The 72,089-nt window shown below is 44.0% G+C and overlaps 1 protein-coding gene across 1 annotated transcript; it reads left to right on the forward strand.

The window, feature by feature from the left end:
- The first annotated feature begins 38,473 nt into the window (after window positions 1-38,473).
- On the forward strand, window positions 38,474-42,214 carry LOC148431387 (nicotinamide N-methyltransferase-like). Its single transcript, XM_088466032.1, has 3 exons — window positions 38,474-38,621; window positions 41,302-41,509; window positions 41,788-42,214. The coding sequence occupies exons 1-3, from the start codon at window positions 38,474-38,476 to the stop codon at window positions 42,212-42,214; spliced, it is 783 nt and encodes a 260-aa protein (XP_088322158.1).
- Window positions 42,215-72,089: the final 29,875 nt, after the last annotated feature.

The raw sequence follows: 72,089 nt of genomic DNA on the forward strand, positions 1-72,089 counted from the left end.
AAAGACAGAAACAAAAATAAGAATATTTTTATTGTTTGTGGAGCGCACTTTGAGGGTTACACCACCCTTTAACAGACAGACGCACGCTTGTCGCTGCTGCTTTAAGGATGCAGGGGCAGCTACAGCCCACACATTTCACAAAGACAGAAAAAAAAAGAAGAATTTTTTTATTGTTTGTGGAGCTCACTTTGAGGGTTACACCACCCTTTAACAGACAGACGCACGTTTGTCGCTGCTGCTTTGAGGATGCAGGTGGAATCTAGACGGGATTTGGAACCGGGGACACACTACCTCCATCAATTGTCTAAATCCCACTGCACTAATGGCGGATACTGGACGCACGTCTAACACCAACATAGCAGTCAAGGCCTCATTTATACGTTTTGCTTCAGGATGACTGCTGTCGTACTTCATCCTCATCGCTAGGGACTGTTGGAGGGTCAATTGTTTAGTAAAAGTAGTGGTGTTCCTACTTCCTCTCTGGGATGATGAACAACTCCCAGCAGTAGCAACAGCACTAGGAGGAAGTGGTTCTTGATCTTTCCCTATTTTATTTTTATCGGAGAAAGTTTGGTCCTTTATTTATGTTATATTGATATATACGTGCGGCTAAGGCGCACACAAACACAGAAAATATTTTTTTATTTTTGCTGGAGAGTAGTGCACTTTGTGGGTTACACCACCCTTTAAGAAATGAGCCAGCCGACTCTTTACTTATGGGACCCAGGTGCACGCTTGGCGCTGCTCCTTTGTTGATGCACGTGCGGCTACTGCGCACACAATTCACAAACACAGAAAATTTTTTTTATTTGGTTTGGAGTGTACTTTGGGGGTTACAGCACCCTTTAATGGTCAAGCTAGCCGGCCCTTTACTTATGACACAGGCGCACGCTTGGCACTACTTTGTTGATGCACGTGCGGCTACTGCGCACACAATTCACAAACACAGAAAATATTTTTTTATTTGGTTTGGACTGGAGTGTACTTTGGGGGTTACAGTACCCTTTAACGGTCAAGCCAGCCGGCCCTTTACTTATGACACAGGCGCACGCTTGGCACTACTTTGTTGATGCACGTGCGGCTACTGCGCACACAATTCACAAACACAGAAAAAATATTATTTTTTTAGCACTTGGGGGGAGCACCCCTGATGGACAGAGCACCCCCTGGACAACACTACAGCACCCCTTTAGGACTGGGACACTGCACAGGACTTTGGAGTGGACACAGCCCCTATGGAGAACTGACTGCACAACACAGTCCAGCCAGCCCCTATGGACTTTGAAGTAGTGGACACAGCCCTTATTAACAACAGCAGCACAGCACAACACAGCCAGCCCCTATGGACTTTGAAGTAGTGGACACAGCTCCTATGGACAACAGCAGCACAGCGCAGCACAGCACAGCACAGCACAACACTGTTCTGCACTACACTACACTACACTACAAAGCCCAGCCAGCCCTAACTCCCACCCTCCCTCTTCACTGTCCACAGCCGAGTGAGAAAATGGCACCGACGCGGGTACCTTATATAGGATCCAAAACCCGCGATACCCGGAAGGCGGGATGATGACGTTTTGCCTCGATTTCAGATCCGAGTCAGGCGGGAAAAGTCGAGCCTGACTCGGATCGGCCTCGGATCGGAGGGGCTCGGATTTCAGAAATCCGAACCCGCTCACCCCTAATTGGTATTAACACAGTGATCCTAATTTAATGGCACACACATGTCGTATTGTTTTACCGCTTTCTGAGCTCCAGGAATTCCCAAACAACTCAGCCATATAGTACTGCATCTTGGGACAAGCACCCACAGACAGGTATTGGTGTAGGAACATAAAGGGCCATATTCAATTAGGTGCGAAAAGTCAGTTTCTGCAGTAAAGTATCGCCGGTTACGTCATTTCACCAGGCAAAAACTGTTCCTCGTATTCAATTCCAAAAGACTTTTCGCCAGTGCGGAAACTTAATGCATTGGAATAGGCAAAAAAGATTCGCCTATGAAACCTGTCGGAGAAAAAGTGCAGAATTGGGGTTTTGGGGTGCAAACTTGCGGGAACCACCCAGCACCCTTGGGACAGTCCCCCAAAGGTAAACTGTGTCAAAAAAAAGTTTTAAAACAATTAACACCCCAAAAAAGTACTTTCATTTTGCGGTAAAAAAAAAGCAAAGTTGGGGGACAAACTTATTAACTAGCGAAATAGACTCCAGGGGGGTCCCCAAGTATGCCCCAGGTGTGTTTAAGATTGCAGGTGCTTTCGGCAGGTGGTTTATTTTAAAACTTCATTTTAGCAACTTGTATCCCAACTTTGCTGGGACTAGTAATTTTCTTAAAAAAAACCCTGCTAAACACTATTCTTCACCACTTCTGCAAAGACGCTAAATAACAGCTACTGAGATCATTTAAGTACCCCAAATACCTTCACCAGGGCTATTCAGGGAAATCTATAGTGATCCCCAATGTCAGTGCATCTTTTGGAGGGTGTCAGGCTGATTTCCCCAAATCTGACAGGACTTTTCACTGGTTTTGAATTTGTCGGGTTCTGTTTTTGCCGATTTGGAATTGAATACGGGGATAAGAGGGGAGAAGCGTGATACTTTTCTGCATGCAATACCTAGGCAGCGGGACCAGGCCCGCCAAGAGCCGCGGCGGGCCCAGTTAACAGGGGACGTGGCCTAATCACGGGAGGCGTGGCCACACCCCCTTCGGGGAAAAAAAAGAAAGATTTTCAGCGAGGCAAAGTGCTGGCGAGGAGGGGTGCTCTGAGACCCCTCTGCCCGGCGCAAAGTCATGGGGGACACAATCAGTGTGAGCGGTCCCCCCCACAGGCATAGGAGACGCTGTGTGCTGGGCTGCTGTGAGGGAGGGGGGGATGGCGTCAGACCCAGGCCCCCGCCGGGCCCCTCAGGAAGCCCGGGCCCGGGTTAAATTTGTACCTGCCCCCCCCCCTCTCGGCGCCCCTGAGCGGGACTTTTCACACTTAATTGAATACAGGCCTAAATGTGAATCGACAGCAATAAAACAATATTTAAGAAATTGCATTTCCCAACTAAAGAATTTTTTACTGTATAATTCCATATACAGGTTGAATCTCCCATATCTAAAATGCTTGGCACCAGAAGTATTTTGGATATTAGATTTTTCCATATTTTTTAATATTAGCATACCATAATAAGATGTCTTGGGAATGGGACCCAAGACTAAACACAGAATGCATTAATGTTTCATATACACCTTGTACACACAGCCTGAAGGTTATTGTATACATTATCTTTAATCATTTTGTACATCAATCAAAGTTTGTGTACATACACAAAATTTTTTTAAATTTCATATACACCTGATACACACAGCCTGAAGGTGATTTTATAATAAACAAAGTTTGAGTGCATTGAACCATCAGAATGCAAAGGTGAAATTATTTCAGTCGCACTCAATAAAAATACGTATTTTGAAATACTTGGATATGGGAGACTAAGCCTGTATTTACTATATACTGAACCTCTCATTAACTATGATGCAATGTCCTGGGCCAAAATGTATTTTCAATAAGATAAGTTTTATTATAATTGGCCCTTTTGAGTGCCTTATTTTCTAAATACTATATATATATAGAATGGTGAGAAATCCCCATATCCCGTCTATGGTGAGAGCCGCTACATAGTAACTGCAAGATTAATTGATGTTAATCTTGTGGTTTACATCAATGATACAATGACGCGATGTCTAAGGGAGACAGAGGCTGGCCGCATTCAGCTAATCAGGGAGCTGCTCCGACGGAGATGCTCCCTGATTGGCTGGCGGCCCCTGCACTGACGGGCACGTGTGTGCCCCCGTCATTTACGCGGAGCAAAGGTATGTGTACACACATACCTTTGCTCAGTCAGGCATGGATCAGGTTTTTTTTGGTTTTTTATTTTAACCCCTGGATTGCCTACTTGGAGAAGAGGACGTGATCTACGCATAGGAGAGGTGAGTATGGATTTTTTTTTCAGGTACACCCCTATGGATTACTTCGGATAATAGCTGAGTATGTGTGAGTGTGAGTGTGAGTGTGCATGTATGTTTTATTAAAATTATACTTTCACGGTGTAAGTTTGTTTTTTTACGTATTTCTTTAGTTGTGGAACTACAAGTGCCAGCAGGCCCGTAATGCCCCACATGCTGGTATTTGTGGTTCTCCAAATACCAGCATGCAGGGGACCCCTACTCGTTTTGTCCCCTGAATTTCCTGAACCAGGACCAGCTCAACAAAGCCCTGTGCTGGTTCTTAATATACAGGGGCCCCCTACGCATTTTGGCCCCTGTATTTTTAGAACCAGAACAGGCTTTATAAAGCCCGGGGCTGGTTATGCTTTTGGGGAGGGGGTGCACGTTTTTTTTTTTTAATACACACAGAAGCCATCATGGATCTCACTGATCTGTGATGGCTTCTCTAAAACTCGCACCTTTTAATGCTACTCGCATTAAAAGGTGTCAGTTTACATAGTCCTAAACTCGCCTGCACTCGCAAATGCAGTAGACTCGAGCTGAAAAGTTCGCAGGCTATTGAATTTGCGAGTTTCAGTACAAACTCACACTTTTTAAAAGTGCGAGAAAGTGCGAGTTTGTACTGTTACTAAAACTGACTACCTATTACATTTGGCCCAATGTCTTCATCCCTTCTGGGATGAAAATCCACTCCCAGCAGCTGGCATGGTGCTCAAGAATTCAGAAGAAAGACACAAAATAACGCCTTAAATCAGGGGTAGCCAACTTCGGTCCTCGAGAGCTACTAACAGTTCATGTTTTCCAGACCACCTAGCTGGTGCACATTTGTATTCATTGCTCAGTAACACATTTGAAAAGATCCACAGGTGGAGTTAATTATTACACTTGTGATTCTGTGAGGAGAACTGGAAAATATATACTGTTTGTACTGTAGCTGTCGAGGACCAGGGTTGGCTACCCCTGCCTTAAATAATAGATCTTATGCTAGTCCACATATCTGTGCTGGTTAAGTGGCACTCTGAGGCCACTAACTATGTTTTTTTAATGTCCCTGTTCAGGTTGGAAAATATGCAATGTGGAAGCTTTGCAAAGGATTATTTTACAGTCAATTGTTTTGGAAAGCAGTCTTCCTGGTCCCCTTCTCGGATGAAAATCCACTCCTAGCAGCAGAAGTTGGCACAGGATTCTCAAGAAAGACACAACATAAATTTAATTTACTAAAGTGAGAGTTTTTAGAAGTGAGTTTTGGAAGTGATGTTGCTTTCCCATAGAAAATAATCAGATTCTAGATATTATCTTCTAAAAAGTGCTAGGTAAATGATGTTAAGAAGAATCTGATTGGTTGCTATGGGCAACATCACTTGAATTTACCCCTTAATATCTTTGTGCTGGTTAAGTGGCAGTTTGGAGGCCACTAACTAACTATGGGGGTCATTCAGACCCACTCGCGAGTGGCAGTCCGCTCGCAAGTGGGTCGATGTTCCCCACTGCGCATGCGCACGACGGAGGGAGCTCCGTCGTGCGCATGCGCGAGACCCGGCGAGCGACGGGCTTTCCATTGCTCGGGGTCTCGCACCAAAGGGGGCATGCTGTCGATGTTGATTGACAGCACGCCCCCTTTGGTGGGCGTGCCAGGGGCGTGCCTGCCAGAAAGAGGCGTTCCCATGGGAACACCTACCGTCTGAAGCCGGCCCCACTGACATCACTAGTGATGTCAGTGGGAGTGATTTTGGCTCTGATAGAGCCAAAATCACTCCTGGCCTTGCGGCTGGGAAACCCGACCGCAGGGTTTCCCTCGCAAGTCCGATGGTCGCGATGGTCGAGACCATCGTGACCATCTTTTTGCACGCTCGTATATGCTGTGGGTGGTGACCCACAGCTATACGAGCATCCAGGAGGACGCTCCATTTTAATGGAGGAAGGCCCTGATTCAGAGTGAGTGCTCTGGTCAGAGCGTCCGGCTCTGAATCAGAGCCTATCTTTTTTGAATGTACCTCTACAGGTTGGAAAATGTTTTTCATGTGGAATGCACTACTAGAAGTCTTCCTGGTCTCCTTCTGGGATGAGAAAATCCACTCCCAGCAGCAGACATGGTACTCAAGGATTCTTCTGAGGCAAGGACTGATGTGAATGGGTAAAATATTTTTTTTGTAAATGCCTCCACCCCTCCCCTCACCTTCTTCCTCATAAATTTACTTTGGAATAATAAAATGTATTAAATTTACTATTTACTATTAATTAACCCTTCCTGTCCCCGCCCGGCCTTCAACTACATACATACTCCAACTCCCTCAGGCCTTTCTTGAATAATAAAAACATTTGTTTCCTGAAGTGCCATGTTGAAAGTTGAACTGCCACGTTTTTGTGCGGCCCACTGCTGCTGCATAGTTTTGTCAGCCAGCTAGCTTGGAGCACATTTTGGGCGTAACCTGGATGAAAACAACATAGTGAGCTGGGAGGTGGTCAAAATTGACTGGAAACGAGTGGAAATAAATGTTATTGAAGTTAATAATACCGTAGGAACAAAATAAGGCCCATTTTATGTGATTTTAGCAGTTTTTATGATTTTTTTAAGAAAGAATCCAGATCCAAAACCAAAAAACAAAACACAAAGGTGAGGTTTTGGCAAATCACATCCAGATCCAAAACCAGGGGAGATCCAGATCCAAAACCAATACACAAGGGTCTGGCATACATCTCTAATCTGCACTTGTGTAACACCCCGCTGAGGGTACTGTTCTCAGTGTTGTGTGTTGGAGTGATTCCTTTTCAGTAATACGGTCTCTGGATCATCTTGGCCTCTTCCAAAATATTACCAAATAGATACAGGCAATAATGGCAATAGGATGATGTATTTATTGTAGGGATGAGCGGGTTCAGATTTCCAAAATCCGAACCCCCCTGAGGCCCCCCTTTTCGAGCCAGGATCCGAGTCAGGTTCAGATTTTCACACCTGGCTTGGATCTGAAATCGAGGCAAAATGTCATCATCCCGTTGTTGGATTCTTGCAGGTTTTGGATTCTATAAAAGGTCCCGTCATCGCCCCATTTTTTATCCAGCTGTGGAGTGTGCAGAGCTGGGAACAAAGTGTGTTATCTCAGTGTGAAACTTTATAAAAATAAAAAATAACAAAGTGTACTGCTTGCTGGCTACTGTGAAGAGGGAGGGAGCTGTTCCTGATGCTGACCATAGAGGCTGACTGGCTAGCTAGCTACTGTTGTCCATATACAATAAATAGGGGCTGGCTGGCTACTGTTGTCCTTGTCCATATAGGGGCTGGCTGTTGTCCTGTCCATAGGGGCTGGCTGTATTGCTGTGTTGTCCAGGGGCTGCCCTGTCTGCTGTAGGGGTACACTCTTACAAATAATTTTTACAGGGGTGCTCTGTATGCTGTAAGGGTATGGTCTTACAAATATTTTTTACAGGAGTGAACTGTCTGCTGTAGGGGTATGCTCTTGCAAACAATTTTTACAGGGGAGCCCTGTCTGCAGTAGGGGTATGCTCTTACAAATATTTTTTCCAGGGGTGCCCTGTCTGCTCTGCTGTAGGGGTATGCTCTTACAAATATTTTTTCCAGGGGTGCCCTGTTTGCTGTAGGGGTACGCTCTTACAAATATTTTTTGCAGGGGTGCCCTGTCTGCTCTGCTGTAGAGGTATGCTCTTATCAAATAATTTTTACAGGGGTGCCCTGTCTGCTGTAGGGGTTCGCTCTTAGAAATAATTTTTACAAGGGTGCCCTGTCTGCTGTAGGGGTATGCTCTTACAAATAATTTTTACAGTGGTGCCCTGTCTGCTGTAGGGGTACACTCTTACAAATATTTTTTACAGGGGCTAGTCACTCCATAGAAATAATGGAGGACAAAAATTTGGAGGATAAAAATAAAATAGGAAAAAATCTAGAACCACTTCCTCCTAGTGCTGAAGCTGCTGCCACTAGTCATGACATAGAGGATGAAATGCCATCAACATTGTCTGCCAAGGCCAATGCCCAATGTCATAGTAGAGGGCAAGTAAACTCCAAAAAGCCAAAGTTCAGTAAAATTACCTTAAAAAATAAATTGAAATCATCTGAGGAGTTAAACTGGCAAAAGCACAGCAAAGTACTGTGCGTTCTTCTAAGAAGATACAGCAAATCCCCAAGGACAGTCCAATTGTGGTGGTGGTTGCGATGCCTGACCTCCAGCACTGGACAGGAAGAGGTGGCTCCTTCCACAATTTGCATGCCCTCTGCAAGTACTGAAAGGAGCACCAAAGTCTAGTTGCTGATATTCAAACTGAAAATGTCACTGTTGAAGTACAACAGGATGAGGATATTGGTGTAGCTGGCGCTGACGAGAAAGTTGACACGGAAGATTCTGATGGTAATATGGTTTGTTTAAATCAGGCACTGGGGGAGACAGATGTTGTCCGTGGGATGAAAAAGCCCATCACGGTCATGCCTGGGCAGAAAACCAATCATTCCACCTTTTTGGTCTGGAAATGTTTCTATCCAAATCCGGAGAGCAACTGTCTTGCCATGGACGCCATATACATCCTCCCTTATACGTCACCTGCAGCGCGTTCATAAAAAGTTACTGTCAAAATTAGAAACTGTGGCTAAGACCATAATCAGTCCAGGGACACCTAAATCCGTTTGTCCTGTTGTATTCAAGTGCCTGCAAACCACACTGTCAACTCCCTCCTCGTCAATTTCCTCCTCAGTCAGGATCTGAAGTAGTCCTGCAAGCCTTGTCACTGGCATGACTGACTCCTCTCCTATCCGAGATTCCTCTGGAGGATCCTGCATTGCTATGCCTACTGCTGCCGCTGCTTCTGTTGCTGCTGGGAGTCGTTCAACATCCCAGAGAGGAAGTAGGACCACCACTACTTCTTCAACTAAGCAATTGACCCTCCAACAGTCCTTAGCGAGGAGGATGAAGTACGACAGCAGTCATCCTGTTGCAAAGCGGATAACTGAGGCCTTGACAGCTATGTTGGAGTTAGACGTGCATCCGGTATCCAACATCAGTGCAGTGGGATTTAGACAATTGATGGAGGTAGTGTGTCCCCGGTACCAAATCCCATCTAGATTCCACTTCACTAGGCAGGTGATACCAAGAATATACAAAGACATCATAAAGTGTCCTCAGTGTCATAAAAAATGCAGTTATACCCAATGTCCACTTAACCACGGGCATGTGGACAAGTGGAACAGGGCAGAATGAGGACTATATGACTGTGACAGCCCACTGGGTAGATGTATCGACTTACGCAGCAACAACAGCATCACCAGTAGAAGCATCTCAGAAATGCCAGCTTGTTCCAAGGCAGTCTACACTGTGTATCACCAGTTTTAAAAAGAGGTACACCGCCAACAACCTCTTTGAAAAACTGAGGGAATCATCGCCCAATGGCTTACCCTACTTAGACTGTCCTGGGGATTTGTGATATCTGACAGTGCCACCAATATTGTGTGGGCATTATATCTGGGCAATTTCCAGCAAGTCCCATGTTTTGCTCACAATAAAATAAATTTGGTGGTTCAAAATTTTCAGAAAAATGACAAGGGCGTGCAGGTGTCCTAAAAAATGTCTGCCCACTTTTGCCATTCAGAGACTGCATTCTGAAGACTGGAGCACCAGCAAACACTCTTGAAAATGCCTTGCCATCACCTGAAGCAAGATATTGGCCATTCAAGCCTATACATTCACCTATGACATTGGCAAAGGAAATGGTATGCACTAGGGGTGTGCACCGGCCACTTTTCGTGTTTTGTGTTTTGGTTTTGGATCTGGATCTTTCTTCGTGTTTTGGATCTGGATTGGTTTTGCCAAAACCACCCTTGCGTGTTTTGGGTTCTGGGTTTTGTGTTTTGGATCTGTATTTTTTTGAAAAAAAGCATAAAAACAGCTAAAATCACAGAATTTGTAGGTTTTTCTGCTCCTATGCTATTATTAACCTCAATAACCTTAATTTCCACTCATTTCCAGTCTATTCTGAATACCTCACACCTCACAATAGTGTTTTTATGTCCAAAAGGTTGCACCGAGGTAGCTGGATGACTATGCTAAGCGACACAAGTGGGCGGCACAAACACGTGACCCATCTAGGCGTGAAACTGCAGTGGCAGACAGGATGGCATTGAAAAACTAGGCCCCAAACTGTACATAATGCAAAGAAAAAAAAGAGGTGCAAGATGGAATTGTCCTTGGGCCCTCCCACCCACCCTTATGTTGTATAAACAGGACATGCACACTTTAACAAACCAATCATTTCAGCGCCAGGGTCTGCCACACAACTGTGGCTGAAATGATTGGTTCGTTTGGGCCCCCACAAAACAAGCTGGCAATTTATCTGTCCCTGCACAAACTGGCTCTACAGAGGCAAGATGTCATCCTCATCCTCCTCATCCACCGATTCCTCACCCTCTTCAGTGTGTACATCCTCATCCTCACAGAGTATTAATTCGTCCCTGCTGGAACCACAGGTCCCTCTGTACGTTCTGGAGGCTGGTCTCCCTGGAAGAGTTGATAATTCATTTTATGAACATCATCTTCTCCACATTTTGTGGAAGCAACCTCCTACGCCTTTCGCTGACAAGGTTCCCGGCTGCACTAAACACTCTTTCGGAGTACACACTGGAGGGGGGGCAACTCAGGTAAAATAGAGCCAGTTTGTACAGGGACCTCCAAATTGCTTCTTTTTCCTGCCAGTACAGGTACGGACTGTCTGACATGCCTACTTGGATGCTGTCACCGATGTAATCCTTTAACAGACAGACGCACGCTTGTCGCTGCTGCTTTGAGGATTCAAGTGCGGCTACAGCCCACACAATTCACAAAGACAGAAAAAAAAAAGAATATTTTTATTGTTTGTGGAGCACACTTTGAGGGTTACACCACCCTTTAACAGACAGACGCACGCTTGTCGCTGCTGCTTTGAGGATGCAAGTGCGGCTACAGCCCACACAATTCACAAAGACAGAAAAAAGAAGAAGAATATTTTAATTGTTTGTGTAGAACACTTTGAGGTGTCACCACCCTTTAACAGACAGACGCACGCTTGTCGCTGCTGCTTTAAGGATGCAGGTGCGGCTACAGCCCACACATTTCACAAAGACCAAAAAAAAAAGAACAATATTTTAATTGTTTGTGTAGAACACTTTGAGGTGTCACCACCCTTTAACAGACAGACGCACGCTTGTCGCTGCTGCTTTAAGGATGCAGGTGCGGCTACAGCCCACACAATTCACATAGACAGAAAAAAAAAGAACAATATTTTAATTGTTTGTGTAGCACACTTTGAGGGTGTCACCACCCTTTAACAGACAGACGCACGCTTGTCGCTGCTGCTTTGAGGATGCAAGTGTGGCTACATCGCACACAAGTCACAAACACATTAAAAAAATAGTTTTTTATTTTTTGGAACACTTTGAGAGTTACACCACCCTTTAACAGACAGACGCACGCTTGTCGCTGCTGCTTTAAGGATGCAGGTGCGGCTACAGCCCACACATTTCACAAAGACCGAAAAAAAAAGAACAATATTTTAATTGTTTGTGTAGAACACTTTGAGGGTGTCACCACCCTTTAACAGACAGACGCACGCTTGTCGCTGCTGCTTTAAGGATGCAGGTGCGGCTACAGCCCACACAATTCACATAGACAGAAAAAAGAAGAATATTTTTATTGTTTGTGTAGCACACTTTGAGGGTGTCACCACCCTTTAACAGACAGACGCACGCTTGTCGCTGCTGCTTTAAGGATGCAGGTGCGGCTACATCGCACACAAGTCACAAACACATTAAAAAAATAGTTTTTTATTTTTTGGAGCACTTTGAGAGTTACACCACCCTTTAACAGACAGACGCACGCTTGTCGCTGCTGCTTTAAGGATGCAGGTGCGGCTACAGCCCACACATTTCACAAAGACCGAAAAAAAAAGAACAATATTTTAATTGTTTGTGTAGAACACTTTGAGGGTGTCACTACCCTTTAACAGACAGACGCACGCTTGTCGCTGCTGCTTTAAGGATGCAGGTGCGGCTACAGCCCACACATTTCACAAAGACCAAAAAAAAAAGAACAATATTTTAATTGTTTGTGTAGCACACTTTGAGGGTGTCACCACCCTTTAACAGACAGACGCACGCTTGTCGCTGCTGCTTTAAGGATGCAGGTGCGGCTACAGCCCACACAATTCACAAAGACAGAAAAAAAAAGAACAATATTTTAATTGTTTGTGTAGCACACTTTGAGGGTGTCACCACCCTTTAACAGACAGACGCACGCTTGTCGCTGCTGCTTTAAGGATGCAGGTGCGGCTACAGCCCACACATTTCACAAAGACCAAAAAAAAAAGAACAATATTTTAATTGTTTGTGTAGCACACTTTGAGGGTGTCACCACCCTTTAACAGACAGACGCACGCTTGTCGCTGCTGCTTTAAGGATGCAGGTGCGGCTACAGCCCACACAATTCACAAAGACAGAAAAAAAAAGAACAATATTTTAATTGTTTGTGTAGCACACTTTGAGGGTGTCACCACCCTTTAACAGACAGACGCACGCTTGTCGCTGCTGCTTTAAGGATGCAGGTGCGGCTACAGCCCACACAATTCACAAAGACAGAAAAAAAAAGAACAATATTTTAATTGTTTGTGTAGCACACTTTGAGGGTGTCACCACCCTTTAACAGACAGACGCACGCTTGTCGCTGCTGCTTTGAGGATGCAGGTGGAATCTAGATGGGATTTGGAACCGAGGACACACTACCTCCATCAATTGTCTAAATCCCACTGCACTAATGTCGGATACCGGACGCACGTCTAACACCAACATAGCAGTCAAGGCCTCAGTTATACGTTTTGCTTCAGGATGACTGCTGTCGTACTTCATCCTCATCGCTAGGGACTGTTGGAGGGTCAATTGTTTAGTAAAAGTAGTGATGTTCCTACTTCCTCTCTGGGATGATGAACAACTCCCAGCAGCAGCAACAGCACTAGGAGGAAGTGGTTCTTGATCTTTCCCTATTTTATTTTTATCGGAGAAAGTTTGGTCCTCCATTTATGTTATATTGATATATATACATGCGGCTAAAGCGCACACAAACACAGAAAATATTATTTTATTTTTGCTGGAGAGTAGTGCACTTTGTGGGTTACACCACCCTTTAAGAAATGAGCCAGCCGGCTCTTTACTTATGGGACACAGGCGCACGCTTGGCGCTGCTCCTTTGTTGATGCACGTGCAGCCACAGTGCACACAATTCACAAACACAGAAAATAATTTTTTTTTGGGTTTGGACTGGAGTGTACTTTCGGGGGTTACAGCACCCTTAACGGTCAAGCCAGCTGGCCCTTTACTTATGACACAGGTGCACGCTTGGCACTACTTTGTTGATGCACGTGCGGCTACTGCGCACACAATTCACAAACACAGAAAATAATTTTTTTTTGGTTTGGACTGGAGTGTACTTTTGGGGGTTACAGCACCCTTTAACAGTCAAGCCAGCCGGCCCTTTACTTATGACACAGGTGCACGCTTGGCACTACTTTGTTGATGCACGTGCGGCTACTGCGCACACAATTCACAAACACAGAAAATAATTTTTTTTTTGGTTTGGACTGGAGTGTACTTTCGGGGGTTACAGCACCCTTAACGGTCAAGCCAGCCGGCCCTTTACTTATGACACAGGCGCACGCTTGGCACTACTTTGTTGATGCACGTGCGGCTACTGCGCACACAATTCACAAACACAGAAAATAATTTTTTTTTTGGTTTGGACTGGAGTGTACTTTCGGGGGTTACAGCACCCTTAACGGTCAAGCCAGCCGGCCCTTTACTTATGACACAGGCGCACGCTTGGCACTACTTTGTTGATGCACGTGCGGCTACTGCGCACACAATTCACAAACACAGAAAATATATTTTTTTTTGGTTTGGACTGGAGTGTACTTTCGGGGGTTACAGCACCCTTAACGGTCAAGCCAGCCGGCCCTTTACTTATGACACAGGCGCACGCTTGGCACTACTTTGTTGATGCACGTGCGGCTACTGCGCACACAATTCACAAACACAGAAAATAATTTTTTTTTTGGTTTGGACTGGAGTGTACTTTCGGGGGTTACAGCACCCTTAACAGTCAAGCCAGCCGGCCCTTTACTTATGACACAGGCGCACGCTTGGCACTACTTTGTTGATGCACGTGCGGCTACTGCGCACACAATTCACAAACACAGAAAATAATTTTTTTTTTGGTTTGGACTGGAGTGTACTTTCGGGGGTTACAGCACCCTTAACGGTCAAGCCAGCCGGCCCTTTACTTATGACACAGGCGCACGCTTGGCACTACTTTGTTTATGCACGTGCGGCTACTGCGCACACAATTCACAAACACAGAAAATAATTTTTTTTTTGGTTTGGACTGGAGTGTACTTTCGGGGGTTACAGCACCCTTAACGGTCAAGCCAGCCGGCCCTTTACTTATGACACAGGCGCACGCTTGGCACTACTTTGTTGATGCACGTGCGGCTACTGCGCACACAATTCACAAACACAGAAAATAATTTTTTTTTTGGTTTGGACTGGAGTGTACTTTCGGGGGTTACAGCACCCTTAACAGTCAAGCCAGCCGGCCCTTTACTTATGACACAGGCGCACGCTTGGCACTACTTTGTTGATGCACGTGCGGCTACTGCGCACACAATTCACAAACACAGAAAATAATTTTTTTTTTGGTTTTGACTGGAGTGTACTTTCGGGGGTTACAGCACCCTTAACGGTCAAGCCAGCCGGCCCTTTACTAATGACACAGGCGCACGCTTGGCACTACTTTGTTGATGCACGTGCGGCTACTGCGCACACAATTCACAAACACAGAAAATAATTTTTTTTTTGGTTTGGACTGGAGTGTACTTTCGGGGGTTACAGCACCCTTAACGGTCAAGCCAGCCGGCCCTTTACTTATGACACAGGCGCACGCTTGGCACTACTTTGTTGATGCACGTGCGGCTACTGCGCACACAATTCACAAACACAGAAAATATTTTTTTTTTTGGTTTGGACTGGAGTGTACTTTCGGGGGTTACAGCACCCTTAACGGTCAAGCCAGCCGGCCCTTTACTTATGACACAGGCGCACGCTTGGCACTACTTTGTTGATGCACGTGCGGCTACTGCGCACACAATTCACAAACACAGAAAATATATTATTTTTTTAGCACTTGGGGGGAGCACCCCTGATGGACAGAGCACCCCCTGGACAACACTGCAGCACTCCTTTAGGACTGGGACACTGCACAGGACTTTGGAGTGGACACAGCCCCTATGGAGAACTGACTGCACAACACAGTCCAGCCAGCCCCTGTGGACTTTGAAGTAGTGGACACAGCCCCTATTAACAACAGCAGCACAGCACAACACAGCCAGCCCCTATGGACTTTGAAGTAGTGGACAACAGCAGCACTACACTACACTACACTACACAGCCCTAACTCCCACCCTCCCTCTTCACTGTCCACAGCCGAGTGAGAAAATGGCGCCGACGTGGGTACCTTATATAGGATCCAAAACCCGCAAGACTCGGAAGGCGGGATGATGACGTTTTGCCTCGATTTCAGATCCGAGTCAGGCGGGAAAAGTCGAGCCTGATTCGGATCGGACTCGGATCGGGGGGGCTCGGGGGGGTTCGGATTTCAGAAATCCGAACCCGCTCACCCCTAGTATGCACCTGACTCAAGTGCAGTGGAGAATGATTTCTATGTTGTGCAAGGTTCTCCAGCCCTTTGAACTTGCCACACGAGAAGTCAGTTCAGATACTGCCAGCTTGAGTCAGGTCATTCCCCTCATCAGGCTTTTGCAGAAGCAGCTAGAAAAAGTGAAGGAGGAGCTAAGACTGAGAGATTCCGCTTGGTATGTGGGACTTGTGGATGAAGCCCTTCATTTGCTTTACCAGGATTCGAGGGTCATTAATCTGTTGAAATCAGACCACTATATTTTGGCCACCGTGCTTGATCCTAGGTTTAAAGCCTATGTGGTGTCTCTCTTTCTGATGGACACAAGCCTGCACAGGTGTAAAGACTTTCTGGTGAAAACACTGTCAGCTGAAGCAGAACGTGACATGTCAACAGCTCCTTCTTCATTTTCTCCCACAACTGGGGCTGCCAGGAAACAACTTAGATATCCTAAGCAACTTGCTGGCGGTGATGCAGGGCAGGCAGGACCAAGATTGGACATCTGGTCCAGATTGAAGGACCTGCCAACAATTTCTGACATGTCTACAGTCACTGCATATGATACTGTCACCATTGACAGAATGGTGGAGGATTACATCGGTGACAGCATCCAAGTAGGCATGTCAGAAAGTCTATACCTGTACTGGCAGGAAAAAGAGGCAATTTGGAGGCCCCTGTACAAACTGGCTCTATTTTACCTGAGTTACCCCCCTCCAGTGCGTACTACGAAAGAGTTTTTAGTGCAGCCGGGAACCTTGTCAGTGAAATGCGTAGGAGGTTGCTTCCACAAAATGTGGAGAAGATGATGCTCATCAAAATGAATTATCAATTCTTCCAGGAACATCAGCCTCCAGAAAATACAGAGGCACCTGTGGTGGTAGATACTAGCGGGGACAAATTAATTCTCTGTGAGGATGAGGACAACACTGAAGAGGGTGAAGAATCAGTGGAAGAGGAGGATGATGACGACATCTTGCCTCTGTAGAGCCATTTTGTGCAGGGACAGATTAATTGGCAGCTTGTTTTGTGGAGCCCCAAACAAACCATTAATTTCAGCCACAGTTTTGTGGCAGACCCTGGTGCTGATATGATTGGTTTGTTAAAGTGTGCATGTCCTGTTTATTCAACATAAGAGTGGGAGGGCCCAAGGACAATTCCATTTTGCACCTCTTTTTTTCTTTGCAGTATATACTCTTTGGGGCCTAGTTTTTCAAACTGCCTTCCTGTCTGCCACTGCAGTGCCACTCCTAGATGGGCCAGGTGTTTGTGCCGCCCACTTGTGTCGCTTAGCATAGTCATTCAGCTACCTTGGTGCAACCTTTTGGCCTAAAAACAATATTGTGAGGTGTGAGTTGCTCACAATAGACTGGAAATGAGTGGAAATGAATGTTATTGAGGTTAATAATAGCATAGGAACAACAAAAGAAAATAAATTCTGTGATTTTAGCTGTTTTTATGCTTTTTTCCAAAAAAAAAAAGATCCAAAATACAAAACGCAGAACCCAAAACTAGAGATGAGCGTGTTCGGTTCCCAGAGAACTGAAGCCACTCGAATTTAGCATATCCGAGTCGGATCCAAGCAGGCTCGGAGGTTCCCGCCTTACTCTGTTCTCGAAACCGAGGCAAAACCAGAGAGACGGAAATCTTGTGGTTCATGAGCTTTCGTCTCTATGATCAATGTAGTATATAAGGGACCACGCGATAGACGCCATTTCCACTCCGGCTGTGTAAAGTGAACAGGGAGGGTGGGTAGTGTAGGGCTGGGAGAGGTGCTGGTGCTATCTGCTGTGTCCTGGGCTGGTGACTGCTGATCCATTCTGGTCTCTGGTCATGGTGCTGTCACTGTCACTGTGCTGTCTGCTGATCCATTCTGGTCTCTGGTCACGGTGCTGTCGCTATCACTGTGCTGTCTGTGCTTATCCATTCTGGTGTCTGGTCATGGTGCTGTCACTGTGCTGTCTGGTGATCCATCTGAGCTGTCTGCTGTGTCCTGGGCTTGTGCTGTGTCCATTTCTGGGCCCATGTTCTGGACTCCTCAAAAAAAAAATCAAAGTGTCTTTTTATATTTTTATGTGTGTGCATGCATGTTAGGCTTAACCACAGAACTTTACAAGAGCCAGCCAGCAACGCAAGTTGCTACCTCGTGCTGCCCGACTCCAGGCTTTTCTTAAAAAAAACCCAATAAAAGTGTCATATTTTTTTCTTGTTTGTGTGGGTGTGTTTTCGACTTAACCGCAGTAGTGCACAAGATCCAGCCAGTTGCAACCTTGTGCTGCCTGTTTTACTGTCTTATATATATTTTTTTTCTTCTGTGTGTGCGTGGGTGTTAGGCTTAACCACATTAGCGCACAAGATCTAGCAACTCCAGTCATGTTCAATCAAGAAAAAAAACAATACAAGTGTCCCTGTCTTATATTTTTTTCTTCTGTGTGTGCGTGGGTGTTAGGCTTAACTACAGTAGCACAGAAGATCCAGTGACTCCAGTCATGTTCAATAAAAAAAAACAATAAATGTGTCATATTTTTTTCTTCTTTGTGTGGGTGGGATTTCGGCTTAACCGCAGTAGTGCACAAGATCCAGCCAGCAACGCAAGTTGCAACATTGTGCTGCCCGACTCCAGTCATGATCAATCGTTACTCTGGGGCCAAGTTTTTCTGGAGCTGACAAAAAATATAAATCATCATTTGTCTTTTTTCTAATATTTTTGTGTGTGCGCACGACTGCACGTGTGTGAATTTTGTAACCGCACCTTGGCTACACTATTGTTGATTGTGATACTGCTTCTACACTGCAGAAAAAATATGGAGGGCTGTCACATGACAGGAGAGCAAGGCCAAGAACCACATGTTGTAGCTGCCACCAGCAGTGCAAGGCCGTCAACTTCCTCAACCTCTAGGAAGGCCCATGCCCCAAGGCTTAAGTCACGCAATCGATATGGTAAAGCAGATTTTACTGAAATTAAGAAAAAAAAATTGAAAGGATATTTGTCTTTAGATAAACAAAAAATTGGCAATATGCCATTCACTACTTTATGAAGAAGACTGCTGATTCTGATAGCCCTTGTAGTAGTAGTGGTGGTGGTCCAATTCAAAATGTGAAAGTTGTTAAAACAGCTCCGTAAAAACCAACTGTGTGCCCTGAGAAATCAAAATCACAAATCCCAGAGGAGAGTGCAAGTGTGCAAAAAGTGTTTAAGCGCTTGTGGTGATCTGAGCGGACAAACAAAACAAACATACAAATAACGCATATATGTTTATGCTCTTTTGTTACTAATGAGAGTGGCAGCTTGCTGGTATCTTATCAGCATTGCTATGGGTGGGAGTCCGTATGCCCGTTCCTCTCCTAACTCTCCCTTACTATACCTCAGAATGTCCGGTGATAGCGGCGGTCTTCTCCCTTGCACGGGGTGCCTTCTCACTCCGGAACACGACTCTGCTTGCAGCGCTGTAAGTGCGGCCGCGGCAGCCGGGTATCTACAGGCTCTAGCGGTGAGGACTGTTCCACGTGACTCCAAACTCTCCTGCTCCAACGCGTTTCGGACCTCGCTGGGTCCTTTGTCAAGGATAGGGATTGGGCTGCTCATTTATTCTATTTATACTGTTCTTTATTAAGTGCTAAGTTAAAACAGGAAGTCTGTACCTTGTGACTTCCTTCTTTTTTTGGTGGCAACCATGTGTTGTCAAATTTTTTTTTTATTTTTTTTTAATTTATAAAAAAGCTTTTAGTTCAATGTCTATATTCAACCCATATGGGTCCAAAGTTCTCAACATATAGATCGATTTTTTTCAGTTTTTTTCAATAAAGTGAAATTTTTAAAAATGACATAGAATTCCTAGTATATATCTTCATACATGACAATATCCTTTTAATAATTTTACACACACATAGTATTTATAGAATGAGCGGCGAACCGGCAAGAAATACAAATGACTAATATATGGATTTTAAAGTGGATTTTATTTAAAAAAAAAAAAAAAAACACATGGTTGCCACCAAAAAAAGAAGGAAGTCACAAGGTACAGACTTCCTGTTTTAACATAGCACTTAATAAAGAACAGTATAAATAGAGGCAATGAGCAGCCCAATCCCTATCCTTGACAAAGGACCCAGCGAGGTCCGAAACGCGTTGGAGCAGGAGAGTTTGGAGTCACGTGGAACAGTCCTCACCGCTAGAGCCTGCAGATACCCGGCTGCCGTGGCCGCACTTACAGCGCTGCAAGCAGAGTCGTGTTCCGGAGTGAGAAGGCACTCTGTGCAAGGGAGAAGACCGCCGCTATCACCGGACATTCTGAGGTATAGTAAGGGACAGTTAGGAGAGGAACGGGCATACGGACTCCCACCCACAGCAACGCTGATAAGATACCAGCAAGCTGCCACTCTCATTAGTAATAAAAGAGCATAAACATATATGTGTTATTTGTATGTTTGTTTTGTTTGCCCGCTCAGATCACCACAAGCGCTTAAACACTTTTTGCACTATTATTATTTAATTTTAAGCAGATAATTAGTCAAGTGCATACACTCCATTTCTTCCAGAGAGTGCAAGTGTGTCCGCGGTTGCCATGTGTGAGCCTGACCTAAATACTAGTGTACTGAAGGATCCTCCGAGTTCCAACATTTGTGTGCCCTTTGTAAAAGGGGGGAAGGGCAGTCAACATCTTGCACACATAGTCATTGAGGATGCTTCTGTGGAATTGCACATGGAGGAGGAGGATATTTTGGTGGATGAAGGCGCTAAGGATGATGAGGATGTTGATGATGACGATGTTGGTGATGTGGATGTTGATGCCGTGGATGTCCTTTGTGTAAGTAAGGCTACAGCTGTTGCCCATGGTTTGAAAAAGCCAAAGACCATTGTTGTCATGCCGGGACAAAAGACAAAAAAATCTATTTTTCACGTGTGGAATTATTTCCATCCCGATCCAGACAACAGTTGTCAAGCCATATTTGCCCATTGCCATGCAAGAGTGAGTAGAGGGAGGGACCTAAATCACCCTTGGAACCTCCTCCTTGTTACATCACTTGGAGCGCATTCATCAAATATCAAAGTGTACGTTGCCAAGTTCCAAAACTCAAAACGTAACAAGTCCAGTGTCACCTACCTGCTCCCTCTCTGTGAGATTCAAGCGCCTTCAATCTCCAACACCTGCATCATCAATATCCTCATTCATCATCGGGAGTAGTCCTGCTGCATCAAATGTTGGTATTCCAAGCATGATTGACTCCTCATCTATTCATGATTCCTCAGAAGGATTCTTGATGACTACACCTGTTGCTGCTGCTGCTGTTGCTGTCAGTGGATCTTCATCCCAGAAGGGAACCAGGAGGAAGACTACTTGTAGCATATCCTCCAAAAAGCAATTAACTGTTAAACAATCATTTGCAAGGGCAAACAAGTATGACAGCAATCACACCATTGCACAGCGGATTACTGACGCCATAACAGCTATGCTGGTATTAGATGTGCATCCAGTATCCGCCATTACTGCAGTGGGTTTTCAACAGTTAATTCAGGTCCTGTGTCCTCGCTACCAGATCCCTTCTAGATTCCACTTTGCTAGAAGAGCAATTCCAAAAATTTACAAGGACATTAAAAAAAACCTTAATAATATCCTCAGAATTGCCGTTGTACCCACAGTCCACTTGACCACTGATATGTGGATAAGTGGGACAGGGCAAACTAAGGATTACATGACTGTGACAGCCCACTGGGTAAGTGTATTGCCTACAAAAGCAACAGCAGCAGCAGCAACATCTACCAAAAGACAGCTGATACAGAGGCAGGCTACTCTTTGTATAACTGGTTTCACTTAGAGGCATACCATTAAGAACCTCTTAGAAAAACTCAGAGAAATCATTGCTAAATGGCTTACCCCACTTGGACTCTCCTTGGGATTTGTGATTTCAGACAATGCCACCAATATTGTGAAAGCATTACATCTGGGCGAATTCCAACACGTCCCATGTTTTGCTCACACAATTAATTTGGTGGTGCAACATTTTTTAAAAAATGACAGGGGCATGCAGGAGATGCTCTCGGTGGCACGCAAAATATCTGGACATTTTAGACATTCAGTGACCGCTTGTCAAAGATTGCATGACCAGCAGGTACAGTTAAATTTGCCCTTCCATCAGCTGAAGCAAGAGGTAGTAACTCGGTGGAATTTTACCCTCTATATGCTTCAGCGGATGGAGGAACAGCAAAAGACCATCCAGGCCTATTCAGCGGACTATGACATAGGGAGAGGAGCGGGAATGCATCTTAGTCATGCGCAGTGGAGAATAAATTTCCATGTTGTGCAAGGTTCTCAAACCCTTTGAACTTGTCACACGTGAAGTTAGTTCAGACACTGCAAGCTTGAGTCAGGTCATTCCCTTCATCGGACTTTTGCAAAAACAGCTGGAAAAACTAAAGGAGGAGCTGAAACAGAGCGATTGCACAAAGTATGTCAGACTGGTGGATCAAGCCCTTGATTCACTTCACCAGGATCCAAGAGTCGTCAATCTATTGAAATCTGGAAAATATATTTTGGCCACCATTCTGGATCCTAGGTTTAAGTCCTACCTTTTCAGTTTTTTTCCAAAAGACCAAAATCTAAAACTATGCAAAGAGCTGTTGGTCAAAAAATTGTCAGATGCAGCTGCATGTGAAATGCCTTCATTTCCTCCTTTAGTTTCAACAGCTGCCATGAAAAAACTAAATTTTACTTACAGAATGCCTGCTGGTCATGCAGATCAGTCACCAAAAATTTACATCTGGTCAGGCCTGAGAGAACTGCCTACTAGTGACATGTCTTCTACCGTGACTATGTGTGATATGGTCTCCATTCACAGAATGGTGGAGGACTATTTCAGAGGTAACATCCTAATAGACATGTCAGACATTCCCTTTCAGTACTGACAGGAAAAAGATGCAATTTGGAGTCCCATACACAAACTGGATTTGCATCACTTAAGTTGCCCACCCTCCAGTGTGTACTACATCATAAGGGTGGGTGTGAGGGCCCAAGGACTATTCCATCTTGCACCTTTTTCCATTCCATTACGTGCTGATTGAGGCATTGCTGCCTGACATTTTAAATTAATGTTATGGTTGGTTTTGGAACCAATGATTTGTTAAAATTAATTTTTGATCAATTTAACAGCCAGGGGCTGCAACCAATGAATTGTTTTTTAATTTATTTATTATCAATTTAACAGCCAGGGCTTCACCCAATGAATTGTTTTTAAATTAATTTATGATCAATTTAACAGCCAGGGGCTGCATCCAATGAAGTGTTTTTAAATTAATGTATGATCAATTTAACAGCCAGGGGCTGCAACCAATGAATTGTTTCTTAATTAATTTATGATCAATTTAACAGCCAAGGGCTGCACCCAATGAATTGTTTTTAAATTAATTTATGATCAATTTAACAGCCAGGGGCTGCAACCAATGAATTGTTTTTTTTATTAATTTATGATCAATTTAACAGCCAAGGGCTGCACCCAATGAATTGTTTTTAAATTAATTTATGATCAATTTAACAGCCAGGGGTGCAACCAATGATTTGTTTTTTTAATTAATTTATGATCAATTTAACAGCCAGGGGTTTCACCCAATGAATTGTTTTTTAATTCATTTATGATGAATTTAACAGCCAGGGGCTGCACCCAATGAATTGTTATTTAATTAATTTATGATCAATTTTACACCTGGCTGTCCCATGCAGGGTTGCTGTGCTCCTGTGTGTCGAGGGGCTGCTGCCCAAAATAATAAATAAACAATTTTTTGTGTGTGTGTGTCAGCCATACCTGTCATCGGCATAGCTGCGCAGAGGTGCTGTGCTGCTGTCTGTCAAGGGGCTGCATGAATATTGCAATGTCAACTTTTTTTTAAGTTATTGGGTTACAAAAAAAAAAAAATTAACCTTAAACATAGCAGAAATGTTATCCTAACAGTTTATAAAGTTATATGCTCTAAAAAACTAAAGCCTATATTTGTTAAAAAAATAAAGTCTAATTCTGCCAAAAGAGAGATTGACACCACGGCTAAACATAAGAGTCACCTTCTGGATGTGAATTGTGTCATTTGCATGGGGAAAACCCAACCCTCAGATGAGATGGATCTCAGCCAGTGGACAACATTGAAATCACCATTAAAAAGTCACAATGGAAGACTACAGTGTGGAGAATCTTTCTTCACAGTCAGGAGAGGCCTCAGAGAACATGAAAAAAGATGCTCTAGGTGCTGAACTTCAAGGGATTTCTCCATCATGTTCTGCAGTATGGAAAGGTTTCATTTACATGTTTTCTATAAAGTAGTTCAAAGTTACAGCCTTCAAAGTGTCTGGCTATAACACCCACCTTTGCCAAGAATTACCAAAGATTATTACAAGCAAAGGATTCATCTGTCCGGAATCTGTCTGGGAATTCATGGATTGTATTTGGCCTGAATGCACTTAGACATCCAGTGATTCTGTCAGTGTTCTGTAACCCACTTTATTCCTACCTGAATCGAAAACTGATGTACAGAATAGTAAGCACAGACAACATGGAGGCCTTTGTTATTCCGCTGCCTGCATGCCAAAAAATACCTCCCAGACTTCACCCACTAGGGGGACCAGGTCTTGATAATGACCATCCCCATCTGTTGCTAGGCCTTCTTCTTACAAACCATCCATGCTCGACTTCCTGTCCAAAAAGGGTAAGCAGGTTACAGAAAGAGGAGCTAGATGTCCCCAATGACATTTGTTTTCTTCTATCATAGATGATGTGGAGAGATAAGAGCTTCAGATGTTGGAAGTACAGGGGCTCCCACCTATTTGGCTTCCCTTCAGAGAAAAGAGCTATGTTCCTCAGAAAGTGTCTATGCCTGAGCTGATAGGTAGGTATTCTCTATCTGTTGGTAAACTAAATACCCTTCAGAAGATGGCAACCCAGAATAACAACAACTATAAATAATGTGTACACTTATAACCAGCCTGATCCCTTAACAGCAACATACCCCATATGGCCAACTCATAACATGACACCCAGTTTGCAGCCTCCTCTTTCTTATGACACTAATTCAGTCACCATGGTTGCTCCGGTCCATGAATAAGTGGACAGAGGGAACAATGGCAATTTGAAGGCCACTAACTAATTCTGTTTTTTATAAAGTCCCTTTACAGGTTGGAAAATTCTGTTACAGAACAGAAGGTTTGCAAATGATTATTTAAGTCAATTTCCTATTTATTTTTGGAAAGCACGCTTCCTGGTCCCCTTCTGGGATGAAAAAAATCATCTCCCAGCAAGCAGGCATGGCACAGACACAAACACAACGTAATACTTAAAGCTTAGGTATAAAATGTTCCGCTTGTTCACAATATATCTCATATGGTTAAGTGGACAGTGGGAACAATGGCAGTTTGAAGGCCACTAACTAACTATGTTTTTTTTATGTCTCTCTACAGGTTGGGAAATGCCTTTATAGAAGATTTGCAAAGCATTAAGTCAATTGTTTATTTATTTTTGGAAAGTACACTTCCTGGTCCCCTTGTGAGCTGTGAGGTTGTCAAAATTGACTGGAAACGAGTGGAAATAAATGTTATTGAGGTTATTAATACTGTAGGAAGAAAAAAAGGCCAATTTTTTTGTGATTTTAGCTGTTTTTTTTTATTTTTTAAAAAAAAATCCAGAACCAAAACACGAAAACAAAACACGGATGTGAGGTTTTGGCAAAACCAATCCAGATCCAAAACCAAAACACGAGGGTCAGCGCACATCTCTTCCCAAAACACAGAAGGGTGGTTTTGGCAAAACCAATCCAGATGCAAGACCCGAAGAAAAATCCAGATCCAAAACCAAAACATGAAAAGTGGCCGGTGAACACCCCTAATTTATTCAAACAAGATCAGATTAGTGACAAATTTTACCTTAGCAATAGAGGACAACAATTCACAAAGCGATTTGTTATACACACTTTCAGACAGAAAAGTACACTGGTATCCAGAAATTTTATTATAACTGTAACTCTGCGACATCAGGATCCGACTAGTAAAAAAAAGGTTAAACAATAGACATGCAAACATGAAAAATAGAAATACGCAATGTCAATATTATATGAAATATAGCCCTCTGTTATTTTGTTAACAAAAGAAATAATAGTTTCTCATCACTTATGCATGCAAGTGAGTGACTAGTTGTAATGTTTGCAAACGGTCCCCGGGATATTTACTGAAGTCACAATTATTATACTCCTAGTGGAAATGCAGACTGAATTAAAGTCTATTGGGTATGCAGAATAAGTATATGGTCTCCTGACTCTTTATTTTCCTTTCCTTTGTGATTACAGCTGACAGAAAGTTAAAATAACAGCTAAATGGTGAATTATGCGGTGAGATTTAAACATGCAATTATTTTATGTTGATATTCCGGCCTTATTCCTCTTATAACTTTTACAGTGTAAAAACTCCACTATCTCCAATTGGGACTATGTATTCACTGGTAGAATAACTGTAAGGTTTTTATTAGAGATGAGCGGGTTCGGTTCCCTGAGAACCGAACCCACCCGAACTAAGAGGATCCGAGTCAGATCGAAGTCGACTCAGATTTTCCCGCCTGACTCGGATCTGAAAAGAAGGTATAACGTCATCATCCCGCTGTCGGATTCTTGCGGACCCACCATTTTTCATTCGAGCTGTGAAGAGTGAAGAGGGAGGGAGCTGGGAGCTGTGCTGCTGTGCAATAGGGCTGGCAACAGACTGTGTGTTGATTAATGTCCTAAGAGGCTGGCTGTTGTCCATATAGGGCCTAGCTTACTGCTGTTGTGACTGAGGTTGTCCTGTCCATCAATAAGGACTGGCTGTCTGTTGTCCATATATAGGGGCTGGCTGGTCGTCGTCATATCCATAGGAGCTGGCTGGCTGTAGTCCATAGGGGCTGGCTGTTGTCCATAGGGGCTGGCTGTTCTTCTTTGTTGTCCAGGGGGTGCTCTGTCCAGAAGGGGTGCTCTTCACCCCCAGTGTTAAAAAAAATATTTTTTTTTTTGTGCACGTTAGCCACACCTGTCATTAATGTAGGTGTGCAGGGGTGCTGTGCTGCTGTTTGTTAAGGGACTGCTGCCTCTTTCAGGGGTGCTCTTCACTTGAACCACACCCAGTGTGAAAAAAACAAAAAAAATGTTTGTGTGCGTGTTAGCTTGCCACATACTACCAGTGTTCACATAAAAACTATTTTTTGTGTGTGCGTGTTAGCCTGCCACATACTACCAGTTTTAAAAAAAGTGTGTGTGCATGTTAGCCTGCCACACCACCAGTGTTCAAATAAAAAAAAATTGTGTGTGGTTGGTTGTGTGTGTTAGCTGCAACTTAACTACACTATAATTGCTTGGTGACACTGCAGTAAGACCACAGTGAGTATAGATGACTGTCACATGACAGGAGAGCAGGATCTACATGCCAGTCTTGTAGCTGCCGGCAGCAGTCATGATGACGATGCAAGGCCGTCAATGCCATCTATGAAGGCCGATGTACCAGGGCTTAAGTCAGGCCAAAAAGTCAGGGTAAAAAAAACAACTTTTACCCTGTTAAAGAAAAAAAAATCTAAAGGTTAGTCAGCTTTAGAGAAACAAAAAATTGGCAATATGCCATTCACCACACAAAGTGGCAAGGAAAGGATAAGGCCTTGGCCTTTATTATTTATGACTGGTGGTTCTAGTGATGATTTAAGCCCCTCTGCTTGTAGGAGAGGTACCACCGGAACTAACTGTGAGCTCTGAAACCTCACAAATCCCTGAGGAGAGTCCAAGTGTGTCTCCGGTTGCCATGTGTGAGCCTGACCTTTCTAATACTGTACTTGAAGAGGATCCTCCTTCCACCATTTGTGTGCACTCTGTAGATTTGGGAATGAGTAGCACACGTCAACATGCTGATGTAGAAATCAAGGATGCCTCTGTGGAATTGCACGAGGAGGATGAGGAGGATATTTATGTAGTTGGCGATAACAACAAGGATGATGAGGATGTTGATGCCGAGGATGTTTGTGTAAAAACTTTAAATTATGTAACAGTTGTTGCCCATGGAGGGAAAAATCCCATTGTTGCCATGCCTGGGCAAAGGATCAAAAAATCCACTTCCATTGTGTGGAATTATTTCCACCCAAATCCGGACTGTACGACCCTGGTTAGCTTTTCACCTTTTTGCCTTGAGACTTACCCATCGGCTGTCCCGTGGATCTGTGTGTGTGCTTTGCCTGGGAGATCTCTCCTGATCATGCTGGCTGCACACTTCTGTGTATGCATTTGGACTCAGCTCTCCTTTCCACAATGATTATTCACCTGGATCCTTTCCTGTCTGTGAACACTGCTAGCCTTGATTGGAATTTCAGGTGTAGGTCTGACTCTCAGTCTTGCAGAGATGACTGCTCTCCCTGCATGTTGTGCCCTCCACCACTCAGAGTGCTACTACCAGACCACCTGATCATATCCACCAATTCCTGCTGGACCCAGGGTATATACACCCTCCACTGATAGCATTCTGGGCCTGAACATCTCATTACTTCCCGTGGTGTATAGTTCAAGCTACTTCAGAGTACAGGTATATCCCAGGCTTATGCTAACAGCAATACCTGGTTTATCCAGCAATTCTGCTACCTGCAATATCTGGTATATCCAGCAACCCTGCTACCAACAATACCTGGAATATCCAGCAACCCTGCTAACAGTAATACCTGGTATATTCAGCAATGCTGCTAACTGCAATACCTGGTATATCCAGCAACCCTGCTAACAACAATACCTGCTATATCCAGCAATCCTGCTAACTGCAATACCTAGTATTTCCTGATATCCTACTGGTTGCCAGACTAGTTCTATCTGTAATCCTGCTACACAAATACACCTGCAGCATCCAGAAATCCTACCAGTTCCCAGGCCAGTGCATTATGTCCATTGTTGATGCATGACTTATGATCCTGAGTTCCCTGTGTGTTACCAGTGCTTCCCAGCACAGCCCAAGATACTCCAGCCCAGAGTGATATTCCAGGTCCATTCCACGATACTCCAGTCTGGAGTGATATTTCAAGTCCATTCCACGATACTCCAGTCCGGAGTGATATTCCAAGTCCATTCCATGATACTCCAGTCCAGAGTGCTATTCCAAGTCCATCCCACGATACTCCAGTCCAGAGTGATATTCCAGGTCCATTCCACTATACTCCAGTCCGGAGTGATATTCCAAGTCCATCCCACGATACTCCAGTCCGGAGTGATATTCCAAGTCCATTCCACAATACTCCAGTGCTGAGTGATATTCCAAGTCCGTTCCACGTTATTCCAGTCCAGAGTCAAGTTCCAAGTTCTTCAGTTCACTCCACGTTATTCCAGTCCAGAGTTAAGTTCCAAGTTCACCAGTTCAAATCCATGTTACTTCAGTCCGGAGTCAAGTTCCAAGTTCACCAGTTCAACTCAGCAAGTCTTCCTTCCGGTCCCGGTCTGGTTCCTCCAAGTCTTCTTCTAGTTCCACTCCAACATTACAAGTTTCCTGTTCCTGTCATTTATCACCAAAGGCAGTTCTCACTGCTATACAATTCTTTCGCAAATAGAGCTATTTACCTCAACCATGGTTCCAGTCAAGCCGGTCTCCGCTGTATCCACTTCAACACCTGAGGCAGGTAATTCTCAAGCACCAATCGTGACAGTATGATCAGGCCTAACGATTGTGGCAGATCAAGCATACAATACTGGACCGACTGCTTTCCGTAACCTGATCGCTCGCTTGGATTCACAGGAGGCCATACAGCATCAATTGCTACAGCTTTTGCAAATCCTGAATAATCAGCTAGATGGTACTCAAATCACACCTGAACCTCTAACTTCCTTCCATCAACTACTGGAACAGCTACAGATTTTACTCATCAAAATTTTTCAGATCATTCCCAAGTTTCTTAGAGCTACCACTGTCACAACCAAAACATCTGCCTTGGAATCCCTAAGAAAGAAGGATTCTTCCACACCAAGTAATGTGAGACATAAAAGTTACCTGTGGCTGAACACCAGTGGTACAAAGATTTACAGCTCTGTCTCTATTGTGGGGGTTCTGACCACTTCATTAAAGAATGTTCCCTTTGCAACTCCAACAGTAATACCAAATGTCAACATCTCAGTGCCCGTTCCGGTTCCAGTCCGGATTTTGCCCGTTTCGGTTCTTTCAGTCAACAGTCTCCACAGTAGTAGGGTTTTTTTCCTACTACTATGGAGACTATTGACTAAAAACAAGCTCTGTCTGTCCGGTGCCGGAAGTGATGTGTGCGTGTCACCACCGGACCGGATATAACAGGAGCTTGCGTTCCACCTATGAGGGAGCGCAATAGCATTTTACTCTTCTCAATGCAGCACAGGAAGTGACATCTGCGTGTCACCGCCGGACCGGAAGGTAGCCACTTTCACATTCCATGTAAGCAGAGTCACTTTTTTACAGTTTTTTAAGTGTTTTTAATTTACAGATGATTGTATAACACATGTATTAGCACTTGTATTATGCAAACACCATGGTTTTATTTGAAGATTGTCTATATATGCTGTTTTTAGTGAAGATCTGTTACCCAGTGAGGATTGACCAATGGGATATCAAGGGAGGGTATAAAAAGGATTAAAGTCCTCCAACACATTACACCTTGAAAAAGATTTTATTGTTAGTTGAAACGCGTTGATGTTTGATCAGAAGGCTTGGATTCTGGAAGTGGGGACTATCCAGAGGCACCGCAGGTTGTTTAATTCCACGGATTCCTGTTCCCAGGAAGTGTTATCTGAGCGATTTAGGTGTATTCTGCTTACACCCACACCTTCTGGTACGCCTTTAATTTTACCATTGTTATGGTGGATTTGTTTTATTTTAACATCATTCATTTTTAATTATTAATATATTAAATGATAATACACTACGATGGTCCTTCTCTCTCTTTTCATATGAACGGATGTGTTATGGGAGTTTGAAGATTTCAGTGAACAAGCCGTTTTGAATACTTGAAGGACACTCTCCATTCTTGTACAGGAACATTTGTTGTTTTATACGACAGAACTGAACACATTTTTTTGGGACACTGGACTATAGTGGTATTAATATTTACGCTGTATTCCCTTTGTTGATATTTTATATCCTGTGCGCATAGGTGACTACATCTATAGGGATTACCCTTTGCTGCATTTTCGTGATGCGCGGGTTCTCATATTTCTATTTGTGCCTCAACTGCTACTATTTGGTTGTGTTGGTTCTGTCCTTTATATAGAATCTTAATGCATACAGTATCTGTGTTAATGTCAGCTTCCCTCTCTAATAATGTGTTTTTACCTTAACTCCTGTGCCTAGTCTTAAGTACATCATCTAGCTCCTGTGCCTAGTCTTACATCATCTAGCTCCTGTGCCTAGTCTTACATCATCACCATCTCTGTGCCTAGTCGTACATCATCTTACTCATGTGCCTAGTCTTACATTATCCAGCTAGTGTGCCTAGTCTTACATCATCTAGCTCCAGTGACTAGTTTTACATCATCTAGCTCCTGTGCCTAGTCTTACATCATCCACCTCCTGTGCCTACTCTTACATCATCCACCTCCTGTGCCTAGTCTTACATCTTCTAGCTCCTGTGCCTAGTCTTACATTATCTATCTCCTGTGTCTAGTCTTACATCATCTAGCTCCTGTGTCTAGTCTTACATCATCCAGATAGTGTGCCTAGTCTAACATCATCCAGCTCCTGTGCCCAGTCTTACATCATCTAGCTCCTGTGCCTAGTCTTACATCATCCAGCTCCTGAGCCTAGTCTTACATCATCCATCTCCTGTGCCTAGTCTTACATCATCTAGCTCCTGTGCCTAATCTTACATCATCTAGCTCCTGTGCCTAGTCTTACATCATCTAGCTCCTGAGCCTAGTCTTACATTATCTAGCTCCTGTGCCTAGTCTTACATCATCTAGCTCCTGTGCCTAGTCTTACATCATCCACCTCCTGTGCCTAGTCTTACATCATCTAGCTCCTGTGACTAGTCTTACATCATAGAAACAGGGGGGTGAGTCCGCACTAGTAGTAGAATTTAAGTAACTCTATGAGAAGTCACTATAACATAATAGAATTACCAACATACTTGGTCATCGCAACAAAATTTTCGGATGGCTTTAGGTTGGTGGTGCCTCCCCAAGATTTGTGCTAAAGACATATACAAAAATCTTTTGATACAAAGAGCAAAAAAACAAAAGACAAATATGCCTTTGTGGGGGCACTCTCATACAATAATTTGAAAAATGATGTTTGAAATAATGAGTTTAAAATAAAACTTAACGTTTAATAAGCTACTTCTTAAAAGGAATTCTCATCAAGAGGTGATAATACACTTGCATCAAAAGATTTTTGTACACAGTCTTACATCATCTAGCTCTTGCGCCTAGTCTTACATCATCAACCTCCTGTGCCTAGTCTTACATCATCTAGCTCCTGTGCCTAGTCTTACATTATCTAGCTCCTGTGCCTAGTCTTACATCATCTATCTTCTGTGCCTAGTCTTACATCATCCACCTCCTGTGCAAAGTCTTACATCATCCAGCTACTGTGTCTTACATCATCTTACATCATCTAGCTCCAGTGCCTAGTTTTACATCATCCACCTCCTGTGACTAGTCTTACATCATCTAGCGCCTGTGCCTAGTCTTACATCATCCACCTCCTGTGCCTAGTCTTACATCATCCAGCTACTGTGTCTTACATCATCTTACATCATCTAGCTACTACCACTGTATATTCTTCACTTTCTGCTAACATCAAATCTCCACTTTTATTATACTCATTAATAAACTTTTTTGTACAGACACTTTTCCCACATTGTACTACAGCATTTCTGGAAATCTGCACTTTCTCTTACTGTACACTCCTTCATTCTTACTTTCAACTCTTCCTTCCCATATTTACCTCATCCTTACCATGGAAAGGTTTTCTTCAACTCCCCCCTTCACTCAGTGACTACCTAATCATTTATTCTGCCCCTTTCTTCCACCTTTATCCTTTCCCCCTGGTCTCCTCCACTTCTTTCTCCCATTTTCTCCACTGCTCTGTTTGCCTTCCTCCACCTCTTCTCCCACTATTCCACTTTCATTCTCTTATACCCCAGCAGGACCCTACTACCACACTGCTAATCTCTCCTCCCACCCTCCTTTCCCTGTCAGTTCATCCAACCTCCATCCACATCTTATTAATCTCTCTCCCTGCCCACCTCCTACAGGTTCCTCTCCTAGCACCGGTCAGACTCACCAACTCTCTATAATCATTCAAACGGGCTCTCAAGACCCTCTACTTCATTAAAGCCTTCCAACTCGCATCCTAACTTGCTGCTATATGGTCCTTCCTCCCCATCTACCCCATCTGTGTCACACCTGTTTGCTTGCCCTTCCCCTCTAGAATGTAAGCTCTTACATGCAGGCCCTCTTGCCTCTTGTGCTTCTTCCTTCTTTACTTTCATCTACGTCTTACTCCCTACTAGGGCTCCTAACACTTGGATGCTTATGCTCTGCTGCTTATGAGGGTGTTATGTTATAGAAATATGGCGTTATGTGCGCTCCCGAGTATTATGTGTAGATTGTGGTGGGTGGAGGGAAAGGGGAGGGTTAGGAGGGATGTGTAGGGAGGGGGGGCGTGATTATTGCATTTGTCTGAATGGAGGTGTGTGTGTGTGAGGATGTCCGTGTGATGTGAGTGGGGTTGTACGTGGGATGGTTGATGGGTGTGTATCTGGGTGAGTGCTGGCTGACCAGAATGGGGTGGGTGGGTTAAAGAAAGAAGCTTCTGAGACAAAGAGATTCAGACCGCCAGGATACTGAGCACCGGCATCCCGGACCCAACACGAGCATTTATACATTCCATAGATAAACACCTTATGGTTTCACATGTATCATTAAGACTTCTTATATATTATCTAAAATTTCAGAAAACTGCTGTAACTCTTCCACTCAAACTTGAAAAACCAATGATCCTTGAGCAATACAGATATGGTGCCATCACACCATGTGGTTAACTGCAGATTCAGCACTCTCATGGAATGAAATTGTTGTCACTCACAAGATGGTGGAGTTGCTTATTAACAGATGTGTGCTCACAGGAATACCTAGACCACCTGTGTAGTCTGTGCTATCCAGTGATTGGGAGCTGGGAGAGGCAGGATACTGTCAGCTTGGAGTTCACAGTCCACAGTGCTGGTTAACTCCAATGCACATTTCATACAATAAGTACTTCTTTAAGCTGTGGATTATGAACTCCAAGCTGAGAGTATCCAGCCACTTCCCTTCTCATGTAAATAGATTTAAAATTATCTAACAATTACAACATTCAATTAGCAATATTTACACATTCGGCATTACAATTTGTTAAACAATATTTTTTTACTACATACAGTATGCAACAATCTCCTTCCTACAGGTTCACCTCATACTAGAAACTCTTTTTCCTTAAAGAATAAGGTGTGAAGTTTAAAGTATGATGGAAAACAAACTGCTTTACTTTAGATTTATATAATATAAATCTCAGCGGTATGTAGGGAAAGTTATTTTACTATTTGGCTCCCTTTTGAGAGCTCATAGATAGAGACTATGGCCCTCATTCAGACCCGCTCGCAATCGTAAGCGCTCAGCAGTGATGTCAGTAGTGATGTCAGTGGGGAGCTTCCTGCCGAGACCCGACCTCAAGGGTCTCGTCGCAAGCCCTGATGGTCGCGATGGACTTGACCATCGTGACCATGAACCTGGTCACTCGCTAGAGCTGTGGGTTGTAACCCACAGCTTAGCTAGCGACAAGGAGGCCACACTTCAAAAGTGAAGTGGCCGCCCTCATTCAGAGAGAGTGCTCGCTTCTTGTGAGTGCCTCTGAATGAGGGTCAATGTCTCAATAAACCAGAATAGTGATGATGATTATCCATTTAGTCGACATCGATTTTCGGACACTTTATGGATCAGTGAACGCCACACTTCTCTTTCTCTGACCACTTCCTTCAGGTCATTTTTGAGAATGTTTGTGTCAGCCTTTATTGTGTCCAGCCAATGAGTTCTTTGGGGTCCTCTTCTTCTGGACCCGCTGACGAATCCAAGCATTAGCGCTGTTTCTAGGAAATTAGCCCGCATGACATGTCCAAAATATTAGAGTCGTTGTTTGGTGCTCTTGCCTTCTAATTATATTTTTGGTTTGACCCGCTCTAAGACTGCCTTGTTCATATTCATTGCTGTCAATGGAATGCGCAGCATTCGCCTCTAGCACCACAATTCAAAAGCGTCGATTCTCTTGCGATCTGCCTTCTTGAGTGTCCAGGTTTCGCATGCATATATATAGATTGGAAAAACAATTGCATTGACCAACCGTGCTTTCGTTGCGCTGCTGATATCATTGCTCTTCCATATCTTTGTCATTCCTAGCATAGCATTGCGGCCAAGTGCAATTTGTCGATTTATTTCAGTAGATGATTCTCCACTGCGATCAATCTTAGAACCCGGAAAGGGGAAGTCTCGTACCGATTCGACTTCCTCATTATCAATTGCAAAATGGACTGCATCGTCACTTGTCGTAGTCATTATCTTTGTTTTCTTGATGTTGAGGTACAGTCTCATGCTCTCGCTTTCTTCTTTGACTCTTCTGACCAGATATTCTAGGTCTTTTCTTCTTTCAGCAAGCAGAGTCATGTCATCGGCATATCGAAGATTGTTGATGTTCCTACCTCCGATTTTTACTCCAATTGTAGACTCGTCCAAACTGCATCGTCTCATGATCATTTCAGCATAACGATTAAATAAAGCTGGTGAGAGAATACAGCCTTGTCGAACGCCTTTTCTGATCTTGAACCAATCCGTGTTGCAAAAAACTATCCTGACTGTGGCTTCTTGACTCATGTAGAGCGATCGCATAAGTTTCTCCAGTTGCTACGGAATGCCCATCTGCCGTAAACATTTCCATAGCTTGTCGTGATCAACGCAATCGAATGCTTTGCTGTAGTCAATGAAGCAAATGTACATGTCCTTTTGATACTCTCGTATCTTTTCCATAATCCATCGCAGGTGTGCAATTTGATCTCTGGTCCCCCGACCCCTGCGAAATCCAGCCTTGGTGTCTGGGAGCTCCTTCTCTACAAAGTAGGCCATGCGTCTTTGAATAAATTTCAGCAATATTTTGCTTGCATGCGATATGAGTGCAATAGTCCGATAGTTGCCACATTCCTGTGCATCACCCTTTTTTGGAAGCGGGACAAAGACTGATCTAGTCCAGTCTTTGGGCCATGAGTTCATTCTCCATATCTGCTGGCAAAGTGCTGTTAGTGTTGAGACAGGTCCCCACTTGAGTAATTCGGCTTGAAAACCATCGACACGTGGGGCTTTCCTGTTTGGTAGTTGTTTAAAGCCCAGGCAACCTCCTCCTCTAGAACATCTGGTTCATACTCACTTGGGTTTTCCTGGCCGATGGGGTAATTTGGTTGATTGCCTGCATATAATTCCATTGTGTATTCCTTCCACCTGTGCTTGAATTGGTCTCAATTCAGTAGGATTTTACCATTCCGGTCTTTGATGGTCACTACTTTGTGTGACATAAATGGTGCACATGCCTGCTTCACAAAGGTGAACAGTTCACGAATGTGGCCTTGCTTGTTTGACTCTTCAAATTTTTGGCACTGTTCATTCCAGTAACGTTCCTTATCTCATCTCGCTTCTCTCTGAAATTCCGCATTTAGCAATTTGAATTCGATACTAATGCAAGAGGCCTTGGCTGTTCATCTCTTTCTTGAAGTTTCAATCGACACATCTTATAACCATTGCGATTTCTTTGCTGGTTCTTTGTATGGAACAAATTTTTTCGATTCATCCGTTATGATTGCTTTCATTTTTTCCCACAGATCGTCTGGATCTTTTCCAGTTGTACTCAGCAGTTCGAATCGTTTTTTTACCTCTATTCCATATTGTGCTTGAATATTGTTGGTATCAAAACTTTGCATTGTAGGCGTCCTTTTGATGGTGTTGAACCGGAGTGTCACTTTAGCGATGAGTAGCTGATGGTCAGAACCACAATCCGCACTTGGGAGTGTTTTAACTGCTTGTGTTGAGCTCTTCCATTGTTGTTGGCAGAGAAAGTAGTCGATGTGATTGCGATGTTGACTGTTAGGAGATGTCCATGTGTATAAGCAGCGTTTAGGTTGTTGAAACCACGTGTTCATGATCAGTAGCCAATTTTCATGATAGAACTGAACCAGTCTGTCCCCGGCCTCATTCCATTCTCCTAATACGAATTTGCCAGCGACCAGTGGCTCTTCTCCTTCGCCTACTTTTGCTTTGAAATCTCCAGCAATAAAGATGATGTCTTTAGCAAGAATTTGGTCGACTGCTTGTTGGAGGTCTCTGAATGAGGGCCAATGTCTCAATAAACCAGAATAGTAATACACTTTAATAAACAAGTACAATGAATGTTTAAGTTGAGAATTATTATAAAACTCCATATGTATACCCACATTTACACCTCTCTAACTAAGCTCTTTCCCTACCTACAGTACCTAAATAAATGAGAAGTTTACAAGGTAAATTGTTTTTGGCTGCTACCCACTATCGCTGGCCATTCCTTTGGTGGTGCACTTTATTTGTAGAACAGGGCTCTTTGCATCAAACGTAACTTAGACTTTGAGAGAAATCTTTTTCTGACATGGATAATGTGACTAAATAGATATGCTGGCTATGCCAATGTTACCTTATAGTGTGTAGTCAGTACTTTAATGTGTCTCTTGCTTGCAATAGTGCTCAGTTTCTTATGTTATGAAATCACTGGTTTAAATGTAAAGTTTGCTACTTGTGGCTTTAACTAAAGATAATTACTCTCTACATAACTATATGTCAGTCTCTAAGCAGCTGCAGGTTTTAAATAAAATGTCAACTGCTGGTGATTATAAATATTTTTCCAGTTTTAAACTTAGAATTATTAAGTTGTTACTTGTTCACTATATACACAGACAATTAATCTTTACTAAACATAAATTGAACCACAGCATTGAAAGGGGGGGGAGTTATTTTTAGTTTAAAGACAAATATCTAATGGGTCTTACTAATGCTGGCCATACACGCTACAATTATCGGGATGATCCGCCCGATATCGGCGGATCGCCGCGATAATTGTAGCACGTGGGGAGTCGACCGAGGGTTAAATATTGCTCGGTTGGGCATGCTGGATTGTCCAGCATGCCCATCCGATGCGATATTACCCGGTAAACTGTCAGCCACATCGGGCAGTGTATGCCCAGCACAGCCGACAGACAGACATTTCCTGTATTCCTTCCTACGGAAAGGAACAGGGAAATGTCTCCTCCCCCGGGGGCGGAGCGTGGATGTCGGGCTATACACTGTGAGATTTCTCTCACAGTGTATGCCGGCGACATCTGCGGCTGGCAGCTGGCCAAATAAAATGTCTGTCGGTCTGACAGACATTTTATCTGGCTGTGAATGCCCAGCATAAGAAGGAGCTTACTAGGATGGAGTGTAGATGTTTAATCATAAGCATAATATTGATTATTCATATCACATTGTAGCGTTGTGGCATTATCACCTGGTTAGGTCAAATATTTACTCATCCCTAATTGTCATAAGATCTCTGCACAAAGTGATACATTTATAGTCAGCTGTGTATGACAACATTCTAATAAGAGTAAATAACTATAGGATTCTTCTGCATATAAAGAGACCAGTCATACATATTACTATAAGGCTACAAATACAGATGAGAGACTCATCCCGTCCTGTGTGACAGAAGACAAGAGAATGGAAGCCAGACCCAAGTTGAAGCTTTATCATGTGCATGGGATGGATTCCAGGGACTTCCTACAATGTTACTTTGAAGCAGAAAGTGCATTCAGAGATGAGACAGTGGCGTTTATTATGGAGAAGCTGCACAGTGCATTAGTAACAGGTGTGTATTCAGGATAAATTGTTGCTATAGATATATAACATGGTTATATTGTGTACAGGCATGGGTGTAGTCAGGGGAGAACTGCCGGAGCTGGCTCCAGCAGGAGGCACCAAGCATGGTGGATAGGCAGTGGTTTTTTTCCTTTAAACATTTTATATATAGACCGCCACGATTGCTCAGTCCACTGGTCCCCAAATCAGTGGCATAACCAGGGCAGGGCGAGCGGGGCGCATGCTCTGGGCGCCGTGTCAGGCCCAGCAGAGGGGGGCGCCATTGGCCAGGACACCGTACCCCTCCGAGCCCCCCGCCCATGCCTCCATTGCTCCCGGACTGAGGATTGAAGAAACAGGCCAGTGAGCCTGTTGGTGCTGCTGGGGACTGTAGGGGGAGCTGCAGCAGAAGTGTGCAGCCCCTCCAAGGCAGTCTTCCCATTCTCTCTATACTGAGAGCTGTTGCTGGAGGTAACTGTGACAGGGTTCTCCTTCCCGAGCACCCTCTCTGCTCTGGACCACCCAAGTAGGTATATTTATTTTTTTGCAGGGGGGGGGGGTGGTTGTACTGCCGTGAGGGTGGGGAGTGTGACTTTCAGTTGATGTCAGTGATGTTTTACTTGGCTGGTTGCATTTGTGTGAAAGATGTGTGTGTGTATCTGTGTCAGTGTGTGTGTATCTGTGTCAGTGTGTGTCAGTGTGTGTGTCAGTGTGTTTGTGTGTGTGTGTGTATCTGTGTGTGTGTGCCTGTCAGTGTGTGTCTGTATCAGTGTGCCTGTCAGTGTGTGTCTGTATCAGAGTGTGTATCTGTGTCAGTGTGTATGACAGTGTCAGTGTGTGTGTCAGTCTGTGTGTGTATCTGTGTCAGTGTGTGTATGTGTGTCTGTGTCAGTGTGTGTGTCAGTGTGGGTGTGTATCTGTGTCAGTAAGTGTATCTGAGCCAGTGTGTATGTGTATCTGTGTCAGTGTGTGTGTATCTGTGTCAGTGTGTGTCAGTGTGTGTGTCAGTGTGTTTGTGTGTGTGTGTATCTGTGTCAGTGTGTGTGTGTCAGTATGTGTGTACAGTGTGTGTGTATCTGTGTCAGTGTGTGTGTATCTGTGTCAGTGTGTGTGTGTATCTGTGTCAGTGTGTGTGTCAGTGTGTGTGTGTGTATCTGTGTCAGTAGGTGTGTCAGTGTGTGTGTGTGTGTGCACTGGCATCACAAGGGAGGTGCGGGGGGTGCGGGTTGCACTGGGTAACAGCATCCGAAGGGGGTGACACCAAAATAGAAGGACCAGGTGTTACCAAGGTAGGTGACGCCTCTGTGTGTGTGTGTCAGTGTGTGTATCTGTGTCAGTGTGTGCGTTTGTGTCTGTGTGTGTACCTGTGTCAGTGTGTGTGTGTATTTGTGTCAGTGTGTGTATCTGTGTCAGTGTGTGTGTATCTGTGCCAGTGTGTGTGTGTGTTTGTGTGTGTATCTGTGTCAGTGTGTGTCAGTGTGTGTATCTCTATCAGTGTGTGTGTGTATCTGTGTCAGTGTGTGTGTCTGTCTGTGTCAGTGTGTGTGTATCGGTGTCAGTGTGTGTGTGTCTGTGCCAGTGTGTGTGTCAGTGTGTGTGTCAGTGTGCTAGTGTCTGTATCAGTGTATGTGTATCTGTGTCAGAGTGTGTGTGTATCTGTCAGTGTGTGTGTATCTGTGTGTCAGTGTGTGTCTGTGTATCTATGTCAGTGTGAAAGTGTGTCAGTGTGTGTGTATCTGTGCCAGTGTGTGTCAGTGTGTGTGCTTCTGTGTCAGTGTGTGTGTGCTTAAGTGTGTCAGTGTGTGTGTATCTCTGTCAGTGTGTATCTGTGTCAGTGTGTGTGTATCTGTCAGTGTGTGTATCTGTGTCAGTGTGTGTGTGTGTGTCAGTGTGTGTGTGTCAGTGTGTGTATATATGTGTGTGTATCTGTGTCAGTGTGTCAGTGTGTGTGTTTGTATGTGTGTCAGTGTATGTATCTGTGTCAGTGTGTGTCAATGTGTGTGTATCTGTGTCAGTGTGTGTATCTGTGTCAGTGTGTGTATTAGTGTGTGTGTGTATCTGAGTCAATGTGTGTGTGTGTCAGTGAGTGTGTGTTTCTGTGTCAGTGTGTGTGTGTGTCATTGTGTGTGTATCTGTGTCAGTGTGTGTGTGTATCTGTGTTAGTGTGTGTGTATCTGTGCGGGCAGCTGACAAATAAAAAAATAATAGCCGGCCGATTGTCACAAATCAGGGGGCGGGGCAACAATAGAGAAGCAGCCCCACAACCAAATGGCCCACTGGGATTTTTCCTGCAAAAAATCAGGGCCAATCCGCCCTTTACAGCAGTGCTGATTTAAGCACACCTTGGATGGTTGAATACACGAAGACAAATGCATGTATACTGTATATCAGGATGCGACCACACACCCAAGAGTGTTATACCTCTTACATAAGATATGTCATGCTATTTTTTTTATAAAAGCTTTATTACCAACACAATGTATCATTTATACCAAGTGTGAGCAATGCATTCACTCTCAGATTGCCAGTAAGTTGTTTAATTGGCAGTATTACACCAGGAAACATATGTTATATATGAATTACGTTTCAGTATGGGACCAATGCTGGGACGGAAATTATTTTTGTTTGCTGCTAACTCACTATGACTATATAGAATGTTGATTTTATTCTTATCTGAATCTTTCCTTCAGGTTGTATAAAAGGAGAAACTTTGATTGAAATCAGTTTAGGATCCGCCGTTCATCATCTTTTTGTCATGAGTGAATTTTTTAAAGAGATCACTATACTAAAATTAAGAGAGTCCTGTATTATGGAACTCAACAAATGGGTGAACACCCGCACTGGGGCTTTCGATTGGACTCATGCATCTAAGATTGGTACCGAGCTGGGAGGCATCATGTAAAATGTGATTCTAAACATTTAAAATCATAAAGGATAAGTCAAAATAACAAAAATGTAAAGTGAAGAAATCATTAAGATGCCTTACACATAAAGAGCACATAGAGAGTTACAAGCAAAGAGTTTATGCTCTTTGAGAAGATCATTTTTTGTTTTTTTGGTTTGAATGTTTTGGGAGTTTTTTGGCTGAGGTATAAAGAAACTGAAGTGAAACACACAATTCTGCAATGTCCCTTGAACCTGCTGTACTATATAATGTAATGGTTTAATTATTTTAGTGTCAAAGAACAAGAAAAGGAAGAAAAGGTGAAGGAAACCATTAAACACATTGTGACAATTGACTTCAGCAAAGAAAACCTCACAAATTCGGTGATGTTACCACAAGCTGACTGTTTATTCATGGCATCGGTGCTGGATGCGGTTAGTCAGGACCAAGAAGATTACATCAGAAACCTGAGAAAGATGTCAAAGCTGGTTAAGCCTGGGGGATACTTTATTGTAATTGGGTTGTTAAATGCCACATATTACACAGCTGGTAATGAAAGGCTACATGTATTTAATTATGGGGAAAGTTTTGTAAGAAAGACTTTCACCGATGAAGGATTTGTAATTAGTTCCTGTGAGTTACTTGATAGAAAAGTAGAGACTGATCTCATAGATTATAAGCAAATGATGGTCCTTACTGCTGAGAAATGTAAACGTTAATTCTTTGCTTTACTCATGCTTCTAATAAACCAAAAGTAAAAATTGCTAAAATGGTTTGTTTTTGTGTTTTTTATTCAAAGCTAGGATTTGGGGCATATAATGGGTAGAGGTTCTGCTACTATGTAAAAAAGTTGCCAACCAGCTGGAGGTCCTGTGGCCAGGTTAGTGACTCCCTCATCCATATAGTTGTTGGAATGAACTAGTTACGTGATACAAGTTCCAGGTAGGACTGTTAATCTATCCCATGATTATTGTAGAATAACTACCTGTTTCTGAAAAATAAATGATGGTACTTAGTACGGTGGTTAGGTAGCCTTATACTAGAAGCACGCACACCCATTCTGGTCTTCTCCACTACTGTTTATTTGTTTCCAGGATGACCACAAAACATTGAATTTCACAGAGAAGTATGTTCAAAGCACTGTCACTTACTAACGGAGACCCACTCTATGGTCACTGGCCAGTATCTGGTATTGCTCATACTGACACATGGCCAGCAAAGGCTTTATATACCCCAGATTCCTCAAACCCCTACCAGATTGACAGGCAAACCACACCTCCTCCTTATCTTTAAAAGAGAGTCTTTCACAAGTGTTAAGATTTGGACAGATATGCTGCTATCCTGCAGGCATAGAGTGAGAGACAAAGAGCATTTTTACAAGCAGGTAAAACAAGCATTTTATCTTTTAAATGCCTAACATTCCTGGTCCTGCTACTAACCACCACTGGCTCCTTACAGAGTAGACTCTCCCTTTTGCCACAGAACCATTAAGACTCTCAGAAAATATCACTAATGCAAAATATAATCAGTTCTACATGATTGGGCCAATGACAAAGGAGACCATCGAAAATTATATCTGATGGCAATGCACCACCGTAATATGGTTTAAGGCTATAATTAAATGCGATTCCTGACTCAATGGAAGATATTTACTTATAAATGTGCAAAACACAAGCCAGACAGAGGTTTACTTTTATTGTCTGACTTACAGTAACTTATACTAACCACTGGATTATCAGATCTATGCGAGAAAAATGAGAGATAATCGAGATAGAAATTGTGTGAAAGTAAAAGAAAAAATTGAATGAGAGCAAGAGAGTAAGAATAATAGATATGAGTGAAAACCGAAAGTATAAGCTGAAGACAGAAGAAGAGAGCGAGCACCTCCAAACTAATGACAATGAGAAGGTGTAGAGGACAGAAAAACCTAAATAGAAAGTTGTGTTTAAAAGAGTGGGTGGGCTATACTCCATGGGAACAGAATGGGTGGGCTATACTCCATAGTAACCAGGTGGGTGGGCTATACCCCATTGTAACCAGGTGGGTGGGCTATACTCCATGGGCATTGAGTGGGTGGGCTATACTCCATGGGCATTGAGTGGGTGGGCTATACTCCATGGGCATTGAGTGGGTGGGCTATACTCCATGGAAACAGAGTGGTTGGGCTATACTCTATGGAAACAGAGTAAGTGGGCTATACTCAATGTGAACAAAGTGGGTGGGCTATACTCCATGGGCATTGAGGGGGTGGGCTATACTACATGGGAACAGAGTGGCTATGGTATACTCCATAGTAACAGAGTGGATGGGCTATACTGCATAGTAACAGAGTGGGTTAGTTATACTCCATGGGAACAGTGTGGGTGGGCTGTACTCCATGGTAACAGAGTGGGTGTGCTATACTTCATGGTAACAGAGTGGGTAGGCTATACTTCATGGTAACAGAGTGGCTAGGCTATACTCCATGGTAACAGAGTGGGTGGGCTATACTCCATGGTAACATAGTGGGTAGGCTGTACTTCACTGCCCCCTGAGTGAAATTAGACACACTAGATGTTTGACTTATTTAAAGTAATCAAAGTTTAAATTTGGAACACAATACATGTACTTGGGCACGTAATACATTAAGTTACATAGGTATATCCAGCAGGTATGGGCCAAGAGTAATACACCCTACAAGTACCAGCCAGTATAATGCTTATGGCCCAACATCATGTCTCTCTCTACAGTCAACAACAGGCACATTACAGACAGCATAGGAACTAAACAATAAGAAAGAATGATACAAAAGTAGAGATGTGCGCTGACCCCCATGTTTTGGTTTTGGATCTGTATTTCCTCGTGTTTTGGATCTGGATTGGTTTTGCCTAAACCGCCCTTGTATGTTTTGTTTTGGTTTTGGATCTGTATTTTTTTCTAAAAAAAACATAAAAATAGCTACCACATAATGTGGTCCTGTTTTTGTTCCTACATTATTATTAACCTCAATAACATTTATTTCCCGTCATTTCCAATAAATAACACCAACACAAATAGTAGCACTATAAATGAATAATAAAATACAATTCGGTGCCAATAAAAATAAGCAATAATGATTCAAGGACTCATTGAATCATTATTCTCACCACTCATCTTGACTTGAACTTACCCAATTGTTATTTTTTAACTCCTGGGTTTACTAATATTGAGCCACGGAGGAGCTTTATATCATCTAAAAGCCAGCTGCTTGTTGATGGATGCCGCATTATTTGAGGACCTACTACATTGATCTGTTATCAAAAGGGACTTTCCTCTAGCGGATGTCTACAAAAGCACATTGCTTTGTATCAATTGAGTTCCTTAAAGTTAAGCCATCAGCCATAAAGGAGACACATTCTGCTGGACATTAATCAGTTGTCCATGGATACTGCAACATTGAGGACCCAGTGAGTTGACCAAGGGACTTCCCTCTAGCGGACACCAGGAGGATCATACTGTTTTAAACATCTTCATTCTTCAATTGGCTAACTTTATAAGAACTTACCAACTAGTCCGTTATCATCAGGACATTCTAAACCTAAAGTTGTGGGTGAGATTATTTGTTATTATTGTACATGTTCACTTTATATCACAGTTCAATATGGTGAATACCATGCAATTTTAATTATTAAATTATTGCTTATTTTTATTGGCACCGAATTGTATTTTATTCTTCATTTATAGCGCTACTATCTGTGTTGGTGTTTTCAATTGTATAGGGAGTGACGATCCCATATTATAGTAGCTGCTAGATAAGCAGCTCATTCCAGCGCCTGTATGTACCTATTTGGGTATTTTCTTTTTGTTCATTTCCAATAAATGTTGACCACTTCACAATATTGATTTTTTTTTCATCTAGTTTAGGGCCAAAAGGTTGCATCCAGCTAGCTGGATTGCTAAGCTAAGTGACAGCAGTGGGCAGCATTAACATGTAGCAGTTCAGCTTCCAACACAGATACAGTGTGTTATACAGTGTGGTTTGGATACACTAATATTGCACTTACTGTGACAGAAGTGTCGGCAGAGCAAGATTGCTGACTGTGGCCCTCATTCAGAGCCGCTCGTTAGTAGCAGTACGCTCGTATCGTTCCGATGTTGTGCAACCACGCATGCGCCGGTGTTACACAGCGCATGTGCGTATGGCTGATTGCGATATTTTTTTAAGTCGTTCGTCAAATAGTGAACAGGAAGTGACATGTCAAATGTGATTGACAGAACAGGCCATTTTTGGGCGGTGACGAGGGTGGAGATGGGAAAACGCAGGTGTATCGAGGCATTTTGTGGGTGTCCCTAAATTATCTCATGCGAACTGCAAATGTGATCGGAATGAGTCATACGTCACTGTCTGATCCACTTTCCGTTCAAACTGCTCGCACAGCTTGGGGTCTGGTATACTCTACTACAATGTCGATGGGCTCGTCCCCCTCCCCGTGCCTCCTCGATGTTTCATCGATGTTTCATTTTTACCCAGAAAAGCAATCAACTTTGATTACCAAACTTGCTTGTAATGTGTTTAGCAACTAGTTTTTTTTTGGAAGCACAAAACCATACGCAGGTGAAATACTCAGCTGCTAATATCTGGATTAGACAATCAATTAGCGTACCATTTTTTGGGACAAAAATTATTTTTGTTTTTTGATTTAGGGTTTATGTTATTGCAACAATATTGTCATCCTGTTTGTGTTTTTTCTCCATTTTTAATGTTCCCGGAAATTTCACAGTCATTTTTTAAATGGAAAAGTGTTCCTTTAAACCCCGAAATGGTTTTTAACCCTTTAGATTTTTTATTTTTTGGGGGGGGGCCGGGATTACCTAAAAAACATTTTGGGAATAATGGCCCTCATTCAGAGCCACTCGCAAACAGCAGTACGCTCGTTGCGTTCCGATGTTGACTAACCACGCATGCGTCGGTGTTACACTGCGCATGTGCGTACGGCAGATTGCGAGCTTTTTATCTGTCGTTCCTAAAATAGCGTACAGGAAGTGACATGTCAAATGTGATTGACAGAACAGGGCGTTTTTGGGTGTTGACGGGGGTGGAGATGGAAAAACGCAGGCGTGGCGAGGCGTTTTTGGGGCGTACATACATTAGCAGATGCGAGCGTAAAATGTGTTCGGACCGTCACATACGTCACTGGAACATCCTCTTTCCCTTCAAAATGCTCGCACAGTTTAGGGTCTGGATTACTCGACCACATTGGCGATGGCCTTCTCCTCCGTCCCGGGACTCCACGATGTTGCAGCGATTAATCGCGGGTGGTCACAAAAGCAATTACTGTTGTATTGAAAACCGGCTTGGTATGTGTTTGGAAAGCAGTTTATTGGGATAGCACAAAACCGTACGCAGGTGGAAATCATACCTGCTAATGTCAGGATTACACAATCAATTGGCGTACATTTTTTGGGGATTTTTTTGGGCTCAATTTGTTGTTTATGGCCTATTGTGACAATAATGTCATCATGTTTTAATTAGCTCCCCTTTTTTTTTTAAATGTGCAATTTGCATCGTTATGTGTTTTTTTAAACGTTCCTTCAAGAGGCCTTTTTTTTATACAAATGAAATGGTTTTTGGTGTCCTTTTTTGCCTTTAGGGCCAGGATTAAATGTAACCCATTTGTACAATAATGTCACAATACAATGTCAGATTTTTTTCATAAATTTATTGTTTAAACACAAACCAATTGGCATAATATTTTTTTTTAGTTTTTCTGCCAAAGATACTTTTTATCATAAAAAAAAAATCAATAACTGATAACGTAAACGTACAAAAATAACTTAAAAACATTTCACAAGAAAGGAGAGGGAAGTTTTGACCAGAAAGGAATATGAGCCAAGCACAGGAGTGTGGGAAAAGTCGCCATTGCTGTCACCGTTTTTTCGCCCGTTTGGATGGGGGAGGGTGGGCGCCAGACCGGGTCCGGGATGCCATCGGGCTGGCCTGTCTAGAGGCAGATGTTGTGGCCTCTGGACTAGGCACAGGGCTAGGCACATTTGGAGGATTGGCTGATGTTGTGCCAGAGGTGGAGGATCCTGATGTTCCGGCAGGAAGGGAGGTCGGCTCCACCATGTGCTGGCGAACGAGCTGCTCCAGGGCATCGGCGATGCGGATGTTGGCCCTGGTATTTTCTGCCAGGGCCTGACCAATGGTCACGTTGGCCGCAGCATTTTGCTCCAGGGCCTCAGCCACCCGTAGCAGACTGGCGTCCATCCTCTGCAGAATCTCCGTATGGAAATCCGATTTGAAATTGAGTTCTGTGAGGAGGCCCACTGCCTGCGAGGGGGCACGCCCTGGACTGGCTTCTGCAGGGTCCTCAGCCGGATGTACTGGTTCCTCCCCTGCAGAGCCAGCAGAAATTCTGCGGCCAAGGCTTCCCTCTGGAGCAGACTCATCCGCCTGTGTCTCTGTTGGAAAAATGAGAAAAGACTCACATTAGAATCTACATATTGGCACAATAGCATTTCAGAGTTGGTGACATCACAATACTTACCTGGGCCAACATGAGGAGCCGCAAAGTCTGGCATGTCCGTATCCATGTTGGACACGCCAAACACCTCCACAGGCTGCACACACCCCTGTGCCAGCTCTTCTAAATCCGTCAACTCCAATGACACAGGGGTGGGACCCCCACCTGTCCCCCTTGCATGCCTAGCCCTGTCCGCGAGTTTTTGCTTTAGGCGATATTTGAAGTCGCCCCATCTGTGGGGAAAAATGGAAGCCATTATCCTTTGGTTTAAAATGGGGTTTGTTTTTAGGGGGGCAAGGGTTTACTTACCGCCGTTTGACATCCCGGGCTAGACGGACATAATCACCCACCGTATTGACAGCAACGGCTACCTCTTCCCACATTCTCCACTTCTGGCTTAGACTCATATTCCTGTCTGCCTGTGGCAGGATGTCCACACACTTCTGGATCAAAACCTCCATCTCCTTTCTTGTGAAATGTGGCTGCCTTTTTTTTTTGGCCGCTATGGCCGGAATACTGGGCCCAGCAGCCTCTTCCATGTCATCCTCCTCACCTATTTGTGTAAATTTACAGAATTCACAAAATCACAACTTGCCTCATCTTATGGTTCAAATTAATCGTTGATAGAAAATGCATGAAAGACTTACCGCCTGACTCTTGGGCATTTTTTCCCTGGTCTGTCGCCATGTCTGCGGTCCAAACAAGAAATACACCAGAATTTGAATGTGTTTTCGTGACGTATTTATACATGCGTCCTTATTTTGCGGCCGCATCATTGATTGTGCGGCCCTATGATCCCTCCTTAATTTGTGCGGGAAACGAAACACTATTTATGGCTTGGTGTGTCTCAAGTCGAGGTGGCGTTTTTGGATTGTTGGAGGTTATCTTGGCTGGAGTTTATTGATTGTGTAGAAAGGAGTTGGAGTTTGGAGAATTGTTTGTTGGTTAGATTTGCGTTTTTTTTTCCGTTATCTTTGTTGGTTTATATTTTTGGGACCTCGTTTGTTGATTTGGTAAGTTTTGTGAAGTCTAACTTTTGTTCAATTGTTGTTTCATTGTGTTTCGTATATTTTGTAATTTTTGGATACCTAATTTATTCTATTTTAGATTTTGTTTATTTTCGACCCCAAAGACCTTTTGATTTTGCATCTTAGATATTTGCTCTTGGTAAGTCCATTTTTTATCTTGTATTAGCGAACTAATTAGCGCATTTTTAGTAGTTACTCTTGTGACTTGTATTAGCGAACTAATTAGCACATTTTTAGTAGTTACTCTTGTGACTTGTATTAGCGAACTAATTAGCGCATTTTTAGTAGTTACTCTTGTGACTTGTATTAGCGATCTAATTAGCGCATTTTTAGTAGTTACTCTTGTGACTTGTATTAGCGAACTAATTAGCGCATTTTTAGTAGTTACTCTTGTGACTTGTATTAGCGAACTAATTAGCACATTTTTAGTAGTTACTCTTGTGACTTGTATTAGCGAACTAATTAGCGCATTTTTAGTAGTTACTCTTGTGACTTGTATTAGCGAACTAATTAGCGCATTTTTAGTAGTTACTCTTGTGACTTGTATTAGCGAACTAATTAGCACATTTTTAGTAGTTACTCTTGTGACTTGTATTAGCGAACTAATTAGCGCATTTTTAGTAGTTACTCTTGTAACTTGTATTAGCGAACTAATTAGCACATTTTAAACAGCTTAATAATCATTCTAACTTTTTGATGGTTTAGCTTTCGCTTTTTGAGCCAACATTTCGACCCGTTTTGATGTACTGTGTTAAATGTCGCTTTGCGGTTTTGCTAAATGGGTGTTTGGCATATTTGAACTTTGGTCTAGCACAAAATGTATCCACAAAAATGCACAGAGTGAAATGTGTCAAGTAATTTTGTTGTTTATTTTCAGTTTGGACGTATCATGACAATACCCCAGCATGTAAGCAGCAATGGATGGTATCATCAAGCTAAGTTGTTTTAATATAGTTTTGGGGTGGGTCAAAAGCCTTACTTTTAAATTTTGGAATTTCAGGTTGATCTGGGGAGGATTGTTCTGGCCATGCTCCCGGAAGCCGACCAACCTCAATCTCATCCCAGGCGTAGGCATCGTAGGCATGCAAGGCCCCAGATATTTCGAACACGTGTCACCCTTTTTGGAATGCCCGATGATGAGGTTTTAAGACGCTACCGTCTACCTCCCAAAATCATCATAGACACTCTCTCATTAATAGAAAGTGATCTTGAGCGGCAAATTGACAGTCCAACAGCAATACCACCACTGACGCAATTTATGGCGGTGTTACATTTCTGTGCCTCAGGATCGTTTCAAACAACGGTGGGAATAGTGGCGGGCATCTCCCAATCCTCCTTTTCCCAGATCCTGAGGGCAGTGATGGAGGCACTTTTCAAGCACCTCCATCATTTTATTCAAATGCCTTTGGATATGGGTGCCCTTAGTGTGGCCAAGGCCAATTTTTACCAAATAGCTGGCTTCCCACACATCATAGGGGTTGTGGATGGTACTCACATACCACTTCAGCCTCCAGCACGGCTGGAGGCAATATTTAGAAACAGGAAACACTATCACTCCCTGAATGTAATGGTGGTATGTGATGCCTCCCTCCAGATCCTGTCCCTGAATGCTAAGTTACCAGGAAGTGCACATGACTCCTTCGTCATCCGGCAATCAGGGATATGGCAGAAATTAACCAACCTACAAGCTGGTGATGCGTGGCTTCTGGGTAAGTGGAGACCTTTAGTACATAACAATGTTAAGCTTGATACACAGTGTTCCTGATGTTGTCTCTTATTTTTCACAGGAGACAGTGGATACCCTTGCATGTCCTGGCTGCTCACTCCTTATTTGGCTCCCACACCAGGCCCACAAAGTGAGTATAATTCCGCACTTACAGCCACCAGGCAAGTGGTGGAGTGCTGTATCGGCCTTTTAAAAGGCCGATTCAGATGCCTCCACCGCTCTGGTGGCGAGCTCATGTATTTGCCGGATATGGTGTCGAAAATTGTGGTCCTGTGTGGGATATTTCACAACATCGCCATAAGGAGTGGTGTCCCAATGCAGCCAGAGGATGCCTTACCTGAGGATGGCCCCCCGAGGTTGGTCGGAGGTCAGTATGTGGGGGGGCCATACTCGATGACGTGGTGGCCAGATTTTTTAGGTAAGTTTGACCCAAACTACAGTGTTTATACCTAATGTGTTTGTGTTTGTTTGCGAACATCTAATTTTTTTTTTTTTTTCACCATCTTCTGTTTGTTCACATAATCTTTGCCACTCCAACGCTCACTACTTCCTGCTACCCTTACCAAACCTGGATCTGGTGATTTTGTCCATATATTCTGGAACCCATATCGCAACGCCATGTTTGTGGAATCATGTTGGCATGGTCCTTCGTCAACCAGTTCTTGATTGTTTTTTTTTATTAAATATTTTATTTGTATGTGTTGTATTTGAGATTATCACTGTTTTTTTGTTTTGGGACTGACCACTTTGATTTCTCATTTATGTTGTGAATAAATGTTTGGAGAGTGAAATGGTCTTCCTTTTTTTGGACGTTAACAGCAAGTGGAACCAGGTTAACACACCTTACAATTGACTAAGGGGTAATCCAGTACTGACACCAGTTGATGTAAACTGAAATATGTTTGCAGGTTCCCAACCCACACCAAAAGGAAGCCTGTCCAAACCTTTGGATTTTGAAGATTGGCCTAAGCAGCTTGCACACCAACTAGGAACCTGTAAAATGGCGAAATATCTAATTGACACTACACCCAAAAAGAGAAATGACATTGTTACTGTTATGTGTTTCTTGTGGCTGTTTAACATACAAATACCAAATACAATCTAACTTTTAAAAAAGGGAAATCCTTGCAGGAACAGTCTACTTATGTCAGGGAAAACTATTTGTGTTTTAGAAAAAAAGAATGAGCCAGAACGTATATTAGAACTACAAAATTTATTTACAAAACGAAAAAAAACAAAAAAAACTACTGGCGAAGGATGCCAGACAGCCGGTCAAGGGCCACAAGAAGGCCAATTACATGTTGGCGCATCTGGCCAACACAATCCTCCACCTCTTGACGACGCCTCTGTTCCTCTGTGGGTGAGAAAAGTGTGTGGATTAATAAAACAATAGGGAATCCACATTAAAAAAACAAAAACACAACGAAATCACTCCTAAACCGAAAAAAGAAAAACCAAAACAAAAAGGGGGTGCTGGCAAAAATACAAGGCCTATGTACAAATTCACACAGGTGTGATATGTGTATGTTGAAATCAGCAGGAAGAGGTAAAGGCAAACTGCTAAATCACCAAAAGTAAACCAAACAAGCACGAATAAAGGCACGACACATGATTACATACAAACAGTTTGTGGTTAAAAAAAATGAGAAAGAAAAACATACCAGGAGCCAAAACGGGAGCTCCGGAAGTCCCTCCATGGAGGAGCCTTCATTGCCCAAAGAACGGGGAGGGGTAATGATGGACTCCGGGGAGGGGGTAATTGGAAGAGGTGTGGGTGGAGGAGAGGGGGAAGTGGGACGGAGGGGAAGGAGGCCCGGCAGTTCCGGGAGAGGGTCTGGGAAGGCTGGGGAGGAGTGGGGTATAGGGGAAATATTTGGGGTGGAGTGTTGGCTGGGGGTTGGGGATAGTGGCCGGGAACGCCGTCTGGCCGGACGGTGACGGCGTAGTCTTGGCTGTCCTCCTAAAATATGTCAAACAAATTGAGGTTAGTTTCTGGGCAAATCTGGGGCACAAATTAATAAAAAAAAAACAGCCACAAAAAACATGCAAAAAGGACTAGAATGAAAAAAACAGAAATAGAGGGAAAACAAGCACACGCAGATATGAGGACAAATAATTAATAGGCCAGACAGGAAAACATGCACACGCAGATATGAGGACAAATAATTAATAGGACAGACAGGAAAACATGCACACGCAGATATGAGGACAAATAATTAATAGGACAGACAGGAAAACATGCACACGCAGATATGAGGACAAATAATTAATAGGACAGACAGGAAAACATGCACACGCAGTTTGCCCCACAAACACAAACATGAAAACCACAATACATAACACTTACTTTCAACGATCTGCATGCGAAAGCATGCCAGCAAGCGGGGCGTTCGCCGTTGCAGGTCTGACCACCTGTGCTCAAGCTGCCCGATGTTGCGGCGTGAACCCATCGACCGCAGGCGGGACCGTGCCTCCGCATACGCGGAGCGCTTCTGCCGGTTGGTGATGGGTGGAGGCTGGCTGGTGATCCGCCTATCCATCACCTCCGTAAGCACCAGCAGCTCGCGCCTGGTGAATGCGGAGGCTCTCATGATGGCAATGGAGTTTTTCATACAAAACATTTTTGATAAAGTGTGGCCAAAATTTCTGATTGGCTAATGTAGCTTGGAAATTAACAGGAGCAATTTTATTGGTTAGTGTATGAGTCATGTGTTCAACAGGGCCAGAAATCTCTGGAGAGTTAGGATAGGCTTGATGCAGTGACATGCGTTTGCAAATTTAAATAAAGAAATGAACCCCGGAAAATATGCGAGGATCCACAGCAATAGAACAATTGTTTAATTGTGGTTCACATGTTTTTTGAACAATAAAAGCGAATGTTTCATCCGTACGTATTCTGCAGGTAAACACAAACACGGACAAGAGTAAAGTTTCTTGCATTGTGTTGAAAAAAAAACAACAATTAAGCTAATTGATACATTGATTGGCATGATACGATTGAGGGAGGTAGGCAGAATAAAGGAGCAGGTAATCGACATCTGACAAGGCCACTTCCGGTTTCACTTGTGCGTGCGTTCCCTTCAAGCCATTTCGGGGATGTACGCTCGCTATTTTGCACACTCGTTAGTTAGAGGAGGGGTCGCCTGAGTTTAGGGAGGAATTTTAGATGCGAACGAAAATACGAGCGAGTCATTGAATTTAAATATTTTTGTACGTACGCCTAACGTACGTGCGCCCGCTTGCGAGTGGGTCTGAATGAGGGCCAATGTCACAATACAATGGTGAAGATTTAGAATGTTTTTATATTTTTACACACATTTTTTGTTTTTTCAGGCCATTTGCCATTTTGCAGGTCTGGATAACATCACAAAAAATGACATAATGAAATAAAAAACAAGAGTGGCAATTTGCCAAAATAAAATAACACACATTAAAAACAATTCGCAAGAAAGGAGAGGGAAGTTTTGGCCCATAAGGAATATGGGTCAAGCACAGAAGGATTGTGGGAAAATTAGCCAGTGCTGTCATCGCTTTTTGCCCCGTTTGGCTGGGGTAGGGTGGGAGCCTGACCGGGTCCGGGATGTTCTTTGGCTGGCCTCTCCAGAGGCAGATGTTGTTGCCTCTGGACTAGGCAGAGGGCTAGGCACATTTGGAGGGATGGCTGTTGTTGTGCCAGAGGTGGTGGATCCTGATGTTGTGGCAGGAAGGGAGGCCGGCTCCACCATGTGCTGGCGAACGAGCTGCCCCAGGGCATTGGCAATTCGGATGTTGGCCCTGGTATTTTCCGCCAGGGCCTGACCAATGGTCATGTTGGCTGCAGCATTTTGCTCCATGGCCTCTGCCACCCGTAGCAGACTGGCGTCCATCCTCAGTAGAATCTCCGTGTGGTGATCAGATTTAAAATTGAGATCTGTGAGGAGGGCCACTGCCTGCAAGGGGATTGCCCTGGACTGGCTTCTGCAGGGTCCCCAGCCGGATCTTCTGCTTCCTCCCCTGCAGAGCCAGCAGAAATTCTGCGGCCAAGGCTCCCCTCTATAGCAGAATCATCCGCCTGTGTCTCTGTGAGAAAAATGAGAAAAGAGGAACATTACAATCTACATATTGTCACAAACACATTTCCGAGTTGGTAACATAACAACATTTACCTGGGACATCATGAGGAGCTGCAAAGTCTGGCATGTCCGTATCCATGTTGGACAAGCCAAACACCTCCTCATACTGCACACACCCCTGTGCCAGCTCTTCCAAGTCATTCAGCTCCAATGACACAGGGGTGGGACCCCCACCTGTCCCCCTTGCATGCCTAGCCCTCTCTGCCAGTTTTTGTTTCAACCGATATTTATAATCGGTCCATCTGTGGGTTAAATAAAAAGCATTATTCCTGCAGTATTTGGGCCTGTAACCACTTATATTAAAAATGTAGTTTTTACGTACCGGCGTTTGACATCCCGGGCTAGACGTTCAAACTCACCCACCCTATTGACAGCACTGGCTATCTCCTCCCACATTTTCCACTTCTGGCTTGAACCCATATTCCAATCTGCCTGTGGCAGGGTGTCAACACACATTTGAACCAAAACCTTCATCTCCTTTCTTGTGAATTGTGGCTGCCTTTTTTTTTGGTTTCTTTGGTTGGCATACTCGGCCCAGCAGCCTCTTCCATGGCATCCTCCACACCTTTTATACAAAAAATTATTATCATTTACATGTCCAACTGTCTCTAAATTCGGGGTCTAATTAATCCTTTAATCAGAAAGAGAGAAGTACTTACCGGGCGCCTCTTGGCCATCGTTTTGCTGGTCTGTAGCCATTTTGATCAAAACAACTTGAACTACACCAGTTTTGGCTTTTACGTGACGTATTTATACATGCGTCCTTATTTTGGGTATGCATCATTGATTGTGCGCTCCTATGATCCGTCCTTAATTTGAGCGGGAAAAAAAAGACTAGTTATGGATATGGGCGACTCGAGTCGAGGTGGCGGGTGTTGATTGTTGGAGGTATTGTGTGTAGTAGTGGATTGTTGGCGGGATTAGTGGTTGTGAGGCGTTTTTTTGGAGGTGTAGATGGTGCTTTATTTTTTTTGGCTATTTTGCGTTCGTTTTTTTTTCTAGCGGATATTTTGTTTGTTGGTTTTCTTTGGAGCAAGTATTTTTTTCATGTCCTTTAAAAAATAAGGGATCTACAAACCAAATTTCTTCATTTTTATATTTTTTTAATTTTTTTTCAGTTATTTTGGCTTGGCCCCAGAGAAGTTTTTGGACTGTGACTTATTGTTCGACTTTTGGTGAGTTTGTATTTAACATTATTTGAAGAATTTGATGTGTGTGTCTTCGCATATATTTGGAACATTATTGTCTTATTTATATTTTTTGCTATCATGTATTAACACTAAATATAGCGTCAGTTATTGGCAAATATTTTTCCTTGGTTTTTCAATGTCAAAATGCGAACTATTTAGCGCAATAATGTTTCCTTATTCTCCTTCGCAAAATGCAAACTATTTAGCGCAATGTTTCCTTATTCTCCTTCGCAAAATGCGAACAATTTAGCGCAATAATGTTTCCTTATTCTCCATCGCAAAATGCAAACTATTTAGCGCAATAATGTTTGTTTGGGTATAAATTTGCCCCTTCTTTTTTGGCCTCTCAATGTAGGGTTTATTTTCTAAATAATGTGTGCTCCCCCTATCTTTTAACGCATTTTTATTTTTGGTAAAGAATCAAATATGGCCCACAAAAAATCTAACCGGAATTTCAATTTTGGAAATGTAGGTTGTTGCACTTATGACAATACCCCGGCATGTAAGCATCTTTGGATTTTTAACCTAAGATAAGTATATTTTTGGCTTTACATTTAAAAAAAAAAATAACTACCTGGCTTCCCATTTCAGGTTGATGTTGGTCGTATTGTTTTGGCCATGCTTCCAGAACCCGACCAACCTCAATCTCGTCCAAGGCGTAGGCATCGTAGGCATGCAAGGCCCAAAATATTTATAACACGTGTCACCCTTTTTGGAATGCCCGATGATGAGGTTTTACGACGATACCGTCTTCCTCCAAAAATCATCATAGACACTCTCTCATTAATAGAGAGTGATCTTGAGCAGCAAATTGACAGTCCTACAGTGGTGTTACATTTCTGTGCCTCAGGATCCTTTCAAACCACGGTGGGAATAGTGGCCGGAATCTCACAATCCTCATTTTCAAGGATCCTGAGGGCAGTGATGGAGGCCCTTTTCAAGCACCTCCATCATTTTATTAACATGCCATTGGATATGGGTTCCCTTAGTGTGGCAAAGGCCAATTTTTACCAAATAGCTGGCTTCCCACACATCATAGGTGTTGTGGATGGTACTCACATACCACTTCAGCCTCCAGCATGGCTGGAGGCAATTTTTAGGAACCGAAAGCACTATCACTCCCTTAATGTAATGGTGGTATGTGATGCCTCCCTCCAGATCCTGTCCCTGAATGCAAAATTTCCCGGGAGTGCTTCTGGGTAAGTGGAGACCATTAGTTGTAACAAATGCAAAGCTTGATACACAGTGATCCTGATTGTTTGATTTGTTTTTTCACAGGAGACAGTGGCTACCCTTGCATGCCCTGGCTGCTCACTCCTTATTTGGCTCCCACACCAGGGCCAAAAAGTGAGTGAGTATAATTCCGCACTTACAGCCACCAGGCAGGTGGTTGAGCATTGTATCGGCCTTTTAAAAGGCCGATTCAGATGCCTCCACCGCTCTAGTGGTGAACTCATGTATTTGCCGGCTATGGTTTCAAAAATTGTGGTCCTGTGTGGGATCTTTCACAACATCGCCATAAGGAGTGGTGTCCCAATGCAGCCAGAGGATGCCTTACCTGAGGATGGCCCCCCTGAGGTTGGTCGGAGGTCAGTATGTGGGGGGGGCAATACGCGATGATGTGGTGTCCCGATTTTTCAGGTAATTATTGACAAACATTTACTTAATTCTCCCAATGTCTACATGTACGATTGTAATGTGCCTTTTTAATCTTGTTTTTAATTTTTTATTCTTGTCTTCCTTTTCAAACCATGTAAAAACGATGCCTACTACCTGATCCACTAAATTGGATACATGTGGCCACATTGGAACTAACTTGTTGAAAAATTATTTCATCGCCTCATTTGTGGATTCATGTTGGCCTGCTACTTATTTCAACAGTTCTTGAGTGTTGTTTGTTTTTTTTGCGTTTGGTGTAGGTTGTTTTTTGTAGTGTGTTTTCACTGTGTGAATTGCTTGTCACAATTCACTTTCTGTTTGTGTTTGCTGTATATTAAAGTTTTGTTTTCTGTTAAAAATACTGTTTATTTACACATTACAAGCACGTGTAACCTGTCTCCAAAAATGCCACCTTTCATAATGCCGAATCCTGTAATGTGTGAAATTGTTAAGTCTTTGAACATGCTTTGTGGCTTAGAAAAACAACAAAGGTATTAGGGTGAATCAGTAGTTTGATAAAAAAGAGGACTAAGCAGGTTTCAGTTTCTGTTAACATTACCCACCACAAGAAAAACAACAAACTGTTGGTTTAGCCACAAACCTATTGGTATGGTGAGGTGTTTAATGTGGCAGCTTACATACAATCTAATTTACCTTACTTTAAAGAACATGACCAAATAGTGGACTTATGGAAGGTTAAACAATGTAATATTTTCAGTCAAGAAATGAGACTAGTTAACATACAACGCTATTTTATTTTGTCAAAAAAACATAACTAAGTTACAAACAAACAAAAAATCAGCTCCAAAGGAGCGCCGCCATGTGGTCGAGGACCACGAGCATGGAAATGATGTGGCCACGCAAGGCGGCCAAGCCCTCCTGCATACCATGCATCAGCCTCTGGTCCACTGTTGGTATAAAAAAAAGGGATCCTTAATGAAATGACACCTTACATTATAAGTTGAATAAACAAACTAAACAAATAAATCTAGTTGCAAACAAGATCCAGTTTAGTGTTAAAAAAACAAGTCCTGGCAAATGCTAAGATGGTATCAATATCAATACTAAATTATAAATGAACACACAAAAAGGCGACCCAAAAAGGACACAGTAGCCTTGTTAGGATAAAGCACAAAACCCCAAGAATGAGTGTTTTCACATGTGTGATATTTATCAGTGGAAAATACCCAAGACATTGTATATCCAATTCAAAATGAATTTTTACAACAAAAGAAAGGTAAACATACCGGTCATTGGGCTGGAAGGTCTTGGAGGACCTCCATCCTCCTCCTCCTCGGAGGTGGGCCAGTGCTGGTGGGTTGAGGGAGGGGAGAGGGCGGAAATTGTGGACGGGCCGGAAAATCTAGGGGGTGGTGGAGGGGAGGGTGAAGAAAAGAGAGGGGGGGTTGGAGGGGAGGGTGAATTTTGGGGGTGGGGCAAATTGGGAGAGGGAGGGGCCTCAGCTATTGGCCGGGCAGGGGTGGAGGGGGAATTGGTGGAAGGTTGGGGAGATGGGCTCGGACTGGTCGTTGGCGGCAGGGGCCGAGCCCAGTGCCGAACTCTGCAGCGAGTCCGGATTCTGCGTTCAGCCCCTAAATGATTAAGGAAATTTTTTTACATTTTTTTAGGGAAGGGGGGGAGTGGAAGCCAAATTTACAACACCAAAAAAATAACAAACATTCTAAAAAAGGAAAACATGCACACAAAGACATGTGTAAAAAAAAAAAACAGGGCTAGACTGAAAACAAACATGCACACACAGACATTTCAAAAAACAAAAAACAGGGCTAGACTGAAAACAAACATGCACACGCAGATAGGGCTGCAACAAACAAACAGGGCAATACTGAAAACAAACATGCACACGCAGATAGGGCCGCAAAAAACAAATAGGGCTATACTGGAAACAAGCACACGCAGATAGGGCAGAAAACAAATCCGACAAACAAAAAAAAAAACTTACTTGCAGCGATCCGCTGCCGAAAACATGCCAGCAAGCGGGGGGTGCGACACCGCAGATCAGACCACCTGCGCTCTAATTGGCCTATATTACGGCGTGAGCCGAAGGAACGCAGGTGGTGGCAAACCTCCTCATAGGCCGATCGCTTGGCCCGGTTGGTGATGGGGGGAGGCTGGCTGGTGATCCTCCGGTCCATGACCTCTGTGAGGACCAACAGCTCCCGTGTTGTAAATGCAGAGGCTCTCACGATGGCAATTATTTTTTTTAAAACAAACAGTTTTAATAAAGGCCAGTGAAAACTTTTGATTGGCTAATGTACTTTGTAAATTAACAGGAACCAATGTATTGGTTATTGTATGAGTCATGTGTCCTACAGGCTCCAAAATCTACTGTGAGTTATGATAGGCTCATTGCAGTGACATGCGTAAGCTAATTTAAATAAAGAAATTTAAATCTGAAAATAGGAATATCCTAAACACAGGAAAACAATAAGATAATTGGTTACAACATGTTTTTTTGATAAAGTAAACCATTGGTGAAACCGTACGTATTCTGCGGGTAAAATGACACACACGGACAACAATAAAGATTATTGAAAAAAAAAAACGGATGGCAAACATGTGAAGAGCAATTAAGCTAATTAATATATTGATTGGCATGATACGATTAAAGTATGTATGCAGAATGAACGAGCAGGTAATCGAAATCTGACAGGCACACTTCCGGTTTGGATTTGTGCGAGCATTCCCTTCAACCAAATTGGGAGATGGCCGGTCGCAATTTTGCTCACTCGTTAGCTAGAGGAGGGGTTGGGAGACTTTGGGGCGGAAGATTAGAGATGAGCGAACTTTCAAGCGAGCGCAGGAATTAACATTTTCTCGCTCGTTCGTTGAACGAGTGTACTGCCTCTAACGAGCGGCTCTGAATCAGGCCCTGTGTCCTCAGTACATGTGCAGGGTATCAGCGGTGTCAGCAGAGCGGGGGTGCTAGCTGTGTCTTCAATGCAGGTTTGCTGGCTGTGTTGGCAGTGCAGGGGTTGCTGACGGTGTCCTCAGTACATGGAATGGCAGTGCAGCGGTGCTGGCAGTGTCCTCAGTAAATGGTACCGGCGATTTCAGCAGTGCCAGTGGTGGCATTTAGTGCAGCTTTGCTGACTGTGTCGGCAGTGCAGGGGTGTTCTCAATGCAGGGTGTCGGAGTGTTAAGCCCGATCAATACAAAACCTTGTGACCTGACAGCGGGATCACGAGGTTTTGCCTTGGGTGAGGGATCCGGGGAAGGCAGGGCGATGTGAACTTTGCTCGGATCGCCTCAGATCCCCGAAATTTGTGTGGGTTTGGTTCTCTGAGAACTGAACCCGCTCATCCTTAGGGGTGACCTTCATGCACCTCACTTCTCAGAGGATGGCAGCACAGCATCACTCCTGTCACAAGCTGGCAGCACAGCATCACACCTCTCACAAGCTGGCAGCACAGCATCTCACCTCTCAGTCTACCAATAATGCCTCTCTGGGTCTGTCAGCAAAGCACCTCACCTTTCACAGGCTGTTCATTACACTGTACCTCATTGCATTGCTCATTTGACTGGTCATATCTTCAGTTCTATGGGGGCACTCGAGACTGGTTCCCCCTGGTAGCCTTGGTCACTGCCTTTCCAATGGTAACAGGGGGGTGCTTGCTGGAACTCAAGGGTCAGACATAGAAAATTTCAAAGTCAAGGACCAGAAACCAGCATTGTCAAGTTGAAAAATCAACTATTAAGCCCAGGAGGGGAACCAGCCATCCCCCCTAATTATTCCATTGCTCTTTTGTGTTGGGTTTTGTGAAGTTACAGCTCTGGAACTGTGCCCCAGCCTGAGCCACCTCCCTAGACCCTGCTGGCCCCTGTCTGCCCTTCTCCCAGAGCTGTAACTAGACTTTTTGGTGCCCTGTGCTGAGAGAGCATTGGTGCCTCCCCCCCATTTTTGAAATAGGGACATAAGATAGAGCACCTGAAAAAGGGCCATGGCCTCACGGGGAAGGGCCAGGGAAGAGATAGGGGAGGCCAGGAGATGCTGGGGATAAAAGAAAAGGAAGCTACATGTGAGAATGATAATAAACAGGAAACTTGACAGGCCCAAACAGCGCCCCATGCCCTGTTCCATCCATCACGTTCTTAGGCTATATCATATCTGGAATAAGTCTTCAAATGGACCCTGAGAAAGTAAAAGCAATTCAAATATGGTCCGAACCTTCATCACTAAAGGTGACTCAAAGATTGTTATGGTTCGCTAATCACTATAAGAAGTTTATTCATGGTTTCTCCACATCTTGGTAGCTCCCATAACTGCCCTTACACAGAAGGATGCAAACCCAACTCAATAGCCTCCAAAAGCAAAATCAAAACCAGATGTTGCACGCCCATTTATCATGGAGATAGACCGATCTACCTACGGAGTAGGAGCAATTCTTTCTCAAAAGTCCACAGATAATAATGCTTCATCCATGTGTATTCTTTTCCAGAAAATTGTCTCCAGTGGAAAGAAAGTACCCAATCAGGGAGAAATAACTTCTTGCCATAAAATTGGCATTCAAAGAATGGTGCTATCTATTAGAGGGTGCTCAATTTCCCATCACAGTATTCACAGATTATAAGAATCTCCTTTTCCTAAAAACCATGCAATGTCAGTTTTCCAGGCAAGCTAGATGGACCTTATTCTTTACATGCTTCAATTTCAAATGAATTTACTGTCAGGGATCCCAGAATGTGAAGGTTGACCACCGAGAGCTGTCCTGTGCTGCACAGCCACGCCCCTTCCCTCCCCCTGAGTGCTTACCCAGTAACGCCAGTCGAAGAGTTGTAGGCAGGCTCAGGCTAGCCAGTGCATTTACACACACATCACCACCGACGCGGTGGCAATGTGTGTGTTTCAGAAGCCATTGAGAGTCAGACAGACTCTCATTGGCTGCTGCTGTGCCCACTGCAAGAGCCGGGCTGGAGACACTCAAGAGCTCCACCTTCCGGCTCCTGCAATGGGTAATGGGAGAGACGTCATAACATCTCTCCCATAATGCAGGGCGGGCCTGCCCGGGAAGACCGAGGTGTGCGCGGTGGAGGGAGCAGGAGCCGGAGTGGGGATTCAGGTTTTACTTGAGTTTCCCCCCCAGTAGTAGATCCCCCCAAAACACAGTTTAGAATAGAATCCAAACAGAGTGATTACATGAGAATGGCGTGGGTTAAACTTCGAGTCTGGGGGCTGGCTTAGGTAACACCTATCCTAATAGTTTGCCCTATTAGGATAGGTGTATGTGTTTTAACTTGGAATGTGAGGCTATGTGGCTGAGACAGAGCCTCTTTTGTTCCTGTCTTCCCACCATCCCTCCCTATGTGGATTCAGTGGTATTGTCTGAGTTAGCTGTTTACTGTGGCGGGAAAGAACGGCAGGTCGCCGCTTGGGGTGCAAATATCTTTCAGTTTGTAGTATTATAATCTTTGGGTGTGCTCACCCTCTTTGACTTGTTAAGTTCGCTGGATCACCCTGCCGGGGATAGTGTCATCACCCTTCCAGGTGGGTAGTCATGTTAGAGCGTTGAGTGGATACCTTTTTGTTGACAGTTGTTTAAGTTACCGGTTGCTCTGCACCTTAGGCAGTGTCCGCTAGGTATGCATGTCTGTGTGCTGCATGTCTGTGGCTGGAGTAAGCTGTATATTGCCATTCTTTCTTTGCCACCATATCTCCAATCAGTTTAGATTAATACTCATTAGATAATTTTAATAAATTGCTAACTAATTATTCTGCCAAATTTCATGTCTAGGAGTATTTATTCATATAGTTAATTAAGAAGGTGTTTTTTCGCATGGTGTTACACAAGGCACCGCCTCTGACGATTGAAAGTTTATAGAACAGGGCTGTCATTTAGAAACTGCTGCAAAACCACCACCAAACCTCCAGCGTTTAGGGCCCGTAACTTAGTAAATTTTGCACTCTCTGGGCCTGATTCAGAGCCGCACACTCTGACAGAGCGCTTGCTCTGAATCAGGGCCAGGCTTTTTTTTTTTTGGAGCGGCCTCTTGGCCGCTCGCATAGCTGTGGTTGGCAACCCACAGCTATTGCGAGCGGCCAGGATGATGGTCACAATGGTCAAGACTATCGCGACCATCGGGCTTGAGACGAGACCCTTGTGTTAGGTTCTCGCCCATCGCAAGCCCCAGAGAGCTTTCGGCTCTAACAGAGCCAGAAGCTCTCCACTGACATCACTTGTGATGTCAGTGAGGCCGCCCCCAAACAGCATGCATTCTCATGGGAAAGCCTACGTTTGGGCAGCCACCCCCCTCGGCCTGCCCACCAAATGGGGTGAGCTGTCACTCAACTTTGACAGCTCGCCCCCTTTGGTATGAGACCCAGAGCGACGGAGTGCCCATTGCTAGCCGGGTCTCGCGCATGCACACGACGGAGCCGGCTCCGTCGTGCGCATGCGCTGTGGGCCACCATCGACCCGGTTGCGAGCGCTCAGCGCTTGCAACTGGGTCTGAATCAGGCCCTCTATCTGTGTGGTCTGCAGATTCTTGATTACAGCAGAGTGTACAGTCCAGCTGATAGTGCTGAACCTGAACTGCAGAGTTCGGGGTATATTTACTAAAGTGTGGGTTTTTAGAAGTGGAGATGTTGCCCTTAGCAACCAATCAGATTCTAGCTATTATCTTCTAGAAGGTGCTAGATAAATGTTAAGTAGAATCTGATTGGTTGATATGGGCAACATCTCCACTTCTAAAAACCCGCACCTTAGTAAATATACCCCTTCATGTGGAAGTATTGTTTTCAGTCCTTAGTCTTGCCATTCTCTCTGCATATCTACAGTGTGCTCAGAGCCGGCCCTAACCAATTTGGTGCCCTAGGCAAGATTTTCTCTGGTGCCCCCAGCAGAAAATCACAGGTTCTCCCCTCACAGCACCCCTCTCAGTACACTGCTGTAACTAAGAAAATAGGGACAGGTTTAAGGGAAAGTTCCTTATACCTCCACCGCAGAAGACATTCTATAGGGCAAATTCTACCCTCACAGCACAGCACCCGTCACCCAGCACAGTACTGCTCACAGCAGATTACTGCACAGCATCCCTCACCCAGCACAGCACCCCGCACAGCACAGATTATAGCACAGCACCCCTCACAGTACAGGACCCATCACCCAGTACAGTACCCTTCTTCCAGCACCCCTCACAGCAACCGTCACCAAGCACAGTACTCCTCACAGCACAGATTACAGTACAGCACCCATCACCCCTTACCCAGAGCCCCTCACACAGCACAGGTCACCACCACTCACCCAACACCCTTCTCTCAGCATAGCAACCCTGCCCCTGTACAGCTTATTATCATTGTGGATGATGGAGTCCACCTGAGCAGTGTCCTATCCCCCCTGGGCCCCACTCTCAATATCTTTCCCCCATTCCCCCAAAGCAGTGTCATAAACACCCTGAGCCCCCACACCCCATGTGTTTCTGCCTTCTGCCCTCCCCCCAATAGCAGTGTCCTCAGCCCTGAGCTGTCACACACCCTTGTATCTGCCTCCCTCATAACAGGTCATCAGCCCCCACATATCTGTCTCCTCCTCCCACTTCCATAGCAGTATCATCAGCTCCCTGACTACCTACTCCCCACAGGTCTGTCTCACCCTCCTATAACAGTGCCATCAGCCCCCACTTCCCATATATATTTGCCTCCCCATAGCAGTATCATCAGCTCCCTGAGCCCCTGGACTCCCCACAGGTCTGTCTCCCCCTCCCATAGCAATGCCATCAGCCCCCACTCCCCCTATGTATATTTCTCCCCTCCCCCATAGCAGTATCATCAGCTCCCTGACTACCTACTCCCCACAGGTCTGTCTCCCCCTCCCATAGTAGTGCCATCAGCCCCTACTCCCCAAATGTATCTGCCTCCCCTCATCCAAATCTTACCTTTTATCCTGTGTGTTGGACCCTGGTCTGTCAGCAGCTCCACGGGTGTTGCCTTGCTTCTCCTCTGCACTAGCTCGCATCAGCCTCGACTCCCAGGCAGAAAGTGAAACTAAAAACACTTCCTGCCTGTGTGAGTCAGAATGCCCTACTGCTGCAGCCTCCTGATCTCTCCCTCCTGCCTTTGTGAGTCAGAGTGCCCTGCTGCTGCAGCCTCCTGATCTATCCCTCCTGCCTGTGTGAGTCAGAGTGTCCTGCTGCAGCAGCCTCCTGATCTCTCCCTCCTGCCTGTGTGAGTCAGAGTGCCCTGCTGCTGCTGCAGCCTCCTGATCTCTCCCTCCTGCCTGTGTGAGTCAGAGTGCCCTGCTGCTGCTGCAGCCTCCTGATCTCTTCCTCCTGCCTGTGTGAGTCAGAGTGCCCTGCTGCTGCAGCCTCCTGATCTATCCCTCCTGCCTGTGTGAGTCAGAGTGCCCTACTGCTGCAGCCTCCTGATCTATCCCTCCTGCCTGTGTGAGTCAGAGTGTCCTGCTGCAGCAGCCTCCTGATCTCTCCCTCCTGCCTGTGTGAGTCAGAGTGCCCTGCTGCTGCAGCAGCCTCCTGATCTCTCCCTCCTGCCTGTGTGAGTCAGAGTGCCCTGCTGCTGCTGCAGCCTCCTGATCTCTCCCTCCTGCCAGTGTGAGTCAGAGTGCCCTGCTGCTGCTGCAGCCTCCTGATCTCTCCCTCCTGCCTGTGTGAGTCAGAGTGCCCTGCTGCTGCAGCAGCCTCCTGATCTCTCCCTCCTGCCTGTGTGAGTCAGAGTGCCCTGCTGCTGCAGCAGCCTCCTGATCTCTCCCTCCTGCCTGTGTGAGTCAGAGTGCCCTGCTGCTGCTGCAGCCTCCTGATCTCTCCCTCCTGGCTACCTCAGATTGCCACACCAGCTCAAAGAGAAAAAAAAATACATCTGGCCCCTAGGCATTTGCCTTCAATGCCTATGCATAGGGCCGGCCCTGTGTGTGCTCCACGTCAGAGTTCCCTCCAGGGCTCTCCTGCCACATTGAGCTCTTGGTCCGATTCAGAACCGTCCGCAAGGCTGTGTTGGCACGTAGCCATCTGTTTTCGCAATCTGCGCATGCGTACAAGACACAGTGCACATGCATGAACCAGTCACTGCAATTGAGAAGCGATCACAGCCAGTACACAGACACTCCACAAATATGAGTGACAGGACATGCCGTTTGTGGGTGGTGGCAGACGGTGGTCGAAGGAAATGGGGTGTGGTTCTGTGAACGCAGGCTTGCTGTCTGTGCTTCTGAATGTTGTTTCTGGGGCAAACATAATTAAGATGCATCGTCAGCATATACGTCACATGGCTCATTTACTCACAGCAGCACTCGCAGTGGGAAAGAAAGGCTCAGACGTTGGCCTTTATTTCTTATTGGTAGTTCTGCACCTGTCAGTGAGGCATCTTCTGCCTCTCATGATGACCTTTTAGAAGAAGTGTAAAAAAGCTGAAAACCACTAAGGCAGTACATCAAACTGTGCGTTTAGAAACACAAATGTCAATAATTCCTGAGGAAAGTCTAAGGCCCGTATTCAATTTGAGCCGAGCCGTGATAATTTAATGCGGCCTGGACTTAACGCTGCCTTCGCCTGTTTTGTAGGTGTTAAAGTATCACGCGCATGCCCTCGTATCCCCGTATTCAATTTGAAAGTAGGCGAAAACGGGACCTAGCGATACTTGGATCGGGGTTAAAAAAACGATGTCCAGACATGGGGGATCACTATGGGTACCCCCGTTTTTGCCTGCAAAAGAAAGTCGGGTTTTTAAATAGCCGCGGCAGGTGTTTTTTTTTCCCGACTTTGAAGAAGTGATGCAGAAGAGCATTTAGCTTATTTTTTTTTGTTTTTAAAAATGGTCCCATCAAATTTGGGGTACAAGAAAATGGGTACTGGCATATTTTTAAGTCCCAAAACGCATTTTTTTAAATTTCTGCAAAAATGCACCTGCCACGGCTATTTGAAACCCTGACTTCCTTCAGGAGTTAAAATGGGGGTACCCATAGTGATCCCCCATGTCTACACATCTTTAGGGGGTCCCTAGAATATGTCCCAAAAATTCCCATTGTGTTGTACCTGTAAAAAAAAAAGTTAAAATTTTAAAAAAAAATGTCATAAGGTCCCCCCCCAAAAGCAAAACCAGCCCTAGGCTTGCCAGCCAGTGGCAGTTTCTAAAAATATGGGGATCAAAATGTGTAGGGTTCCACCGTATTTTAGAAACCAACCCAAGGATGCAGGGACCAGTTCTGGCTTTCCATATAGGGGTAAAAAAAAACATGGGGATCCCCCTATATATTTAAGACCAGCACCAGACTCAACCGACCGGGGCGTAATACCACATCCCGGAGACCCAATCGCCGGGGCTCCAGATCCAAAGCATTAGCACCCCAAATTAGTCAGCACAAGCCTAGGTGGAAAGTCTTTGAAATTGAATACGGGGTAAAATTAAAACAGGCGATAATGATGTCATCGGCGGTAGATTACCGCCTCAAATTGAATATGGCCCTAAGTGTGTACATGATTGCTGGGTGTGAGCCTGACATTTCAGAGGAGCCGCCTTCCACAGTTTTTATGGGGATGAGCAGCATAAAAATTGCTGATGACATAGAAATTGAGGATGCCAATGTGGAATTGCAAGATGATGAGGGGGATATTTCTGTAGCTGACGCTGGCACTAATGAGGATATTAAGGAAGAGGTTGTTGTTTGTGTATGTCAGGCATCTGTGGGAGCAGCTCTTGGCCATGATAAGAAATCCACTGCTTATGTCTGGAAGTATTTTTACCCAAACATTTGTGAAGCCATTTGTAGCCATTGTGGAACCACAGTAAGTAGAGGTAGGGATGTTAAGATTCTGGGATCCTCCACGCTATTACATCATTTGCAGCGAGCTCATGACAAGTATTTTATAACGGAAAGGTTCCGGAACTGCAGACCTTAAATATATATAATGGGAGGTGCTACCTAATGAGACTAATTGCAGGCACAGAAACAGACAAATCTCAGGTGCACAACTCCAAATTATTGATAATATATAAATGCAATAAAATTTTGCAATCAATAGAGGTTATTAGCATAATCTTGGCCAAGGTTATGGGCCTACCCACCATATCCAGGTAACCTCTTTAGGGTAGGTCCCTAACATACTAGGAGTCAAATCCAGAGCACAGGACACCCTCAAACTAGCCCAGCTAAGCCGCCCCAGGGCACCGCCATAGTAAGAAAAGTGCAGTGTAAAAGAGACAGTTAAGAGCAGCCACAGCTGCATATAGAGAATGAAAATAAAACAGTGTAGTACATATATAATAAACAAACAGTGAAGGGTTCAAATGTGTTATAAAAGAAAAATGTGTTATAATGCAGTGCCCTGAGACAGATCAACCAAAGCAATCCAGGGGGACCCACGCCCCAAAAATGAACCAAAGTTGCACTACAGTATATAATTTGTAGGACTTACCTAGAATTGTGCCTAATGCTAGTGTGCATATACATTACCAGACTCCAGGCTTTTAAACCAATAAGGAAGGGGTGCTAATCCAGACTGAGGGTGTCACCTTTCCCTCAGCTGTGCAATAAAGCACATTAAATGGAGTATATAGGAAAGGTTCCTGGACTGCACACCCTAAATATATATAATGGGAGGTGTTACCTGATGAAACTAATTGCAGGCACAGAAACAGACAAATCTCAGGTGCACAACTCCAAATTAGTGATAGTATATAAATGCAATAAGATTTTGCAATCAATAGAGGTTTTAGGAGTATTTTATAACATCAGAAACTGGTGCTAAAAAAATAACAACAAGCAGTCCAGCATCAGCTAGCTTCCTTCTCTCTACTAGATCCCAGCATCTGCAATCTCCACCGCCAACACCTTCATCCTCAATATCCTCAGTAATGATCAGAGATAGTTGGGTATCCAATTTTCTAGGTCACTCATCCACTTTCCAGGACTCCTCAGAAGAATCCTTAAGCGCTAGGCATGCTACTGCTGTTGTTGGTGGTGGATCTTCATCCCAGAAGTTGACCAAGAAGACTACTAGTAGTAGTTTAACAAAACAATTGACTGTTAAAGTATCTCTTGCAAGGGGAAGTAAGTCTGACAGCTCTTACCCAGTTGTACAGTGGATCACTGATGCCATGACAGCTATGCTGGTATTAGATCTGTGTCCAATATCCGCAATTAATGCAGTGGGTTTTCAAAAGTTAATATTGTTCCTGTGTCCCTGGTACCAAATTCCATCTCGGTTTCATTTTACCCAAAAAGCCATTCCTTGGCTCTACCAGGACGTTAAAAAGAACCTAATTGAAAGACTTCTAGTTCCAGCTGTGATGTAGATGGTCGCAGCATGAGAGGCTAGTGAGCTGGCTTGAGCAAAAAAGCACCTGCCATCAGTGGAGGACTCGGTGTCTGGCAGCAGAGAGTAAAGCAGATGGGAAATGGGTACCCGGCTGTTGGGGCACATAGTATCCCAGAGATAGACAAGTGGGTGGCTGTGACATCTTCAGAGGTGGAGCCCTTCCTCCAGAGTTGGTGGTGATGGAGATTGGAGGTTGGGCATCTGAACCCAGAGAGAGACATGTGGGTGGTTGCATCAGCTTCAGAAGTGTAGCCCTTCCTCTGGAGCCAATGGAGAGTAGAGGTCGGGTGTCTACGGGAGTTGGTGGTGATGAAGAGCAGAGGTAGAGTATTGGTCAGAGAAAAACACACCCCATTCTAGTGCGGGAGGCACTCGCCCTGAGGAAACTCCTGGAGGAGGTAAAGCGGTGTACGGTGTATGGCGTCAGTGCAACCAGGTATTGATTCCTGCCTATCTATACACTCTAAATGTCGCTAAATAGCGTTATAGGTCGCGCAAGAAATAATTGCTTTCCAGACTTGGATTGTCGTTCCGAAGCACAAAAAGATATTATTCACCAAAAAGCAGATAGTTACACGCTGTGATCTAAATACAATTGGCGCAAAAGATTATACATAAACAAGGTGCAGTCAATACATTACGCAGGCGCTCTGGATCCAGATTTGCAGCATCAAAGGTGAAGCCTCCGTCAACAGAAAGAATATGATGACTGACTAGCAGGTTCGGGGAGCTTGCATATAAACCCTTGCAGAGATAGGCAATACAATAGAACAAGTTGGCATAATCCCATTGGTTCTTCTTCCTGGGTCTCCTGTTACGACGCAGTTCATAGGTCAGTCTGTATTGTAATAGTTCTGCCTCCAACAGCTTCTTTGTGTCTGTTTTAACTAATCAATAGACACTACATACAGAGATACATTGTAACCTATAATTCATATCTTGGGAATGCCTGCTGCGATCTCCTTGCTGATGTAACCAAAAGTCTGCAAATAAACAGTGGTTTAGAATAGCACCAAACACTGTCTGCTTATCATGTACTAAACCTGAGATCTTAAATACAGTCGCTTCATTACATAATTAATAATGAATAAACCTTGAATATTAACCTTAATGCTAGTGAACCTTTTTATGTAAGTGTGCAATGTGTAAGTGTAAGAATATTGCATAGTTTCACCAATATGTGTGGTGCAATTATATGTTTTGTGCTTTGATATGTTTATATGTTTTACTTAATGTGTGTATGCATGTATGTCTATGTGTGTGTGTTATACATGTAAGTCTATGTGTGTGTGTGTGTGTTATGCAATTCAGTGTATTTATGATGGATTTAATATATATATTATCCCTTTCTAACATATTTTAAAACTACAGTGCAAGGTGTTACAAGCAGTGGGGTTCACTTTCAAGCAGGGTGGAGACCTCCAGCTGACTGTTGTTGCCACTTTGTCTGATAGCTAATTCAAAGGTTTTCCTCTGCCTATTTAGAATACACTTGTCAGTACTTCTTAGGCAAATCTCCGATCATTGTTCCTAACTTCTCATTCAGACAAATTCAATTGTGCATATCAGTGAAAGGGTTATATTTCAATTGCCACAGCCATACTTGTCTGTATGCGGGGCTTCTCAATTTATATGTAAACCACTCACAGTATCCTGGTGTATATATATTTTAATTACTTTTCTCAGACATGTATACAGAAGCTGTTTCTCATTACTATCTAAACCCTGCATGAATATTGTGTTTGTCAGTGTGAGAGTGTTGTATATTATTTGCTATTTAGTGTTGCGTGAATGTGTGGATACGTGCGCACACTGGGTGCGTGCGCACGCAATGATGCTTCATGGATTGTACCAACATAAATCGGACAGCGGATTACCAAATGTTGCACAAGTTCTTTCTTATAGGCCTGTAACTCCTTAACCGTGTACCTAAAAGTGTCGTCATACATCTTGGTGATATTATCTATCAATTTGGCAAGATCTTGTATATATCTGAAATTTAGAGTACCCCGAGCAATCCTGGTGTGATCCATTGCGACTAAAACTTTAAAGCTAGTAGTATCACAAATTAACTGTGTGGCTTTATGTACATCACCAGGTATCATATTTCTT

This window comes from Taudactylus pleione, unplaced genomic scaffold (assembly GCF_031769625.1).
Source record: "Taudactylus pleione unplaced genomic scaffold, aTauple2 ptg002305l, whole genome shotgun sequence".
NCBI lineage: Eukaryota > Metazoa > Chordata > Amphibia > Anura > Myobatrachidae > Taudactylus > Taudactylus pleione.

What these genes read in the sequence shown, in the direction of transcription:
- LOC148431387 (XM_088466032.1), top strand. Translation starts at nt 38,474, where the DNA reads ATGGAAGCCAGACCCAAGTTGAAGCTTTATCATGTGCATGGGATGGAT. An exon ending in GCACAGTGCATTAGTAACAG is followed by an intron (nt 38,622 to 41,301) that starts GTGTGTATTCAG and finishes TCTTTCCTTCAG; the next exon opens with GTTGTATAAAAGGAGAAACT. An exon ending in ACCGAGCTGGGAGGCATCAT is followed by an intron (nt 41,510 to 41,787) that starts GTAAAATGTGAT and finishes TAATTATTTTAG; the next exon opens with TGTCAAAGAACAAGAAAAGG.